At 37.6% G+C, this 72,089-nt stretch overlaps 1 non-coding gene across 1 annotated transcript; it reads right to left on the reverse strand.

The window, feature by feature from the left end:
- Positions 1–33,148: 33,148 nt before the first annotated feature.
- On the reverse strand, positions 33,149–33,255 carry LOC133833754 (small nucleolar RNA R71). The gene has a single exon (XR_009893117.1). It is a non-coding gene; the product is annotated as a small nucleolar RNA R71 (small nucleolar RNA).
- Between the last annotated feature and the right edge of the window lie 38,834 nt (positions 33,256–72,089).

Raw genomic sequence — 72,089 nt, forward strand, 5'->3', positions numbered from 1 at the left:
GTTTGTGATGGGACCAAGTACTCCTGATATTTGTATTATGTCAATGATGGTATCATGCCATGGGACGTGTGATAGCGGCCTAAGGGTGCCGTACATAATATTTGCGCACAGGGCGCGACTTGGCCACTGGTAGCCGAGGACAGCTTTATATTCACTGAGCTCAGTTTAAGCGGGCCGGAGTCAGTGGGATAATGGAGGGAGTGGCCTGAGGGCGCTAGCCCTAGTTATCATTTGTGAACTGATATATGATATGAGTTGATATGTTTAGTATGTGGAATACTTTGTTATACTGAATGCTTATATGGTTGAGAATATGTGATGCGATATGAGATACTAAATTGTCTGTTGATTGCTTATGCTCTATTGTTGTGTTTTCTTGCTAGGCCTTGGCTCACGGGTGCTACGTGGTGCAGGTAAAGGCAAAGGCAAGCTGGACCAATCCTGAGATGGAGAGCTGCGGGGTTGAATGTACATAACCAGCTGTTCGATCGCCATGGTCGAGGAGTGGATCAGGACAGGGATTGCCTAACTGTCTGTTTTGCCTTAATATGGCTTGATATTGTATTTAAACCTTATGACTTTTGTAAACGGTCTTTAAACTTAATATTTTTGGGATCCCGTGTAAACAGGAAACACTTCCTTATGAAAATGTGACTTTTGGAGACCAAAACATTTTAACCCTAGTTCCTTTATAGTTTCGATAACACGTTTTTAATTAAATAACTTGATTAGCAAGTCTAGCACTTTTTATAAACACAAAGTGTAACGGTCTTGGCTACCCAGGGCGTTACAATCTAACCTTAGTTACTTAGGTCAATCCCGAGGCTCAGGGTGCCGGAAACGTCCCCGAGGGCAAAACGGTAAAATTCCACAATATTCCCACCTAGACTTCCTAACCTCAAATATATCTCCATAAATTTATTTTCATAACCCGATAGGCTAAATAACTACCCGATACCTAAAATACCCCTGACTTATCCAAAGTCAAATATTAAGCCTCGTTGTGACTTTTCCCGCTATCTAACCCTAGGATCGCCTCAAGTCGTACTATGCAAACCTGCCCACATAATAATGTGGTTTTCACAAATACTATATATATCACATTTACATTCATATAATCATACGAGCATTTTTTAATCATATAATTATGCATTTAAATCAATAAACTCATTCAAATCACTTATAGCTCAATTATGCCCTCCTGGCACACTAATCAAGGCCCTTAAGCCTTATTAGCAAATTTGGGGTTGTTACAACTATCCCCTCCTAATGAGAATTTCGTCCTCGAAATTTACCTGAATAACTCGGGATATTGATCCCGCATTGCTGATTCGAGCTCCCAGGTCGCCTCCTCGACCCTGCTATTTCTCCACAATACTTTAACTAACGGAATTGTCTTATTTCGTAAAACTTTATCCTTCCGATCCAAAATCTGGACTAGTCGCTCTTTATAGGACAAATCTGTCTGTAACTCTAAGTCCTCATACCTCAGTACATGCGTTGTATCTGAAACATACTTCCGCAACATGGAGACATGGAATACATCGTGAACCCCTGACAGCGATGGTGGCAAGGCCAACCTATAAGCCACCTGTCCAATCCTCTCCAGGACCTCAAAAGGTCCAACAAACCGAGGGCCCAGCTTGCCCTTTACTCTGAATCTCCTTACCCTTCTCAATGGTGAGACTCGCAGAAACACATGGTCCCCAACCTGGAACTCCACGTCCCTACGCTTAGGATCAGCGTAGCTTTTCTGTCTACTCTGCTACGCAAGCATTCTGGCTCGAATCTTCTCAATAGCCTCATTAGTCCTCTGAACCATATCTGGCCCTAAGTTCCTCCTCTCACCCATCTCATCCCAATGTATGGGTGATCTACATTTTCTCACATATAACATCTCATAAGGGGCCACCCCAATCGTGGACTGATAACTGTTGTTATACGAGAATTCAATCAATGGTAAGTACTTACTCCAAGACCCCTCAAAATCAATCACACACGCCCTAAGCATGTCCTCCAATACTTGAATCGTTCTCTCAGACTGTCCATCAGTCTGAGGATGAAAAGTTGTGCTAAATTTCAACTGAGTCCCCAAAGCTTTCTGCAGGGCTCCCCAAAACTTAGAGGTAAAGATGGGGTCTCGATCAGACACAATAAACTTTGGAACCCCATGGAGACGAACTATCTCCCTCACATACAACTCTGCATACTGTTCCACTGTATAGGTCGACTTCACTGGTAGAAAATGTGCTAACTTGGTGTATCTGTCTACTATCACCCATACCGAATCACAAAGCCCCACTGTCCTGGGTATTCCTCCCACGAAATCCACGTAATGTCCTCCCACTTCCATTCTAGGATACCCAAAGGCTGAAGCAATCCTGCTGGTCGCTGATGCTCAGCCTTTACCTGCTGACATGTCAAACATCTAGACACATACTCTACCACATCCTTCTTCATCCCAGGCCACCAATATGATGTCTGTAGATCCTGATACATCTTCGCGGTACCCGAATGAAGCGAGTACGGAGTAGTGTGAGACTCATCCAGTATCTCCCGTATGATCCCCTCCTCTGCTGGAACACAAATCTGCCCCTGATATCGAAGCATACCAGTCTTAGAGATGGAATAATCCTTAGTTGTCCCCGCTAAAACATGCTGCCTAACTTCCTACAACTGTCCATCCACCATTTTTCCCTCCTTAATCCTCTCCAGCAGGGTCGACTACAAGGTAATATTAGCTAACTGGCCCACCACCAATTCTATTCTTGCTCTAGTCATCTCATCTGCTAACTCCCTCGAGATCTGGGTGGAACTATACAATTGTCCTGGGCCCCTCCTACTCAACGCATCTGCCACCACATTAGCTTTCCCTGGGTGGTAAAGGATATCACAGTCATAATCCTTAGCCAGCTCCAACCAACACCTCTGTCTCATGTTCAGATCTTTCTAAGTGAAGAAATATTTCAAACTCTTGTGGTCAGTGTATGTCTTGCACTTCTCCCCATACAGGTAATGCCGCCAAACCTTCAGTGCGAATACCACTGCCGCCAATTCCAAATCATGAGTAGGATACCGCTGCTCATACTCCTTCAGCTGCCGCAATGCGTAGGCTATAACTTTCTCATTCTGCATCAGCATGCAGCCTAAACCCATCCTCGATGCATCATAGTAAACCACAAACTTTCCTTCCTCTGAAGGAAGACTCAACACTGGTGTAGAAATAAGTCATCGCTTCAACTCTTGGAAACTGTTCTCACACTTCTCTGACCAAACAAACTTCTGATTCTTCCTCGTCAACTCTGTCATTGGTGAAGAAATCTTTGAACACCCATCTACGAACCGTCTGTAATAACCTGCCAACCCAAGGAAACTCCGCACCTCCGAGGCATTCCTTGGCCTCGGCCAATCTCTTACTGCTTCTACCTTTGACAGATCTACCTTAATCCCTTCTGCTCCAACTATATGCCCAAGCAAAGTCACCTCTGGCAACCAAAACTCACACTTCTTAAACTTGGCGTATAACTGATGCTCCCTTAACCTCTGTAAAACCTGTCGAAGATGTTGCTCATGCTCTGCCTCTGAAGGGGAGCATACCAAGATGTCGTCGATGAAGACAATGACGAACTGATCCAAGAAGTCCTTGAACATCCTGTTCATCAAATCCATAAAAGCTGCCGGGGCATCGGTCAAACCAAAAGACATGACCAAAAACTCATAATGCCCATAACGTGTCCGAAAAGTCGTCTTCGGTATATCCTCATCTTTGATCCTCAACTGGTGATAACCAGATCGTAGATCAATCTTTGAGAACACCGTCTTTCCCTGCAGCTGATCGAACAAGTCATCAATCCTTGGTAGAGGGTACTTATTCTTTATGGTCAACTTGTTTAATTCTCGGTAGTCTATACACATCGTCAACGTCCCGTCCTTCTTCTTAACAAATAACACTGGAGCGCCCCATGGTGAGTAACTAGGTCTGATGAATCCCAAATCCAGAAGCTCCTGCAACTGTATCTTTAATTCCTTCAACTCAGCTGGAGCCATCCTATATGGTGTCCTTGATACTGGTTTTGTCCCCGGTGCTAACTCAATCTCAAACTGGATCTCCCTGCATAGCGGCAACCCTGGTAGATTCTCAGGAAATACATCCAAAAACTCACACACCAATCTGGTCTCTCCCGGCCCTGCCGGCATAACCCTAGTAGTATCCACTACACTGGCCAGAAAACCTATGCATCCTCCCTGCAGCAAGTCTCTAGCTCTCCACGCTGAAATCATGGGTACGCGGGGTCCAGACACCGCACCCACAAAGACAAAAGGATCCTCGCCCTTGGGCTCAAAAGTCACCATCTTCTTCCTACAATCAATGGTAGCCCCATATCTGACCAACCAATCCATCCCTAGAATCATGTCAAAATCCTCCATGTCTAACTCAATCAAATCCACCAAAAGTTCCCTGCTATCAACCATCACTGGCAGTGCCCTAATCCATCTCCTAGAAACTACCAGTTCCCCTGTAGGCAATAAAGTCCCAAACCCTGCAGTCCGATATTCACTAGGTCTACACAATCTATCAATCACTATACTAGAAACAAAGGAATGTGTAGCACCAGAATCAATCAATACAGTAAAAGGAGAGCCAGCTCTAGAAAGCTGACCTGTCACTACCGTGGGACTAGCCTCGGCCTCTGCCTGAGTCAAGGTGAATACTCGAGCTAGAGTCATGCTATCCACCTTCCCTGCTTCACCTTTCTTCACTGTTGGCCAGTCTTTCCTGAGATACCCCACTGTTCCACCCACAAAGCAAGCCTTGGCCCGAAACTTGCCCAGATGGCGTCTTCTACACCTCGGGCACTCCGGATAGGTCCGCCATGCCTCGCCGCCACCCTGACGGCCACCCTAACCACCCCGACCCCTCTTATCAGGACCAGCAGCAATCGAAGTGTCACAAGCCTTTCTCTTGAAATCACTGGGGCCTCCGCCCCTACCTGTCCCTGAATAAGAAGGCACCACTCTGCGGCCCTCACGCCTCACTGCACTTTCCCTCCATATCTTGTTCTCCGCCTCCTCAGCGGTAAGAGCCTTCTCAACGGCCTGGGCATAAGTTGTTCCTCCAGGTACCGTTGTGATCCTGACATCCCGGGCTATCATAGCATTAAGCCCCCTGATAAATCTATCTTGCCTAACAGCATCAGTAGGCACAAGATATGGTGCAAATTTCGTAAGGCTATCAAATTTTAGGGCATATTCAGTAACGGTCATATTGCCCTGCACCAAACCCACGAACTCATTAGCTTTTGCTGCCCTAACGGCAACATTGTAGTATTTCTGACTGAACAAGTCTCTGAAGCCTTCCCAACTCAAAACGGTAACATCCCTGGTCTACGATGCCATTTCCCACTAGATGCGGGCATCTTCTCTCAACATATACGTGGCACAGGCCACTCTGGCATGTCCCTCTATCCTCATGAAATCCAGAATAGTCGTAATCATAGTCAGCCACTGCTCAGCCTTCAGTGGATCAGGCCCCCCTTCAAAGATTGGAGGTTGCTACTTCCTGAACCGCTCATATAACGGCTCCCACCTATTACCAACCTCCCCAGATTGTACAGCTGGTACCACTGCTGGTGGTACAGTAGGGGCAGCTATCCCTGATGGAGCCTATTGTCGCAGTAGGCGAATCTGTTCTTCCTGGCTCTATAATCGAGCCTGTATATCATCCATGAGTTGCTGCCAGTTCTCAGGGACTGGCGGAGGAATCTGGCCCTGGTCATCACCCCCGGTCCCAAACCTAGTGCCGGCTAGTCGCGTAGATTTTCTTGGACGCATAGCTATCCAAGTCAATCTGCAATCAACGACTCGGCAGTCAGACCATGATGACAAGGTAAAAACTTCTCCAAAATCCACCAATGGAACAAAACCAATCACAAACAATCAACATATAGGCATCCATCCACATGCATCGGCTGCTAATAAGCATGCCTCTAATCTCATCACACAATAGCTATTAAACAAACATTCATCCATGCACAATATACAATTAATCATACAAATATTCATTTACATGCACGGCGATGCTAATAAACATGCCTCAATAGTCTCACACAACAGTCAAGGGCACAGCCCTATTAGTATCTCATGCTTCCTATTAATCCAATAAACAACAACATGTATAACTCATTTCAAGCATATAAGCATATAAACACATATACACATTACCAAACCCTAAATTGAGCTTGTCTCTAGCAGCGAATGTACATGTCCAGCCGGTCTTCAGGAACCCTTAAACCTAGGATGCTCTGATACCAAGTTGTAATGCCCTGGATAGCCAAGACCGCTACACTGTGTACTTATAAAGGTGCAGGACTTGCTAATCAAGTCATTAATTTAAAAACGTGTCACTAAATATGTATGAGCTAGGGTTAAAAAGGTTTTGGTCTCATAAGTTTCACTTTATATAATTAAGCAGTTTAATACATGGGATCCCAAAAAGAAATAGAGTTTAAAAGTTGGTTTACAGAATTCCCAAAATATAGACAACCATCAGCCATACTAAGGCAAAATAGAAATTTCTAGTTCTTGCGCCCCTGCCTAAACCCCAACCGTGGTGGCTGAGCAGCTGGTCGTGTACATTCGGCCCGCAGAGCTCTCTAAGTCAGGGCTGATCAAGCTTGCCCTTACCTTTACCTACACCACGTAGCACCCGTGAGCCAAGGCCCAGCAAGAAAACATAATGTGCAACACAAACAGTAATAACAAATAGTCAATTCTTTAAGCACGATCATCCATCAAATATTCCACATTAACCATTCAGCATATACTCAAAATCAAGGATGCAACTATTCACATATAACATTCAAATCTCATAATAACCAGGTCACATAATATTTAGGGCCGACAACTTAGGCCGCACCCTCTGTTTACCCCACTGACTCCAGCCCGCTTAAACCGAACTTAGTGCATATTAAGCTATCCTCGGCTACCAGTGGCCAAGCCGCACCTTGTGCGCTAGTGTAACCCTTGGCACTCTTAGGCCGTTGGTTCACTGTTTAGTTTACATGGCATAATACCATCCTTTCAAGCATACACATTATGGAACCCTTAGTCCCATTACAGGTATACAACCAGGTGCAGTTTTCTTACCTTTAACTTCTTTGTTCACTAACTACGAGCGACGTCCCTCGAGCACGATCTGTTTCCTGAGCCCTAGCTTTAACACCTAGTCACAACCAAGGTATTGGATTCCATTAATATTCAAATAAAGGTTTTCGGGTACAAAACTAGCTTTCGGGGAATTGAATTCCACCAAGCACGGTAGCGAAGTCGATCCCGAGCACCCTAGACTAGACTCCCGCGCTTAAAACCCCAAATGTTCAAGTATGCACCTAAGGGCTGCGGCCCTTGAAACCTAGCCGCAGCCCTGCCCTAAAATAGAGCCAAGGCCATCCATAGAAGCAAACACGCGCCGAGGCCCTGCCCTTGGGCGCCGCGGCGCTTCCCTTTGGTCGAGCCTCCCTGGCTCCTTTGCATCCTAGGGCCACAGCGCTCTAGAACAGAGCCGAGGCCCTTCCCTTCGTGCCCAGAAAATCCACCATTTCCAACATCTAAACCTCATCCAAAACCATCCCAAATCTCCCTAATTCAAAACCCATCAATCACAAAACTTTTAACATGACTCTAACAACATAACTCAACAGAAATCCAACCTAAAAACCAACTATAGTCCCATTTTTAATTTTTGAAACTCAAGAACTTAAAACACAAAAACCAGTCATACAAAACTAGAATTTAAACTTCCAAATCACAAATTGGAGCTTACCTCTTTTGCTGAACCACTTCCTTGACAAATTCCTGAGCTAAAACCCAAGCTCTCAGCTTCAATTCAGCCCTTAAACAACAAAATCATAATACCTTAATACTCAGCCAAAAACTCAGAATTCTAACCCCAAAAACACAATTCAATTCTCATCTTAGCCTTGGTTGAGTATTCCTTGGATAATTCTTGAGCTAATCTTCCAAATCCCCACTTCAATCCTCTGAATTCCCAGCTCAATTCCCTAAATTTTCAGCGTTTTGTGTTTTTTTCCTTGAAAGAGAGAGAGAAAGAAGAATTCGGTCTATTTTGTTCCACTAGCTTCTGCTTTTGGCTAAGTCTAACCTTAGTTACTTAGGTCAATCACGAGGCTCGGGGTGCCGGAAACGTCCCCGAGGGCAAAACGGTTAAATTCCCCAATATTCACGCCTAGACTTCCTAACCTCAAATATATCTCCATATATTTATTTTCATAACCCAATAGTCTAAATAACTACCCGATACCTAAAATACCCCTGACTTATCCAAAGTCAAATATTAAGCCCCGTTGTGACTTTTCCCGCTATCTAGCCCTAGGATCGCCTCAAGTCGTACTCTGCAAACCTGCCCACATAATAATGTGGTTCTCACAAATACTATATATATCACATTTACATTCATATAATCATACGAGCATTTTTTTAATCATATAATTATGCATTTAAATCAATAAACTCATTCAAATCACTTATAGCTCAATTATGCCCTCCTGGCACACTAATCAAGGCCCTTAAGCCTTATTTGTAAATTTGGGGTCGTTACATTAATCATGCTTGGATTAATATAAAGAAAGAGATTAATAATTATCTTATTTATAATAAGACATTTATTTATTTATTTAAAACTGATATTTTAAGATCAAGTTAATTTTGAATTAACTGATATTAATTTTTGAATAAATATATTATCTTAAATATTGATTAAACAAACAAATGAGAAAATTAGTAATAATCCGAATAGTGTGGTGCTACACACTCACTGCATAGTGAGTGTGGTGCCGCACAGAGGGATTTCCTATCCCAGATATTTGAATTTTTAATTTTAAAATTATTTGTTTAATTAATTATTTAATTATTCTTTTAAATATGATTTAAAATTAAATAATTAAATAGGTTATAACTTATAAGTTTTATTTTTAATAAAATAAAGATTAATTAATTAAGTTAATTATCTTTATAAAACTGAAAGAGCGATACTTTCAAGAATAAGTTGTTTTAATCAATTAAAAAATTTAGACTGTCAGACTCTTTCTCTCTGAAAAGAAAGCGATAGTTTTTCCTAAACCAAAAAAATTATTCAATACATTTTCTCTCAATAAAACCTTTCTAGATCTCATGTGTTGAGTACATCTAGAGAGTTCTAAATCAACCTTTTGAATCCTACATGCTCACACACGTCCTTGTGTGTTTAAAGATTGGTATGGAAGATCAAGGTGTGAGCTTTCAGAATCTGGATTGGAAAATCGTTGATTTAATACAATAATATTCGAGGACACTTGATAGGCTTCAAGAGGTAATCTCTAATCTATTTGTATGTGATTTAATATATCTATATATGTATGATCTTGGATAATATTAATAAATTTTTTAAAACACTCATTCCACTGCGTAACTCTGATTTACATTATTAATATCAATACTTATGGACTTCAATCCATCAATATTCCACCATTTTTCATCGTTTAAACAATATTAATCTTATATTACTCAGATGAAAAATATTATAGATGACATTGTCGTATAAATGTGTTTTAAATATAATAGAAGAATGTAGAGTCCCAGAATTTACTTAGCTAGTTAGATAGTAGTAGAAGTAATAGCTAGTAGTAGTTATAATATGTTCATTACTGTGAATTTTGGTTCAAGCCGGGACTTAGTTGGAAACTCATAGCAACAATTATGGATTTTATAAGTTTAACATATAGTTTAAGAATATTAATTATAGCATGAGGTTTGATTAATATAGCTGATTATAAAGATGTTATTTATTATACTATAAGGTTTAGATAGAATTAATAAGATCATGACACTTTTCGTGTGCATGTTTATTTAAGGATTTAATTATAGTTTAAATAAAAGAAAGTCCAAGAAAGCTCTAGAATCTTCCAAGACCATTAGGAGCATGGCATTTGTCACAATCTTGTTTATTTGTGGATTAGGTTGTTATTTAAATAATTAAATAGATTTTCCGTAACTTTAGGGTACTGTAACTTCCGACCTATTTTTGACCCAGTTATGTTATGAATTTCGAAAAATAGTATTTCTAGAAAGTTGTAGATAATTGAATTAGCTTTTGTAACGGTATAAAGATGGTCTAAATCGAAATCCTACAGCTCTAGTTATGTTGATTTTATTACAGGTGAGTTTAGAGTTACGAGATTTAGGAAGTTAGAAGTTAGGATTCTATTTTATTTAAATTTAAATTTGGATTATAGTTAGAATGAAATTAACTATGTTTTTTTAAATAAAAGAAACATCTAGAAACTCTAGAACCTTCCAAAACCACTAAGAGTATGACACTTGTCATAATCATGTTTATTTAAGGATTTAAGTATTTTTTTTTAATAGGATAATTTCACTCCTCAAACTCTATAAATAGGACCTAGTACCCAGTCCTTCCTCTCATTCTTCAAGCTGTGATCAGAGACTCCAAGGTGCTAGTGAGACCATAGAGTGATAAACACTTGGGTTGGGAAAAAGCTTTGTCATTCTTAAGCTTTATAAAATACTTGGGAAGTGAGGATTAGTGTATTTCGGTATTGAAGTTAGACCAATCCTTAAGGTCAACGAAGGTACTCTTATTCTTTAAGTCCAGTTCTTTAAAACTCTTTAGTTTTCTTTAGTTCCTTTTATTCAGATCCTAACTTTTGATATTGGTTTTGATTAGGTTCTTAAAATTTAAAGATCTTTCTTGGTAAGTTTCTTCTTGAAGGTTTAGTTTCCACATTTATTCTTTACTCTTTAGAAATACTCACCATTCTATTGTTGGTTTTAGGAGTGTTTCAAATCCCGCATTTGTTCTCAATTATCCCGGTGTTGGTAAGGAAAATAGGATAGTGTATATATGCTTATATGTTATGTTATGATAAGTTTATGTTATAATATGTTATGTTATGTTATGTTTTTTTTTATGTTATCTAGGGCTCGTAGTTGCTTAGCTAGCAAGCCCTAGTGTTTATCATTTTCATGGTTTAGAGTTATGGTTTACCCTACCTCAGATATTAGACAGGGGACCTAGATGGGTTATCATATACTACCATGTGATCTAACCTACCTTAGATATTAGACAGGGGACCTAGATGATTTATCGCATGCCATGTTAATGAGTTAATGGCCATTAATATTGTAGTTCTATATGGTATATGTTTTTATAGCCATATGTTTTATAGTGTATGCTTATGATATATGATATATGTTTTTATAGTCATATGTTTTATAGTTTATGTTTATGATGTAGTTTTATGCTTATGATATATGATGTATGTTTTTAGTAGGTTTTCCTTGCTGGGCATTAGGCTCATTCTTTTATTTTTAGTGGGATGTAGTAAAATGAATCTGGAAGGCGGAAGGATTCTTGGTAGCTTGGCTTGTGTGTTGAGGATGGATGGAATGTGTGAACTGCGTGTCGATTGAGGATGAAGTTATTTATTTTTAGTCTTTTAGATCATGTTTTTCCGCATTTAGTTTTTTTTAAACAATTGAATTAAAGTTTATGCTTTTCTTTTAAACAATGGGTACCCATGCCATATTTTCTATTATTATATATTTGATACAATATTTTGAGTTTTAATAAAGTTATATTATTTCTTATATATATTTCCCAAAATAATAGCTATGTCTAGTAGTTTTAATAGTTCAAGGTCTTAGAAATAGTTTGGTCATTACAAAGAATTTTATTAATTGAAAATAATGATACAAACTTTACTTGAAAAGTTCATTACAAGAATACACTATGTTGGCCTCCAGATTTTAACATTATTACGTTTGGTAGGATGGAGAGCTAATAAAGGATAAATAATATAAGGGAGGGAGAGGAGATAATAATCCTTTTATGTTGTTTCATATGAAGGATGGAGTAGTGAAAGGATATACGAGTAGTTATTTATGAACTTATTATGGTGTTGTTTGGTAACACTTAAAAAAATAGTTTTTTATTTAATTAATTAAAAATTTGATAATTAAACAAAAAAATGTGTTTGGTAACTCTATTTTTATTTATTATATTTTTAAATTTTAATTAAAATTTATTAAATTTTAAAAATAGAATTTTTTTCATTTTCAAAATTTTTTTAAACAGTTTTCAATTTTTTCTTTCTTTTTTTCTTCTCTTCTTCAAATCAACACATCATATTGTTAAACAAAAAATAAAAATAAAAATTATCAAACACGTTTATTATTTTTTGTTTTTAAAAACAAAAAACAAAAATAGTTACCAAACATATTTTTATTTTTTTTAAATAAAGAAATAAAAATAAAATTTTATTTTCATTTTTGTGTTTAAAAAATTTAAAACAAAAATTTTACCAAACGGACCCTATATTATCCTTATAATTAATTTTTTAATAATATTTTTAGAGGGTATAAATTTCAACAAATGATGAAGGATAGTATGAATGATTCAATTAATGAAAGAATTCCAAATGGGTGGTTCCTCTCGTCTCTTTTTATCTCTCTTGCCAAACAAGAGGATTTATTATCTCTTCTTTCCCTCCTCTCATTTTCATCCACCTACTTCTCCCTCCTATCAAACATAGTGTAAGCCAAATACTTTGTTTGCCTCTAGGTTTCTAAATAAACTAAAACTAACTTTCAATTATCAATTTAGTGAAAATAATACTCTAAGGCAGTTTCAATCAAACCATATTTTTTAAAAAAAACTTAAATGCTCTCAACTTTAATATCCTAATGTATTTTTTTTTAAATAAAACTTTGATAATTTATACAAAACTATATTTTAAAAAGGAAATAATTTTAATTTAGATGATTTAAATTAATTAAAAGTTTATTTTTGCTACTTTTTGTTTTAAATATGTTGTGTAAATAATAAATTTATTTTTAATTATTTTTTATTTTAAATAATGAACTTTTTACCTTTTTTGTTTTGTATTAATATAAAATTCCAAAAATATATATTAAGTAAATTAAAGTATTAATTTAATATTTATCTCTACCAAAAAATGGTATTTATCTCTGAAATAAAAATTAATTTGACAAAAAATGAACTCAAAAAATTATTTTAGACTGAATTAAAAAAAATGAAGTTAATTAAAAAACTTAAGATAGATGGGACCCACTATAATTTTTTATTGGTACATTATTTCTTAAAACAAAATCCAAATCAAGATTCAGATTTTATGTTGTAAAATTGGAAATGAAAAAATTTTGTTTTCTCAATTTTCTAACACTTTATCCAAAATACAAGGGGATGAAGATGATGGGAGCCTCCACAATTTTGTCGATCCCACTCTACCATCACAGTCCAATGATGCTGATATTGTAGTCTTTTCTCTTCAGTGGTCGCGAACACTGCAGTCCTCCCTTTCGACGATCTTGGGTCCGATAGTCTCAAGCCTTCGCCATTCCCCAGTATATCGTAGTTCCTCTTAATCTGTGAGACCCCATCGAAATTCTTCCCTCATAACCGAACTCTTTTTCTGGGCTTGAGTTAGTTGGAGTTAATTATCCCTTATTTTCTTTACTACTCTCTAGTTTTTTCTAATATGAATCGGGTCATCAATATATTTATATATTGACATAATTTATAGTGGGAGCACCAGTTTTGACCCTAACAGTGGAGGTGTCTTTGTTTAGGCACATAGAGAAATTATAACCAAATTTTTTTTATATAACAGTGTACATTGTAGTTATATCAGGTAACCCACCAGTTTTTGTGAAATTCTGAATAATTTACAGTATCGAAACTAAAGTTCAAATCGTCACTTGCACACATGCTTGTTTGTTTTATACATGTGCAACTGACTATTTTGAATCTTATTTTGGTACCATAAAATATTTGGAGTTTTTGCGAAAACGGGTGGGATACCTGATATAACTACAATGTACACTGTTATATAAAAAAAATTTAGTTATAATTTCTTTATATGCCGAAACAGAGACGCGCCTACTAGTAGGGTCAAAAGTGGTGCCCCTACTAGAATCACCCCATATAAATTAACATGTTATTCTTGTTAGGATTAATGCCCTAAAAGTATGTAAAGACATTTTATTGATTTAAATAAAAGTACAATTTTATTATATTTGAATGTTATAATTATTGTTTTAATTAATTATATAATAATATCAAGAAAATTTATTATTCATTCATGAGAATATGATCTTGTATTAATATGAGATAATTAAGATTATATATAATGAATAAAATAGTCAATAGCATATTAAAGTAAGGAATCTTTAATGATGGTTACTAGTGCGGTTTATTAAGCATACGTGATGCAAGTGATCTAGATTCGGAATACTGATGTGGATAGACATCTTAGTAAATGTGTTATATATAATAGAGATTATATATGACAAGACCGATGAGAATTAATTATATGTATAAACTTTTCGTTTCACATAAAGATTTAATTCTTATCATAATAGATGATCATTTGTATATGAGTCTAAATCCTGAGTATTCATAAACTTTTGTTTGTGTTTATTGGATCTTTTGATTCACTCGTTAAGGTTTCTTAATATAATGAGGCTAATGACTTTTGTTTTGGAGATTCAATATCATGAATGGCTGGGAACATGATTTACAATAATGGAATCCATACTTTCCTAATGGATCGAATATTGGTTTCATTAAGGGTTAATTCTGGAACTGAATAGTTATTGAGCTCTAATCTATAATTTGATTATAGATTAATTATTCGCTAGTGAATTAATGGTACTTAAGAATCAAGAGGCAATTGGAAGGGTAAAACGGTAATCTTGACCAACTCTAATTAACCAACCAATAAATGGAGGACATAACTACATTTATTGATTATATCAATGGACTATAAGAGAAAACTCTGTAAATATAAGTCTATAAATACTTAGAATGCAATTCCATATTTATAGTGGAGTGGTCATTGAATTTATAAATAAGATTATTAGATTAAAGATTTTATAATTAATAATCTTGTTTATTGGAGCTTCGTATTATAGGTTCATAGTCCCCAGATCACCTCTGTCCTACACTGTCAAGGGTAAGGATGTCAAAAGAAAGATTTGTAGAGAGAATGACTTAATTGCAAAGGAATTAATTTTCTAAGGCAAGGAAATAATTATGTGATAGTTATGGGCAATTGATTAATTATGAATTAATTAATTATTTAACTATATAGTTCTTATTTTAAAAAACTATATGTTAAAATAAATATTAATCATGTTTGGATTAATATAAAGAGAGATTAATAATTATCTTATTTATAATAAGATATTTATTTGGATTTATACCTTTTTAGACCCTGTGTTTTATCTCATTACCTGTTTGGACCCTGTGTTTTGACAAATTACTTTTTGGACCCTATGTTTTGTAAAATGGTTAAAATAGAACCATAAACTCAATTTTGGTCAATGTTTTCTCAACTAAAATCACAAATAATTTACCAAACTAACAATTCAGAACAAAAATAAAATTATTTTACTTAAAAACTGTGTTGTTATATTCAATTTTTTTCTTTATCAAAATTGACTTTAGGGTTCTATTTTAACCATTTTACAAAACATGGGGTCCAAAAAGTAATTTGTCAAAACACAGGGTCCAAACAGGTAATGGGACAAAACACACGGTCCAAAAATGTATAAACCTTATTTATTTATTTATTAAAACTAAAATTTTAAGATAAAGTTGATTTTAAATTAACTGGTATTTATCTTGGGATAAATATATTGTCTTAAATATTAATTAAACAAACAAATGAGAAAATTAGGAAAAACCCTAATGTGGCGCCACACACGAATATTTCCTATCCATGGGATTTGAATTTTGAATTTCAAATAATTTATTTATTTAATTATTCTTTTTAAATATGATTTAAATTAAATAATTAAATAGGGTATAACAAATCAGTTTTATTTTAAGTAATATAAAGATTAATAAAATTAGTTAATTATCTTTATAAACTTGAAAAGAAGCGATATTTTTTAGAATAAGTTGTTTTACAGAAGTTTTGACTATCAGACTCTCTCTCAGAAAAAAAAAATGATTATTTTTCTAAACCTGAAAACTATTTGAAATCTCTCCTCTCAATCAAACCTCTCTAGATCTCATGTGTTGAGTACATCTAGAGAGTTCTAAATCAACCTTTTGAATCCTACGTGCCCACACACGTCCTTGTGTGTTTGAGGATTGGTCTGGAAGATTAAGGTGTAAGCTTTCAGAATCTGGATAGGAAGGTCGTTGATTTATACAAAAAGATTCATAGATTCTTGATAGGCTACAAGGGGTAATCTCTAATCTATTTGTATGTGATTCAATATATTTATATATGTATGATCATGGCTGGTATTAATAAAAAAAAATAAAAGACCAATTTCGCTGCATAATTCTGATTTACACTTTTAATACCAACAATTCTCATATGCAAAAATTCATTATTAATAGTTATATATATAAATAAAAAGTGAAATCTTTAGAATTTTATCTAGGTATTTGTTTTTTTTTTCTAATATGGAGTTGCTAGTTTCCTATTATGTAGTTTTGAGATGTGGGTTTTAGTATTCGATATTAGTTCACACCAGTTTTCATATATATAGTTGTTGTGGGTGTATTGAGAGTGCATACAAAGTGTTTGAGTTAATGCCAAAAAGAGATGGTGTGGAGTACTTTTATTAATGGTTTTGCTTTGAATATATGAGGATCTAGTTTCTACAGTTTTAAAGGAAAGGTCATAGAAAAAAGTTTGTTATTAATAATATATGAAGAGAAATTTGCAACTAAAGTATCTGTAGCGACCCAAAATTTGTTAATAAGGCTTGGGGCCTTGATTAACGTGCCTGAAGGACAATAATTGTTATATTGTGTTAATATGTGAATTTAATGAATATGTGATTAGAAATGCATGTTTAGGTGAATTAAATATGCATGTGGGCCTCATTTGGTTGCTAGGGGCATTTTTGTAATTTTAGCCTGTTGAGGGCATAAATGTAATATTTGTATATATTGTGATTGTTACCACGTGTGGGTGGTGATATAATTGTGATGCACGTTCCGAGACGTTCTTAGGGAGCTATATAGCTAGAAAGTCACAATGGGGTCAAATACCTGGCTCGGGAAGAGCTTAGGGGTATTTTGAGAATTTTATAAAGTACTCGGGAATTATTGGGTAGCTGTTAGTAATTCAGTATTGGTTTAAGCGTGTCGGGATTAAACAAGGATCTTTAGGAATACTCGAGGATTTGGCGGGATATGTTAAAAGACTAAATCGCCCTTGGTGGCATATGAGGACTTAGGTTAACTTAAGGGGCAATTGGGTCATTTTGGCAGCTGGTTATATTGAGTTAAGGGGCTGGGAGATACTAGATCATTTTGGCAAAAACAGAAGAAGGAAAAAGGGGAACCAATTTTCTCTTTCTCTCCCATTTGATGCTCTTCCTCTCCCTCTCTAAAGTGATTGATTTTGAAGGATTTTAGGCCAGAGTTCAAGGGATTCAAGGCTAGGAGTTGGGAGATTGACCTAGGCTCAAAGGTAAGTTTTAAATCAGTTTCTTGATTGAATTCTGCTAAGAAATGTTAAGGCTAGGAGCTTATATGTGTTTTTTCTTGGTGGATTCTTGGGATGAAGTTTGGCTGGATTCAGCTTGGGAATCAAAGGGGATTAGCTTGAAGTTGGATTTGGAGGAAGCTCATGGACGAAATTCTACTTGAGGTGAGGGTTTCATGCATCTTTGGAGTTTATGTACTGCTGTGGTTTAAGTTTTGTAAAGTTTTCACAAGGTGATTTATGGGTTTGATAGGGTATTTGAGCTTGTTGTTCTTGTTTCTGAGTTTCCATATTGTCTAATTGGGGTTTTAGATTAAATTTGGGGCTTGGGTGTACTTTGGTATGGATTTGGAAGTGTTTTGGCTCGGGAAAAATGTTGGGAAAAACCCACTTTTCTGGGTTCGCGTATGAGCGTCGCGGCCCTGTTCTTCCGCGCCGCGGCGCTAGGTTGAATCATAAGGAGGGCACCATTCTGGGCGCCGCAGCCCCTAAGGGGTTGTGCCGCGGCGCTAGGCCAATTTCTGGGCAGGGGAAAATTGAGTTTTAGGGTTATGGCTCAGGGGGCTCGGGGGATGCTTCCGCTACCTTGTGTGGGGAAACAGGGGGTCCCGAGAGCACGGGTTTGGTTTCGGGAGATGATTATGAATTGGTTAATAATGAGAGTGTTATGTATGTGTTATGACTAGGTTTTCAGCGAGGCTCGAGTTAGAGGACCGTGCTTGAGTTTTCGGTGCTCAGGAAGCTCAGGACACAGGTAAGAAAACCATTGTATCCATAGAGCAGGGCGAGGCCCCATAGTTGTGTTGCAGGGCACGGCCCTATATGATTATGTGCAAGGCATAGCCCATTGATTATGTTAATATGTGTTTAAGTGTTTGATTAATTATGCTATGTATGCATATATGTGAATGAACGGCAAGGGCCGGGAATGGCGAAGGCCGAGAACGGTGGAGGCCGAGAACGGCAAGGGGGCCAGGAGCAGCATTTATCACGCGGAGTGCGAGTTGCCAGGGTAAGACCCTAAAGGACACCTGGGATATCCTTACGGTGTACACCGTGACCCCATGGCCTGGTAAAGCGTCTGGGACGGCACGGCCGTATGTGTTTAGCCTGTTGGCGGATTTGTTTTGGGTTGAGTAATTGATGTGCATATGTTATCTATTTGTGTGGAGTTTTCTTGTTGGGCTTCGGCTCATGGGTGCTCTGTGGTGCAGGTAAGGGCAAGGGGAAGACCGACCAACCATGAGTATGGAGAGCGTGAGGCGATGCGTACATGTCTGGTCTGCCTGGCTGCCACGGCCAGGGGTATTTTGGGAGATGCTTTGTACTGAATCATATTTTGTCGTTTAGTCGACTTAAAACATGTTTGGAGTTGTAAATATTTATAAACGGTATTATCGGGATCCCTAATGTAAAACACTCATAATTTTCAATGAATGATTACATTTTCAAATTATGTGATTTTAATAAGGTTTAGTTACACTTTTGAGTTAAATGCTTGGTTAGCTAGTTAAGTGCACATTATAAACTCACTTAGTAACGACTCTAAGGTAGTAAGGCGTTACAGTATCAAAACTTTCACTTTTTTTACACTTACGTACTAGACTTTTTTTTTGGCGATGAAAGAACCAAAACACTAATTTTTCTTGCATTCCGTAGATATCAACAATTAAGTCTAACTTTTTTGGCAATAAAAGTACCTAAATTTTGTGTTTAATTATGGTTAAATACCAAAACTTTTTTTTTTTTTTGGCTGTGAAAAGTACAAAAATGTTAAAAGAATTAAAAAAAATCATTTTTTGCCATTTTAAATTTCTATAGTAATTTTAAAATGAAAAATAATTAAAATTAATTTTAAAATATAAAAAAATAAAAAATATATTTTTTTAATTATTTTAAAATTAAAATTAAGTTTTTCCAATTCGTCCTTGTTCCCTCTTCTTCATCCCACCATATCTACTCCTTCGTCATTTTCTTCTCTTCTTTTGATTTTTTTCTTTTTATTTCAATTTAAATAGATTTTTTATATATTATTTTTAATTTTTAAATCAATTAAAATATTTTTTAATTATTTTTAAAAATAGCATAATACCTATAATAATTTTAAAATATATTTTGGTATTTATAAAATAATTAAAATATAGGTATTTTGGTTTTTTGAAACAATTAAAATTTATTTTTAATTTTAAAATCAATTAAAATATATATTTTTCATTTTTCATTTTAAAATTACTATAGGATTTAAAAATGGCAAAAATGATTTTATTTTTTAATTATTTTTAAAAAATTGGTATTTCTTTTTTAAAAAAAAGTTTTAGTATTTAACCATAAGTAAACACAAAGTTTAGGTGCTAACTAGGGCTGAGCATCGGTCGGTTTGGGCGGTTTTTTCATATTATTAAATCCAGAATTTGGTTTTCGCTCTGGATTGGTGCGATCCAAAAACCGACCGACCAAACTAATTAAAGAAAAAAACTGACTGTTTTGGACCGCGGTTTGGTCGGTTAAACCGGCCAAACCGAAGTTCATTTTTTTTTTAAAAGAAAAATTCCATAATTTTGAGAAAGTTTTAGTTACAAAAAAACTAAAAAATTTGGATTGTTGGAATCCATTTTTGTGTTTTTTTAAAACATAAATACTTTGAACATAGTTACATTTACAAATTTAAAAGTTTGAAAACATAATTAAAAATCCATAAGCATAACATAACCTACATATATTTATAATTTCAGTCAGTTTCGGTTCAAACCGGTCTGTCCACACGGATTTTTCAAACCGATTGAACAGTGGTGGTTTACGCCGTTAACAGTTTTTTCGGTGTTTGGTTTAATTGATTTTGGTTTTTTTGGTGTTTGAAAGATCGGTGTACTCGGTTTTTTCGGTTTTTCGGATTTTATGCTCAGCCCTAGTACTAACGTCAGAAAAGTTAGACTTAATGATTGGTACCTACAAAATGCAAGAAAAAGTAACATTTTGGTACTTTCACTGCAAACAAAATTATGGTACTTAACTGTAAAAAATGTAAAAAAAAAAATAATTTAGCCACAAATTTCCCCATATAAATTGATTACTTGCTATATAAATATAAGTAATTTCAATCATATTGACAAAGAGTATAATTAATTGTAAATAAATATTATAATTGTTAGAATGACCAAACCATAAATTTATGAGACACCATCAATTAATTTGAGTCTAAGATTTTTTTTTACAAATTTGAGTAATTTTTTTTTTTTTTACAAATCTGAATCAAGTTTAATATCATACAATATTTGTTAAAAACACACTAAATTAAATAGTTTTTAGATTAAACTCCACCAATTATATAATCGATTTCTGTTATATTTTCAGATTTAGTTTTTTAAAACTAAAAAAAATTATAAATTTTGAACAAATCACATTTTCATACACTAAATCTAGATTTTCATTTTAGAATACATTTTTTAAAAATATAGTATTCTAATCCCGAACCAAATAGATCCTTAACTTTTTGAGGATCCTAGAAGCAAATGTACAAACGTATGAGCTCGAATAATACATTTCTAAATACTTACAATTTTTATTATTATTATTATGAATTTAATTAATTTATTATTTTGAGTTTTAAATTTATATCAAAAAAATTAATTTTATTAAAAGAATAAATATGATTTTTCCCCCAAACTATTTTATTAGTGGCCTAAAATACATATTTATTGATTTTAATAGTCAAAATAAATTAATTTTTAATTAATATTTTAATGGAATTAATATGATTTATTTTATAATTTAAAATATGTAATTTATTTTATTTTGTAGGAATTAATTGGTATTTTTGGCACTTGAAAATTCAGAATAAGAAAGAATGAAAATTGAAAGAGGAAAATGAAAAAGGGATCTTTACGATTATATACCTATAATATAAAATAATTACAAAAATCACCTACAAAATTATATTTACAAAAATACATTGCCACGTCATCAAAAAAATACCAGATTCTAAAAGTAATATACTTGAATTTGAAACTTTCCCAAAATCTCGGTTTTCCCATTTTTCTGGATTTAAAAAACTAATATTTTGGTTGCTTAAAATGTTAACAAGTTACCAATTAGTTACTTTTTTCATGAAATTTTTTATTTTTATAGCATATTATTTTCTATACATTTTGGTTACCTCCAATACTTATTTTTTGAAACTTTTTTATCTTAAGACACTGATTAGTCATTTTGAAGTTATATTATGGTGTCTTATTACTTAAGATACTCTTACGTTGTCGATTAGTCATTTTTTAGAAACTAATGAGTTACAATAAAATATAACAAATTACTATATAGTTTATTATTAAAAGTTACTTTTAGTATACTATACAATAATTTTTTTTTATATTCTATTTAAAAGTTACCAAACAATATGATAAAGATTCTATTTTAAAAAAGTTACTTGGAATACTTTTAAATAAATTTAAGTTGTTTAGAATACAATATAGTATCTTTTAAATGTAAAATAAGAATACAAATTTTAGTATATTAAATTTTGATCAAGTTTAAAATTTAGTTACTTTTTTGTCAACACAATATAAAAAATAAATTAAAAGGTTGCTTTTTATTCTGGTCATAGGCAACGGCCAAAAAACATATGCTTCTCACATATCAAAATGATCACCTTGAAGAGTAAGTCATGATGGTACCACTTTTGAGCCCAACAGACTAGCGGTGTGGCTGGAATTTTATTTTTAAGTTTTGGAGAAGAGAGAAAAAAGAGAAATGTATAGATTTGAAGAAAGAGAAAAATAAAATAAAATACCTTGTTTTAAGGTATAGATTACGGTATATATGTAAATAATTATTTATATGTGATTTTTGTAAATAAAATTCAAATCATGTTGAATGATGTAATTAATCCAAAAAAAAAAAATTGGCACTTTTGAGGTCCAAAGCCTAGTAGGATTCGGTCCAAAAGACCCCAGGCCCGCCTGCCTCTTTCTCCTCTCCTCTGTGCGCCATGTGGCCCACACAGCTGCTGCCACCCGCCTACGAGCCACCTGCTGACCCCCTGGAGCTCTGCGCCTGACCCGCATAGCCGCGTCAAGCCCACGCGGCCTACTCTAGCCCGACCCATGTGTCTCTCCCCTGCCATAAGCATGTAGCGCCGCCTATGTTGCGCCTTTTGGCTGGTTGTTCTCACACTCCAACTTCATGCACATTGGACAATATAAACCAAAATAGGAATAATTATAATAACAATAAAAATGATATTAATAATAGAAATGATATACAATATCATATTTATTATTAATATTTATTTTGTAACTCCAAACTTTTCTTTATTTATTTTTAGTTTTTTTTAGGCTCTATAAATAAGAGCTCATTTTCCATTTTTCAAATAAAATTTTTAGGTAGCAAAACTCTACCAAATTTTAGTCTCACTTCTCATATTTTCTCTCTAGAATTTTCATGAGAATGTGTAGCATAATGGGCTAACCTTCTTAGGAATGTTAAAGATGATCTTAATCATATATGCACTATGATTTTGTTTAGTATTTTTTATTCACCATGTACTTCAAGTTAGTATATTTGAGTAATTTATTTTCTTCCATCTCTTTTTCTTCATCTTATTATCTCTATTTATATTTACTAATATTATATAGATTTTGTCAATCACTTTTTATGTATTATCAAATTAGTAAAAATAATATAGATAATATCTCTTTCATTTTCTCCACCCCATTCATATATATTTACTTTTGCTAAATCTATATAGAATCAATCATGTTTTTTCTATGTATTTTATAAATAGTAAAAGTAATATTTGTGTTAGGTTTTATGTCCAATCTTTTATTGCATTATTGGCAATGGTATAGTGTCATTTTTTTATTTTTCATAAGCTTATCTCCTCCTTCCATGGTAAAGAATATTAATCACTAAAATACATTTTTGTAAAATATATTTGTGCTTCCATGTTAAATCTTCCAAATAAAAAGTTGGGATGTGAACTTTTTTATTTGTATAATTTTTGTGAATCAAAGATCCAAATAAAAATGTATTGCATATATGTGATTCTCTTTCCTATTTATTACATTTTGTTACATCACACTTTTATCTTATCTTTATTTCTAATTTTTAAATCTCAAAAACAACAAAAATATCACTTGTTCTAATTTTCTCATACTATTTATCTCTTAACTCTATTTATTGTTAAATTTATTTTTTTGCCTCCTGTGGAATCAACCGCTCAATCTATACTACAACCACCGCTTAGTGAAAGTCACGTTTGGGTGATAATAAAATTTTGGCACCATTTCCGGGGAGGTAATAGTGAAAAAAATGTTTTTCAATAAATTTTGCAAAAGATTTATGTAATTATATCCTTTTATTTTTGTATATATTTCTCTAGGAATTATTTTTATTTTAGATTTACCTTATTTAATAATTTAAAAAAAAAAGTTTACTATCTTTTTTTTTTATTTGTTCCTCTTTAGTCTTTCATTTTTTTTCTATATCATTGTTTTGATAAAAAAAAATAAAAAACAAATTTACTATCCTTTCTTTTCTAGGATTTTAGCTTTATTTTGTTATTATTTTTCTTTTGTTAGTTTTTTTTTTCTATTTTTATTTAATATTGTTGTGTAAAAAAAAAGTTTGTTATGTGTATATAATCATTAGTATTTTTTTCTCTTATTAATTTATTTTTGGTAGCTTATCTTATTATTGCGTAAAAGTAAGATTCTTAAACTCAGTCATTTGATTTACTTTATGAAATTCATTAGAAGCATGTTTCTAGGTTGTTTTATGTGTTAATTTGTTTAATATATGAATCATTCATGAAAATATTTATGATCCTATAAAATATATTCCCAACAGATGGTACCACCATTTGTTGGGTTTGGTAGGGGCGGAGGCCCTAGTGACCAAAAGAAGAAGACCCCTGACACTTTTACTACTCTTGGTCCAAACAAGAGGGGTCGGGGTACTCAGGGTGGCCACCAGGGCAGCAATGAGATCTGGAGGAGTTATCTAGTAAACACCAGGTGCAGGAGACGCCATGTGGGAGAATGTCTTGTAAGGCATGCTTCCTTTGCGGAGTAATGGGGCCTTTTCAAAGGGATTTCCCGCAACTGAAGAGAGAGGAACAGAAGAAAGGTGATAGTTTGACACCAGTCCGAGTGTTCAAGCTGACCCAGTTAGAGGCTGAGGCTAGTCCCTCGGTAGTGACATGTCAGATTTCTAGCGTTGACTCTACTTACATTGTATTGATTGATTGATTGATTGATTCTGGTGCAACACGTTCGTTTATTTCTAGTAGAGTGGTTGATATACTATGTAGGCCTTGTGATTTTTATGTTGTAGGGTTTGGGACCTTATTGCCTACTGGGGAATTAGTAGTTTCTAGGAGATGGATTAGATCCTTGCCAGTAGAGGTGGATAGTAGAGAGTTGTCAATAGAACTGATTGAGCTAGCTATGGAGGATTTTGTCATTAATTTGAGCATGGATTGGTTAACCAAGTATGGGGCAACCATAGATTGTAAATTGAGGATGGTGACCTTTGAGCCCGAGGGGGAGGACCCGTTTGTGTTTGTGGGCACTATGAACGGGCCTCGTATTCCTATGATCTCAGCACTGAAGGCTAGAGATCTATTGCAAGGAGGTTGCATAAGATTCCTAGTGAGCGTCGTGGATACCACTAGGGATGTGCCAGTTGGACCAACAAAGACCAGATTGGCCTGTGAGTTTTTGGATGTATTCCTAGAGGACTTGTCGGGGTTACTGCCGCAACGAGAGATTAAGTTTGTTATAGAGTTGGCATCGGGGATAGAACCAGTATCCAGAGCACCATACAGAATGGATCTGAAAGAGTTGAAGGTACAATTACAAGAGTGAGTGGATTTGGGATTCATTAGACCCAACTTCTCCATGTGGGGCGCACCAGTGTTGTTTGTTAAGAAGAAAGATGGGACATTGAGGGTGTGTATCGATTATAGAGAGTTGAAAAAGTTGACTATCAAGAACAAGTACCTGCTGCCAAGGATTGATGACATGTTTGACCAGTTACAAGGTAGGATAGTATTCTCAAAGATCGATCTTCGATCTGGTTATCACCAGCTGAGGATCAAAGATGAGGATATCCCGAAGACTGCTTTTCGCACAAGATATGGACATTATGAGTTTTTGGTCATGTCGTTTGGACTGACCAATGCCCCGAAAACTTTTATGGATCTAATGAATAGGGTGTTCAATGACTACCTTAACAAGTTTGTGGTTGTCTTCATCGACGATATCCTAGTCTACTCTCAGACAGAGGCAGAACACAAGCAACATCTCTGATTGGTACTTCAGAGGTTGAGGGAGCACAGGTTGTATGCCAAGTTCAAGAAGTGTGAATTCTGGTTACCTTAGGTGACCTTCCTCGGTCACATTGTTAGCAAAGATGGAATTAAGGTTGAATAAAATAAGATTGAGGCAGTGAGAGATTGGCCAAGGCCCAGAAGTACCTTAGAGATCAAAAGTTTCCTTAAATTGGCGGGATATTATTGACGCTTTGTAGAAGGATTCTCAAGGATTGCTACGCCACTGACAGAGTTGACACGCAAGAATCAAAAGTTTGTATGGTCAGACAGATGTGAGAACAACTTCTAGGAGTTGAAGCAATGATTGATTACAGCTCCAGTATTGAGTCTTTCATCAAATCAGGAGAAGTTTGTGGTTTACTGTGATGCTTCAAGGCAGGGGTTAGGCTATGTTCTTATGCAGGCAGGGAAGGTGATTGCTTATGCATCACGGTAGTTGAAAGAATATGAACAGTGGTACCCTACCCATGATCTGGAGTTAGCAATAGTAGTCTTTGCATTGAAGGTATGGCAACATTACTTTTATGGGGAGAAATGTGCTATATACACTAACCACAAGAGCTAAGTATTTCTTTACCCAAAAGGATCTAAACATGAGACATAGGCGTTGGCTGGAGTTGGTGAAAAATTATGATTGTGAGATTCTTTACCACCCAGGGAAAGCCAATGTGGTGGCAGGTCGAGGAGGCAATCTGGGAACTAGAATCAGATATGCGGGATCAGTATCCCGAGCTATTTAGGTAAATTTCGAGGACGAAATTTCTATAAGGAGGGGATAGTTGTAACGTCCCAAATTTGCAAATAAGGTTTAGTGCCTTGATTACTGTGCCAGGAGGACATAATTGGATGTTTATGTGTTAGTATGATTTAATTGTGATTATATATCTGAATTTTATAAGTTATATTATGATATGATTGTTTATGCATGTTTAAGTGTATTAAATTTGCTTATAGGCCCGTTTTTGTTAAAAATGGCATTTTTGTAATTTTGACCTGCTGAGGGTATATCTATAGTTTTATATGCTTTCAGAGTGGGACCACATTATTATGTGGATATATTTGAGATAGGCAGCATGAGGCGATCCTAGTGAGCAGTTTGGTTGAAAGGTCACATCGGGGATTAATACCCAGCTCAGGGTGAGCCTAAGGGTGTTTTAGTAATTTGGTGAAGTACTGGGGGTTTTGGAGTATGAGTTATAACTGAGGGAAAATATTGGTGTTTAGAATATTAGTGGGATTAATTGGGAGCCTTGAGTGAAACTTGAGGTTTAGCGGAAAAGTGGTGTCAAATGACCATTTTACCCTTGGGGGCCTAGAGGGAAAGATTTTAAAGTAGGGGCATTATGGTCTTTTGCCAAGGAATAACTTTGACTAAGCCAAAGTCTAAGGCAAACCTCTCACCCGCGTTCTCTCCTTCTTGCTCTCTCTCTCACTCTACTTTGCTCACTTTAAGGTGTTGGGGAATTATCTCTAGAAATCAAGCCTAGTGCCAACCTTTGGTGAATTTGAAGCTTGTTCTTAAGGATTAGGAGCTGCCAAGCCAGGGGATTCAGCTGGGGTTTCGTTTTCTAAGAGGTAAAATAATGGCCTGGAAACTCTTTTAGTTTTCCTTTTTGGTGTTTTTGGGAATTGTAGGATTTTTGAGTTTGGCGACGTTTTTTAGAGTTTTGGTTGCTGTTTGTTGAGTATCTTAGTAGTTAGTGTCGCTTGGTGGTCGAAAATAGATTGGAATGCTATTTTGGTAAGGTTTTGGGTCAGCTTGCGATTTCTATAATTGCAGAATTTCTGGGTTCGCGAGGTTGCGTCGCGGCGCTGTTCTTGGAGCACTGCGACCCGCATGAACTCAGAGGCATTGGGGGGTTCCTCTGAACCGCCTTGGCATCGCAGTGCCTGGTAGGAAACACCGTTGCGCGTCATGTGCCCTTGTGGTTCGGAGCTCTCTGACTAGAGTCACGCCGTGGGCCTTCAAGGGCGAGTCGCGGCTCTAAGTGGGGAAATTGACCAACTAAGATTTTTAGTTGCGGGGACTCAAACCTAAGGGTTTGGGAAAGATTCTACTACCCATTTTAGTAGAATACGAGTTCTCGGAGGCCAGGAATCAATCTTGAAGGTCTTAATTGGTTTAGTTCTTGATGGTTATCCATTAATATGTTGTGACTAGGGGTACCGCAAGGCTCGGGGTGGAAAAGATCATGCTCGTTGTCGCTTCACCCTATCGCTGAGGACTTGAGGTAAGAGAACCAACACTTGCACCGAGTGTAGGATGTGCGCCCCAATTATAGGGCACGGGAATGGTCGTGTCATGAATCCTTTTATAGTGGAATGTCTGCTTTGTTTGAATCTATGTTGTTATACTTGTTTGTACTGATCACTCGGTCATGAGGTTGTTATCGGCATTACATGCGTAATGTATGCCATAGTGGTGGGGCCATTGTAAAGATGTGACATCCATCTACTCAGCATGAGTCGTATACTGTTTGGAAAGTATATTGTTTGGAAAATCTACGTGAACCAGTTGTGGTTATAGAATATGCAATACATGCTAATGTTCATTTGATTATCTGTATGATTTGCTTGGGTTTTCTTGATGAGCCTTGGCTCACGGGTGCTTTGTGGTGCAGGTAAGGGCAAAGGAAAGCTGGACCAGCCATGAGTTGGAGAGCTGTAGGGGCGGCGTCTACATACTCAACCTGCTCGACCGCCATGGTCGAGATATTTTGAGAACATGAGTCATTAGTTGAAAATTTTCCGCTTAGGTTGCCTAACTCTGTAATTTTGATAAACTTGTATTTATTAGAAACTTTTGGGATCCCTTGTAACTATTTAACCTTTTTAATGAAAAGCTCAACTTTTGACCAAAACTTTTAACACCTAAACTGTCGTTTAACCCTAGTTACACTTTTAAGTCCAAATGACTCGCTTTTTAACTAGTTAAGCACTATTTTTAACACACGATGTAATGGTCTAGACTATCCATGGCGTTACATTACGGCCTACGCTGGGCGAGTGTGTACAACACTCCCATGGTGGCCCATCCATCACGACCTATGTTCTGCATGATTATAGCTAAATACGGCCCATGTCGATCAACCACAGATAAATATAATGCAATCAAATGCAATAAGCTTAGAAATATGTGTAACGCCCTACTACCCAAGGACCGTTACGGTGTGCATTTTAAACAGTGCTAAACTCACTAACCGAGTCATTTGGCCATAATCGTGTAACTAAATGTGATTAACGGTTTAGGGTTAAAAATTTTTGTTAAAGACACAACGTTTCACTAAAACATTTATTGTATACATTGGGATCCCGAAAATATACTTTAAAGGTTAATTACAATAAAATATTTACAACCAGCCGACCTAAGCGGCAAAATAGGGTTTATCCCTAATTCCTCTTTAAACCCTCAGCCGTGGCAGTCGAGCTGCCACATATGTACTCATCGTCACCTAAGCTCTCCAACTCAAAGATGTTCTAGCTTTCTTTTGCCTTTACCTACACCACATAGCATCCGTGAGCCGAAGCTCAACAAGAAAACTCAATATGCTCATGGACAGGTAATAACATGTTACTAAATCATAATAGGCATGCCTAGCAATAATAGCCCTATTCATGCATGCAAATAAGTCCAAATAATGATTGTGGGCCCTGCCCTTTGTATGGATGACTTATGGGCCCTGCCCTTTGTATAGATGACTGATGGGCCCTGCCCTTTGTATAGATGACTTATCAAGTCATAATGAGAATAGATGGCTAATGTGTCCATCTAAAATAAGTGACAATTAAGTCACGCACTTGGGCTCTACACACTAATCAGATGAGTGAATCACACTTTGGGCTCCGCACCCTAATCAAATAAGAGACAAATGAGTGAGTCATGAACTTGGGCTCCGCACCCTAGATAGGTGACTAAAGAGTCACTCTGTGGCCTCTGCACCCTAATCAGATAAGTGACTGATGAGTGAGTCATGAACTTGGGCTCAGCACCCATAGCCATGTGACGATGCAGTCACCTGAGTCTTCTGGCCCTGGCTCTCACTAACTAGCCTTTAGGCTAGACAAGTGCTTTTAATTTTCATCGAACTTGAGGTTGGTTAAGCATTAATGTTCATGATGATTCACTCAATGCTTATGTCAATTAGATCTAATCATTTTGGCTTATGTTGAACACATCAACATCGTTCTTGACTCTTAAGCCAATACCATACGACTTGTGCCGATTTCTGACTCATGGGTCAGTACCATACACAAGTAAGCAATGCAACCAGGCATATATCATGTGTCAAATATTCAAATGTAGGGCATTCATCATGCTTACTTAACAATCACTACAATAATTATGATCATGCACAATTACATAGACTCAAGATCGGATCAATTCCATATTCAATATTCATGGCATGCTCTAATCAGATGTATCTCATGCATCACATGCATCACATACTGGGTACAATTTTCTTACCTCTAGTTCGAGTGAGAAATAATAAAAGAATGACCCTTGAGAACGATCGTTCCTTAAGTTCCTTAGCAGTTACCTAATCATAACAAATATGGAATTCCATCAATAAATAAATCATAAAAAGATTTATAATCTAAAACCTCGCTCCCGGGACCAATCCCATGCTCTCGGGACTTACAATCCACCCAAACGGGGTAGTGGAACCATCCTTCGAGTCCCCAAAGTCATCTCGAGCCCTAAAAATGGGTCTTGCTGAAAAGGACCTAGTGCTGGGGCGCTACCCCAAGTCAGAGAGAACCCCATTCTCTCCTCTGCCTAGCACTGGGGCGCCACTGACAGACCAGAAAAATTCTGGTCTTTCTCCCCTGCGATTTCCCCTGAAAACCAAGCTTCAAAATCAACCCAAACATCATCCACACCTATAATTTAACCCCAAAACTTCATCTATACCTCAACCTCATCAAAACCCAAGCAAACTTTCTAAAAAACCTCATTGATTTCAAACAACTAGCATCAAACTATAAACTTTGTAAAAGATGAACAAAAACAGAGGAAACTTAGGATCAAAGCTTGGAGAATCATTACCTCAAGAACTCCAAGAGCTTCCTAGCAATCCCCAAAGAAATTCCCTAGCTTAAACTTCTCAAATCCTAGCTTTTTGATAAGGTCATTTTTGTATTAATATTTGTTGAGTTTTTCTATGCTTGGATGGTGTTACCATAACATTTGTAATAGTTTTAACTAAGTTTCGTGATTCTACAACATATTTTCTACATTGCATTTTATGATGATAAATCTGACATTTTGATGGCAAATGTAGTTAAAATAAAGTTTTAGGAGTATTCCAAGCAGTCGGGATTGATATGTTGAAGTGGCGGCAACATGCAAGCTATCTAAGATCAAGAATTGAAGAAATTGGAGGTAGGTCGCGGCTCATAAAACTCAGGCCGCGACACTTTAAATGGAATTGGAGTTTCAGAATTTTTTTTCTTCCAGACAGGCCGCTACCTAGTGTGCCAGGCCGCTGCTCATAATTTTCAGGCTGCTGCCTAAGTGACAGATTTATGCACAGATTTTGTTCTAGGCCGCGCCTTGCGACGTCGTTTTCAGATTTTTTATTACTTTTTAATTATAATTTAATTGAGACTATAAAGGAGGATTAGGGTTAATTTTGGAAGATTTTTTATTACGGTTTAGGAGAGAAAAAGACTGAGAAAGGGCTGAAGAGAAGACTACAAGACTACATTACTTTTGTTCATCAATCTAGTTTCTTTTCTTCCCTTAATCTCTTTAATTTTAATTTTAATTATGTTTGTGATTATGATTACAATTATGGAGTAGGTTCTTTTTAGGTTAAGGGTTAATTCAAAACCCAAGACATGAATTCTTGATTGTTGATAATGAATATCATTCTTTAATTTCTCTCATGGTTAAATTGTTTCTATTTTTCCAATTGAATGTTATGAATTTTGTGATTTCTTGTTAGGTGGCCAACTAATTAAGGTTTTGCATTGTTCAGTTGTCATCTTAGAATTACTACTCACCTAATAGTTTAGGATTCTAAGTGTATGTGATAAATTGCAATTGATAGTGATGTCAAAAGAATTGTTGATTGTGATGAAAAATAGAACCTAGGTTAAATGAATTATAGGCTTCATTAATTTATTGCATAGATTAACTTGTTTCCATAGGACTTAATGCTTTATCTAAGTTAAATAGATTGTATGATTCATAGATTTATTGCTTAGATAAAGAGTTAATTATTGAGCGCTTCGCCTTGATTACTTATAATAGGGAGACTGGGATAATTGACTGCTTCAGCGTTATCTGTGGGGTTAATAGTTTAATTGAGAAATTGGAATAATATTTATTATTAGTGATTAGGAATGATTGTCGAGGGTGGAGATTAACCTTTAACTGTTTCTTAATATCGTAATACCAATCTTTATTTGCTTTCTAGTTTATGTTATTTAATTTTGAGTTAAAAATCAAAATCCCCTTTTAAGTTTTAGTGTTAATTATTGAATAATAAAGTGAACGATAGGCCTCGTGGGTTCGACCTGTGCTTGCTATTATACTGAAATAATTGGAAGTATTGAAAGAAAAATCATTGTTAAATTTGTGTGGTATACGACAGCCATCAAATTTTTGGCGTTGTTGCCGGGGACTATTGTTATTCTCTTTGTTATTCAAATTTATTTATTTGTGACTAATTAGTTTTTACTGTGGAATTATCAGGTGTATATGTCTGGTGAAGACGATACTCAAGAAAGGTTTTCTAGGCTTAAGCAATATCTTGAGTCATCGTTAGCTTCTCGTTCTTCAAGGACTATCACCGATAATCCACTCTTTCAACGTCTTGCTCCACAAGTCAATCCTGTTAAAGTGCCATTACCGTCTGATAATGAATATGATTCTGACGATTCAGTTCAATCCTATAGAACAATGACCCAGCAAAGGACATTGAAAGAGTTGGCAGCGCCAAATCTTGACCAACAACCACTATGCATCCAGTATCCACTGTTGGATGTAAACTTTGAGCTAAAGTCAGGCCTCATCCACTTATTGCCTTCTTTCCATGGGCTGCCTGGTGAGGATCTAAATAAACATTTGAAGGAGTTTCATATTGTCTCTTCTAGTATGAAACTTGCTGCAGTGACTGAAGAACAAATTAAGCTGCGAGCTTTTCCTTTCTCCCTAAAGGATGCAGCTAAAGAGTGGTTGTACTATCTTCCACCTGGTACTGTTGAAACTTGGAATGGTATGAAGACTATGTTCCTAGAACGATACTTTCCAGCATCTAAGGTTGGAAGCATCAGGAAAGAGATCTACGGTATAAGGCAATATACAGGAGAGTCTTTGTATGAATATTGGGAGAGATTTAAGCAGTTGTGTGCTAGTTGCCCTCATCATCAGATAAGTGAACAGCTCCTCATTCAGTACTTTTATGAAGGATTACAATCACTGGATAGGAGTATGATTGATGCAGCCAGTGGGGGTGCACTAGTTGACAAGACTCCTGCTGCAGCTAGGAGCTTGATTTCTAATATGGCTGCTAACTCACAACAGTTTGGCATTTGCCAAGATCCTATTCCACCACCCAAATCAGCTAATGAAGTGAGCACCTCTAATGCTGATCAGCTGGGTCAAAAATTGGCTCAATTAACTGCAGTGGTCCAACAACTAGCTTTAGGCCAACAGGTGAGGCCATGTGGAATCTGTCAAATTGTGGGGCACGCTACTGATACTTGCCCTACTCTAGTTGAGGGAGAAACTGAGGGTGTTAACGTTGTAGGAAATTTCCCTGGTCAATTACGTCAGATGCATTATGAACCATTTTCACAAACTTATAATCTTCGCTGGCGTGATCATCCAAATCTTCGTTATGGGAATCAACAACAAATTGCTCCACAACCAACATCAGCGAGACCACCTGGTTTCACTGTGCAACAGCGGTCTCAAAATAATTTTGTACCTAGACCATCACAAGCACCGCAAGCTGTTCCACCACCAAGTGCCAAACCTTGTACTGAGGATTTAATCAATGCACTTGCTACTAATACTCTTCAGTTTCAGCAAACCACCCAAGCTTCCATCAAAAGTTTGGAGAATCAGGTGGGACAATTAGCAGCATCATATAACAGGTTGGAAGCTCATCTGTCAAATAAATTGCCTTCACAACCTGAGATGAATCCCAAGGAGAATGCTAGTGCAGTAACTTTGCGAAGTGGGACGCAATATGATCCACCTAGTCCTCCAATGCTCAGTAAATTGTCGTCCAAGCCACAAGTTGATTGCTCGGTTAATGAAGATGTTCCTCCAAAGCCAACCACCCCTACACAACTAAACCCTAAGCCTACTTTTTTCATTCCACCTCCATTCCCAAGTAGACTAAAGAAGACTAAAAAGGAAGAGGTTGACAAGGAAATTCTTGATACATTTCGAAAGGTAGAAGTGAATATTCCTCTTCTTGATGCTATTAAACAAGTGTCGTGCTATGCCAAGTTTTTGAAAGAGTTGTGCACTAATAAGCGTAAGTTGAGGGGTAATGAAAAAGTTAGTGTGGGGGAGAATGTTTCCGCAGTTCTTCAAAAGAAGCTTCCACCAAAGTGTAAGGATCCTGGTACTTTTACTATCCCTTGCACTATTGGTAATAAAAGAATTGAGTGTTGTATGTTGGATTTGGGAGCCTCTATCAATGTCATGCCATTCTCCATTTATGCTTCATTGAATCTTGGTCCACTTGAAGAAACAGAGGTGATTATTCAACTTGCTGATAGGTCGAATGCTTATCCCAGGGGTGTAATAGAATATGTTTTAGTTCAAGTGAATGAATTGGTGTTTCCGGCTGATTTTTATGTTCTTGATATGGAAGATGAATCTATTCCATGCTCCACTCCAATTTTGTTGGGGAGACCATTCATGAAAACTGCGAGAACTAAGATTGATGTGTATGACGGTACGTTGACCATGGAATTTGATGGGGAGACTATTCGATTTAATATTTTTGAGGCTATGAGATATCCAAGTGATGTACATGATGTTTACTCTCTTGATGTGTTGGATATTCTTTCTTAACGAGTTTTAGATTTGCATAGTGAAGATTGTTTGGAGGTTGCATTGAGAGAGCATCTTGTGTTGACCGATGAAGATTTGTCTCATGAGATCATGGATGTCATAACCACACTCAATAGTGGTTTTGACAAGACTTTTAAGAAGGTTGCATTTCTTAATTTGTCGATTTCTAATGAAAAATTACAGCCATCAATTATTCAAGCTCCTACACTTGAATTGATGCCACTTCCGGAGCATCTCAAATATGTTTACTTGGGGAAGAACGAGACACTTCCAGTTATAATTGCAAGAAATCTTAACCAAGTCCAAGAAGAAAAATTAATGAGAGTACTCAAAGAATATAAAACAGCCATTGGTTGGTCTATTGCTGATATTAAGGGGATTAGCCCTTCTATGTGCATGCACCAAATTTTACTTGAAGAAGGGTCTAAACCAACACGTGAGGCGCAACGAAGATTAAATCCACCTATGATGGAGGTTGTGAAAAAGGAGATACTAAAGCTCCTTAGTGTGGGTATTATTTACCCAATTTCAGACAGTCAATGGGTGAGTCCTATTCAGGTAGTGCCAAAGAAGTCTGGAATCACAGTGGTAAAGAACGATGAAAACGAGCTGGTACCAAAAAGAATGCAAACCGGGTGGCGAGTTTGTATAGACTACCGAAAGCTGAATGCGGCAACCCGTAAAGATCACTTTCCATTACCTTTCATTGATCAAATGCTTGAGAGGTTAGCGGGTCATCCTTATTATTGTTTTCTTGACGGTTATTTGGGATATAATCAGATTTTTATAGCTCTTAAAGGTCAAGAGAAGACAACCTTCACATGCCCTTTTGGTACATTTGCGTTCTAACGTATGCCGTTTGGGTTATGTAATGCTCCTGCCACTTTTCAGCATTGTATGATGAGCATTTTTTCAGAATATATTGAAAACGTCATTGAGGTTTTTATGGATGATTTTAGTGTTTATGGTGACTCATTTGATCGCTGCCTTCATAATCTCACTTTGGTACTCCAGCGGTGTATTGAAACTAACCTTGTGCTTAATTGGGAAAAATGCCATTTTATGGTAAACCAAGGTATAGTTTTTGGTCATGTGATTTCAGTCAAGGGAATAGAGGTCGATAAGGCAAAGATTGATTTAATTCGTTCTCTACCATCTCCGACTAGTGTGAAAGAAGTGAGATCATTCCTTGGGCATGCTGAGTTTTATCAGAGATTTATCAAGGATTTCTCTAAAATTTCCACACCACTATGAAACCTTCTTCAAAAAGATGTAAAGTTCGAGTTTAATGAAAAGTGTTTAGTGGCTTTCAACTTATTAAAAGAGTCATTGACTACAGCTCCTATAATTCAGCCACCAAATTGGGAGCTACCTTTTGAACTCATGTGTGATGCAAGTGACTATGCCGTGGGTGTTGTTCTTGGGCAGCGAGTTGACAAGCTTCCTCATGTTATATATTATGCTTCTTGCACTCTTAATGATGCTCAACTTAATTATTCCACCACTGAAAAAGAGCTCTTAGCAGTCATTTTTGCCTTGGAAACGTTTCGGTCATACTTGATTGGAACTAAAGTGATTGTTTATACCGATCATGCTGCTCTTCGCTATCTATTGGCAAAGAAAGAAGCCAAGCCTCGACTGATTCGGTGGATTCTACTTCTTCAAGAGTTTGATTTGGAGATAAAAGATAAAAAGAGTTCTGAGAATAGGGTGGCGGATCACTTGAGTCGTCTTATTCGGGATGAAGATAATTTGCCCATAGAAGAAAAATTTTCGGATGAGCAACTCCTCGCCATGAAAGAAGTATTCCATGGTATGCTGACATTGTAAACTACCTTGCTTCAAAGGAGTTACCAAGTGATCTCACACAAGCACAGCGGAACAAGATCAAGCATGATGCTCGCCATTACATATGGGATGAACCTTATCCTTGGAAGCATTGTACAGATCAAATCATTCGAAGGTGTGTACCTGAATCTAAATTTCGTTCCATCCTTGCTTTTTGTCATGCTTATGCTTGTGGTGGACACTTTGGACCTAAGAGGACAGCTCGTAAGATATTTGACAGCGGTTTCTATTGGCCCACAATTTTCAAAGATTCTTATGCTTATTGTAAGGCATGTGATAGTTGTCAACGAGTTGGTAACATAACGGCCAAGGATCAAATGCCTCAAACTCCTATTTTAATTCTTGAGATTTTTGATGTTTGGGGTATGGATTTCATGGGACCGTTCCCATCCTCTTTCGGCTATGAATATATTCTATTGGCAGTAGACTACATGTCTAAATGGGTGGAAGCAATTGCAACTAGAACAGATAATTCAAAAACAGTAGTGGAATTCATTCGCTCCAACATTTTTGTGCATTTTGGTACACCTAAGGCTATACTTAGTGATCGAAGCACTCATTTTTGTAACAAGAGTATAGAAGCATTGTTTCGACGCTATAGTGTAACTCACAAGGTGAACGTTGCTTATCATCCACAAGCCAACAGGCAAGCGAAGGTTTCTAATCGTGAAATCAAATTTATTCTTGAGAAAACTATAAATCCAAACCGGAAAGATTGGAGTACAAGGCTTAATGATGCCTTGTGGGCGTATCGTACGGCATATAAAACACCTATCGGTATGTCACCATATCAGTTGGTGTATGGGAAGCCTTGCCATCTACCGGTAGAGCTAGAGCATAAGGCTTGGTGGGCTGTAAAGAAGTGTAACATGGACATGGTTGCTGTAGGACAACAATGAATGCTTCAATTGCATGAGCTAGAAGAAATACGCAATGAAGCATATTAGAGTTCGAGAATCTACAAGGAGAAAACCAAAGCTTTTCATGACAAACATATTCTTCGGAAGAGTTTTGTGGAAGGTCAGAAAGTTCTCATGTATCACTCTCGCCTTAAACTTTTTCCTAGGAAGTTGAAGTCTCGCTGGTTAGGTCCGTTCATTGTTACCAAGGTTTTTCCTCATGGAGCGGTCGAAGTTGTAAGTCCAAGTACCGGAAAGTCATTCAAGGTGAATGGTCAGAGATTAAAGTCATATTATGAATCAATGGAGCAAGAACAAGCTGCAGTGATTCACCTCATTGACCCGGTATATGTTGATGAATGAAGTATTAAGTCGAGCTAGCGACGATAAACTTAGCTACTTTGTGAATTAGTTTATTTTCTTTATTTAAATTGAACATTATGTTTTTATTTTTGTTTTTGTTGAGGTAGTTTTAGTTTAATTTCTGTAATTAGAACCGTGAAAATCGTGAAAAAAAATGAAAAAAAAAATGAAAAAGTTTGAAAAAAAAAAGGAAAGGGACTTAGGCCGCGGCTCACATTTTCTAAGTTGCGGCCCTTTTATGAAAAAGAAAAAGAAAAAGCATCAGGAGGCTTCGCAGGCCGCGGCACACACTTTTCAAGCCGCGGCCTACGCACGGAATTTCAGCAAACACGCTTCGTAGGCCGCGGCTCACATTTTCTAGGCCGCGGCCCTTTTTCCAAAAAAATAGCTTCAGGGCGTGGTAGGCCGCGGCACGTATTGCGCAGGCCGTGGCACACGAGAGTTTTTTTTTAAAAAAAAAAACTAGGTAACAGCATCAAGTTTGTTCGCAGGCCGCGGCACGCATTTTTCAAGTCGCGGCCTACGAATGGTATTTCAGGAATTTTCAATTTGTAAACTTCATTTCATCATGCTTTAAAAAAAAAATTGATGGCTGTCGTATACCACACAAATTTAACAATGATTTTTCTTTCAATACTTCCAATTATTTCAGTATAATAGCAAGCACAGGTCGAATCCACGAGGACTATCATTCACTTTATTATTCAATAATTAACACTAAAACTTATAAGGGGATTTTGATTTTTAACTCAAAATTAAATAACATAAACTAGAAAGCAAATAAAGATTGGTATTACGATATTAAGAAACAGTTAAAGGTTAATCTCCACCCTCGACAATCATTCCTAATCACTAATAATAAACATTATTCCAATTTCTCAATTAAACTATTAACCCCGCAGATAACGCTGAAGCAGTCAATTATCCCAGTCTCCCTATTATAAGTAATCAAGGCGAAGCGCTCAATAATTAACTCTTTTATCTAAGCAATAAATCTATGAAGCATACAATCTATTTAACTTAGATAAAGCATTAAGTCCTATGGAAACAAGTTAATCTAGGCAATAATTAATGAAGCCTATAATTCATTTAACCTAGGTTCTATTTTTCATCACAATCAACAATTCTTTTGACATCACTATCAATTGCAATTTATCACATACACTTAGAATCCTAAACTATTAGGTGAGTAGTAATTCTAAGATGACAATTGAACAATGTAAAACCTTAATTAGTTGGCCACCTAACAAGAAATCACAAAATTCATAACATTCAATTGAAAAAATAGAAATAATTTAACCATGAGAGAAATTAAAGAATGATATTCATTATCAACAATCAAGAATTCATTTCTTGGGTTTTGAATTAACCCTTAACCTAAAAAGAACCTACTCCATAATTGTAATCATAATCACAAACATAATTAAAATTAAAATTAAAGAGATTAAGGGAAGAAAAGAAACTAGATTGATGAACAAAAGTAATGTAGTCTTGTAATCTTCTCTTCAGCCCTTTCTCAGTCTTTTTCTCTCCTAAACCATAATAAAAAATCTTCCAAAATTAACCCTAATCCTCCTTTATAGTCTCAATTAAATTCTAATTAAAAAGTAATAAAAAATCTGAAAATGACGTCGCAAGCTGCGGCCTAGAACAAAATATGTGCATAAATCTGTCACTCAGGCAGCGGCCTGTCTGGAAGAAAAAAAATTCTGAAACTCCAATTCCATTTAAAGTGCCGCGGCCTACCTCCAATTTCTTCAATTCTTGATCTTAGATAGCTTTCACGTTGTCGCCACTTCAACATATCAATCCCGAAAGCTTGGAATACTCCTAAAACTTTATTTTAACTACACTTGCCATCAAAATGTCAGATTTATCATCATAAAATGCAATGTAGAAAATATGTTGTAAAATCACGAAACTTAGTTAAAACTATTACAAATGCTATCATAACACCATCCAAGCATAGAAAAACTCAACAAATATTAATACAAAAATGACCTTATCACTTTTCCACCAAAGAAATTAAAAGAAAAAAGAGGGAGAGAGATTATCGAGTGAGTGAAAGAACCAGCCCCTGTTTTGCCTTAATCTTCTTCAGCTTTCTGGTTTTTAAACATATCCTAAGGTCAAATGACCTAAATGCCCCCAAGCCTATTTATTTCCTTTTTAAGCCACCAAGGGAAAAATCGTCATTTCTCGTCTATCTTGTTAATTATAATTAACGTCCTCCAATTTCCGTTATTCCCAATATTCTCAAATACTAATAAATCATATCCCATTACCCTTTAATTCCCAGTAATGCACTAAACATCAAATTACCCCGAGACTCACCCCGAGCCCGGTAAATTAACGCGGTTATGACCAAACCGCTAACTTACATTCAAATATTGTCTCATGCCGAATAGCTCAAACAAATCCACATTATAATGTGGCCTCATTCATAATTCACCAACATGCATGAAAATATACAAATATGCCCTCAACGGGCCAAATTACCAAAATGCCCTTATAATGAAAAGTGGACCCATATGCATGCATTTATCATCATATAATAATATAACTCACATAATCATGCATATAATCATTTAATGGCATAATAAATCAATTATGGCCCTCCCGACCTCCTAATCAAGGTCCTAAGCCTTATTATAAAATTTGGGTCATTACAACTATCCCCTCCTTACAAAAATTTCTTCCTCTAAATTTATCTGAACTGCCCAGAATATAAATTCTGCATATCTAATTCCAGTTCCCCAGTCGCTCCCTTGACCTCACTGTTTTCTTATCATACCTTAACCCAAGGTACAACTTTGTTCCTCAAAACCTTGTTCTTTCTGTTAAAATCTAAACTGGCTATTCCTCATAGGATCACTTAGCCTCAATCTCCAGATTCTCATAACCCAACACATGAGTCTCATCTAACACATGTTTCCTCAGCATGGAAATATAAAATACATTGTATACAACTGACAGTGCCAAAACAAAGGTCAATCCAAAGGCAACCTGACCGATCCTATCGAGGATTCAAACGGTCCTTATTAATCTAAAGCTCAACTTGCCCTTATTTCCTCACCCCTTTCCATGGTGATATTCTAAGGAAGATACAGTCTTCCACTTGGAACTCCATGTTCTTGCATTTCAAATCAACATAACTTTTCCATTTACTCTGAGAAGTGTGCATCCAAGCTCTAACCTTTTCAATAACTTCAATGGTCCCCTGAACTACCTCAGGATTCGAATATAACATCTCACCCATCTCATTCCAATGAATGGGTGATATACATTCTCTACCATACAACATCACATAAAGTGCCCTTCCAATAACTGGATAACTCTCTCTCTGATTTACCATCAGTCTGAGGATAATATATTGTATTAAATTCCAACTGTATACCCATCGCCTTCTGCAACCCTTCCCAAAACTTGGAAGTAATAATAGAGTCTTCATCTGATAAGATAGACATCAAATTCTATGAAGGCGTACTACCTTTCTCACACAAAGATCTTAATATTGATCAGCTGTGTTACTTCTCCTTATTGATAGAAGTGAACTCACCATAATGACCCAAACCAACTCATGCTGACCCACTATCCTGGGTAGCCCCACTACAAAACCTATCGCGATGTTTCCTTATTTCCACTATGGAATACTCAAAGGCTACAATAGCCTTACTGGTTTCTGATACTCTGTCTTGACCTGTTAACAGGTTAAGAACTTCACCATGCATTCCATTACGTCCCTCTACATCCCAAGCCATTACTATAAAGCTTTTAGACTCTGTTACATCCTCATGATGCCTGGATGAAGAGAATAAGAGGTAGTATAAGATTCATCCAGAATCTCATGTTTAATCCCAGTGTCCATCGGATCCCATATCTGATCCTTATACCACAATAAACCCATACTTGACACTGTATAATCCTTAGCTAATCTAGCTAAGAAATTCCCCTCAATTTTCCATCTATGGGTCACTTAACTATTTTCCCTTGATCCTCTCTGAAAGAGTAAATCAAACATAATGTTGGCCACCTGGTCCACCAGTAACTCTACTCTAGTTCTGGTCATATCCTTCAACTATCATGATGCATAGGCAATCACTTTTCTCTGCCACTGAGGTGTCATAACAACCTACAAATTGATTCTAATCTGTAAGAAGACTCATAACTCTTTCCCAAAACACATATAATATCTTGCCTGTCCAAGGAAACTCCTGACCTCTAAGGTGTTCCTTGACCTTGGCAAATCTCCACAGAGAATAAACCACATCATCGTCGATCAAGACAATCACAAATCTAATTCAGATTATCTTTGAATATTCAGTCCATCTAATTCATCAAAACAACTTGGCATTAACCAAATCCTCAAAACATAACTCAGCACTCCCAGTGCCCTTATCTGATATAAAAAGCAGTCTTCTGCATATCCTTCTCCCTGGCCTTCAGCTGGTACCAACCAAATCAAAGATACACCTTGGAGAATACCATCTTACTCAATAACTGAGCCTTTAGTTCTTACAACTTTGCTGAAGCCGTTCAATATAGTGCCCTAGACCTGATTCCATCTCTGGCACCAATCCAATTACCATTTATCTCTTTATGTAAATGTAATCCTGACAATTCTCTTGGAAACATATCTAGAAAATCATAGACTAATCCAGTCTGTCCTGATCCCACTGGCACAACCTAAGTGGTATCCACCACACTAGCTAAGAGTTCTATGCATCCTCTCTAAATACACGTGTCATATGCACAGTGCCAATTATTACAAGGGCTTTTCCCACTCTCAAATCCAAGAGTTACTATCATTTCCTTGCAATCTATCATTGCCCCACTCTTGGCTAACCATTCCATATCCAGGATCATATCGAAGTCAGTCATAACCAACCTTATCAAAACAACTGATGAGTCCTTTCCACCATAATCTAACTCATCACAACATAACCATACGATCTGTATAATAAGTCTATGCTTCTCTAAATGCAACAAGCAAAGAACAACACGACACCAAAACTAGTTAGCACAATACAAGAATCAGAACTAGAAAGCTGACCTGCCACCCCTGAGGAACCAACCTCAATCTCAGTCTCAGTCTCTGACTCTGACTGCATCGGAACGAACACACGAGCTGGAGTCGAGCTGTCCACCCCCAGTGGTCATTCTTCCTTTGCCTTGGGCAATCCTTCTTAAAATGCCCAACCATTCCACATAAGAAACATGCCTTTACTCGGCATTCTCCCAGATGACACCTCTTACACCGAGTGCATTCTAGGTAGACTTTCCAATCCTTGTCCTTGCTCGATCCAGTACATGGAGGTATCACTGATTGAGCTCCATGCTCTCCAGCACTCTCCTTTTTAGTTTGATTTCCTGTGCTCTCAATAGTAAGAGCCTTTCCTACCACCTGAGTGTAGGTAGAGATTTTATGCATTGGGGTGACTCTGATGCCCTGAGATATACTGGGCTTCAATCCCTGGATAAACCTTCCCTCTGAGCTACATCTGTGGGTACCATATCAAAAGCAAACTTTGCCAACCCGTCAAATCTATTAACATACTCGGTTACTGTTGCATTTCCCTGAACAAGGTTCAGAAACTCATTCATTTTAGCAGTCTTGACTGCATCACAGTAATATCTTTCATTGAACAGTTGCCTAAATTCTTTCCAGTCCATCATAGCTGTGTCTCATGTCTGGGATACTACTTCCCACCACGTCCTAGCTTCATCCCGCAATATGTATGTAGCACAGATCACCCTATCGTGACCTACCAGCCCCATACTGTCGAGGATGGAACTTATCATGCCCATCCATTGCTCAGCTCTGAATGGATCTAGGCCTCCCTCAAAGACTGTAGGGTAATATTCCTGGAATCTTCCGCAGAGAAATTCCCATTTGTTCTCAACCTTAGGCTGAGCCAATACTGGTGTCACTCCTGGCATAGCAAAGGAAGAGGTGTTTCCTGACAGATTATGTTGTTGCTTCAAACACCTAATCTCTTCCTCTTGTCTCTGGAATCTTAATTACACATCTGTAAACACCTGCTGGAAATTCTGAAGGGCAGGTGAAGAACTCAAACCCTGGCTGTAATTCCCAGCCTCGGCATAACCACCACCAGGTCTCATTATCTGCCTTGGATACATACCTGCTAATTGAATCTGTAGTCAATAACTTGACCCATTAAACATGATGGGCATACCAAGAGCTTTCCCCACGGGAACAATCTTACCACACTACATTCACAAATCACTGCAGTGATAAAAACATGCCCATAGCATTCATACATCAATCATAATCCCTGCTCTTCCAACATACACACCATGCTTCCAACTCCAGCATGCAATTATCACATTCATATATATATATATATATATTCACAGAGCATGTAATCATATAATCATATTAATAGTCAAGAGCCAGGCTCTATCAGAATCTCATGCTCCCTAATACAATATGCAGGCAAAGCATTTACATTCTATTTAAGCAGTTAAGCACATAACCACATAAATAGTAACCATACCCTAAGTGAAGCTATCTTTAGTGACGAGTGCACATGCCCACCTTGTCTTCAGGAACCCTTAACCTTGGCTCGCTTTGATACCAAGTCGTAACACCCTACTACCCAGGGACCGTTACGGTGTGCCTTTTAAATAGTGCTAAACTCGCTAACCAAGTCATTTGGCCATAATCGTGTAACTAAATGTGATTAACGGTTTAGGGTTAAAGATACAACGTTTCACTAAAATGTTTACTATATACATTGGGATTCCAAAAATATACTTTAAAGGTTAATTACAATAAAATATTTACAACCAGCCGACCTAAGCGGCAAAATAGGGTTTATCCCTAGGTCCTCTTTAAACCCTCGTCCGTGGAAATCGAGCAGCCGCATATGTACACATTGTCACCTAAGCTCTCCAACTCAAAGATGGTCTAGCTTTCTTTTGCCTTTACCTGCACCACATAGCACCCGTGAGCCAAAGCTCAACAAGAAAACTCAATATGCTCATGGACAGGTAATAACATGTTACTAAATCATAATAGTCATGCTTAGCAATAATAGCCCTATTCATGCATGCAAATAAGTCCAAATAATGATTGTGGGCCCTGCCCTTTGTATATATGACTTATGGGCCCTGCCCTTTCTATAGATGACTTATCAAGTCATAATGAGAATAGATGGCTAATGTGTCCATCTAAAATAAGTGACAATTAAGTCACGCACTTGGGTTCTGCACACTAATCAGATGAGTGAACCACATTTTGGGCTCCGCACCCTAATCAGATAAGTGACAAATGAGTGAGTCACAAACTTGGGCTCCGCACCCTAGATAGGTGACTAAAGAGTCACTCTATGGGCTCTGCACCCTAATCAGATAAGTGACTGATGAGTGAGTCACGAACTTGGGCTCAGCACCCATAGCCATGTGACGATGCAGTCACCTGAGCCTTTTGGCCCTGGCTCTCAGTAACTAGCCTTTAGGCTAGACAAGCGCTTTTAATTTTCATTGAACTTGAGGTCGGTTAAGCATTCATGTTCATGATGATTCATTCAATGCTTATGTCAATTAGATCTAATCATTTCGGCTTGTGTTGAACACATCAACGCCATTCTTGACTATTAAGCCAATACCATACGACTCGTGCTGATTTCTGACTCATGGGTCAGTGCCATACACAAGTAAGCAATGCAACCAGGCATATATCATGTGTCAAATATTCAAATGTAGGGCATTCAGCATGCTTACTTAACAATAACTAGCATAATTATGATCATGCACATTTGCAGAGACTCAAGCTATGATCAATTCCATATTCAATATTCATGGCATGCCCTAATCAGATGTATCTCATGCATCACATACTGGGTGCAGTTTTCTTACCTCTAGTTCGAGCGAGAAATAATAAAAGAACGACCCTTGAGAATGATCGGTCCTTAAGTTCCTTAGCAGTTACCTAATCATAACAAATATGGAATTCCATCAATAAATAAATCATAAAAAGATTTATAATCTAAAACCTCGCTCCCAGGACCAATCCCATGCTCTCGGGACTTCCAATCCAACCAAACGGGATAGTGGAACCATCTCCTGAGCCCCCAAAGTCATCCCGAGCCCTAAAAATAGGTCTTCCTGAAAAGGACCTAGCGCTGGGGCGCTACCCCAAATCAGAGAGAACCCCATTCTCTCCTTTGCCTAGCGTTGGGGCGCCACTGACAGACCAGAAAAATTCAGGTCTTTCTCCCCTGCGATTTCCCCTAAAAACCAAGCTTCAAAATCAACCCAAACATCATCCAAACCTACAATTTAACCCCAAAACTTCATCTATACCTCAACCTCATCAAAACCCAAGAAAACTTTCTAAAAAACCTCATAGATTTCCAACAACTAACATCAAACTATAAACTCTGTAAAAGATGAACAAAAACATGGGAAACTCAGGATCAAAGCTTGAAGAATCTTTACCTCAAGAACTCAAGAGCTTCCTAGCAATCCCCAAAGAAATTCCCTAACTTAAACTTCTCAAATCCTAGCTTTTCCACCAAAGAAATTCAAAGAAAAGAGAGGGAGAGAGATGATCGAGTGAGTGAAAGAACCTACCCCTGTCTATCGTCCTTTCCCGTCTATCTTGTTAATTATAATTAACGTCCTCCAATTCCCGTTATTTCCAATATTCTCAAATACTAATAAATCATATCCCATTACCCTTTAATTACCGATAATGAACTAAACATCAAATTACCCCGAGCCCGGTAAATTAACCCCGTTATGACCAAACCGCTAACTTGCATTCAAAGATCGTCTCTTACCGAATAGCTCGAACAAATCCACATTATAATGTGGCCTCATTCATAATTCACCAACATGCATGAAAATATACAAATATGCCCTCAACGGGCCAAATTACCAAAATGCCCTTATAATGAAAAATGGACCCATATGCATGCATTTATCACATATAATAATATAACTCACATAATCATGCATATAATCATTTAATGGCATAATAAATCAATTATGGCCCTCCCACCCTCCTAATCAAGATCCTAAGCCTTATTAGGAAATTTGGGTCATTACAATATGACAAGGGGGCATAACCCTAGCTAAATTTCCAGGTATGCGGTCATAACTGATTCCATGTCAATATCGGGGCCAATGCCCTACTCTGTGTGCATATGCAAGTTTTCTTACCTCAAGACCTATGTAAGAATCAAGACGACATCGAGTGCGATCCTCTCCCGAGCCTCTTGGAAACCCTAGTCACAACAACATAATGTAGGTTTAGTTTCCCCTTAAACCACAACCTAGCATAACTTTTCTATAGACCTCACTAAGCCACAAATATTCTTTAAACATGTCTCAGTGTGTATTAGGAACCTTAGCTCAAGATTCTCTAGGGCTACGCATCAAAACCCAATTTCCTCAAACATACTGTAAATCAAGCTGACAGCATGAATTGGTCAACCGCTTGCCTCAAACCGGTCGACAGGTTGGCCAAATTCATGTGCCTGCCAAACTACAAGCCAGTCAACCAATTTCCCCAGGTCGGTCGATCGGTTCAAGTCAGAGGCTATTCCTCTGCATTTTTTCAGAACTCCAACCTCAACCAATTCAACCCCAAACTTGTTTCCAGGCAAATCCAAGCATAATTTTTACCTCAATACAACTTATACAGATAATAAGCAACCTTAGAACATCCCTTAAACATTCAATTACTCCTTAAAACCACAATTTTCAAATCTAGGGTTTGAAACCCAATTATTGCCCCAATTTGAAAATTAAACCCAATCCCCATCTTCAATTGAATTTAAGTTGTAAAAACAGTTACCCTTTGTAACGTCCTGTGTTTTGAACACACGTTAGTAGCCGGTTCGGCCTATGAAAGATTTTGTGAAATATTATTTTTAATAATAGGGAAATTTTCGGCAATAATACCTATGTAGTAGGATTTGTTGCACTTAAATGCTTATGTAAAAATTTTGACGCCAATAATACCTACCGTTACGAATTTGGTGCAGTCGTTGGTCCTTGAGCCATTAAATGTATAAAGGGGTACATGTGGCAGTACCCGATTGGGTCAAATTAATTTTAATTTATTAAATATTTTAAAAACCCTTAAAAATTAATTTTTTAAAATCTAATTTAAACATTTTTTTATTTTCTTTTTCTCCCTTTCTTCCTCCCTCTTGTTCATCCCGAATCCTAATCCTCGTTTTCTTTTTCTTCTTTTCATTCTCTTCTCCCCATCGTCCCACACAAACCAGAAGCTTGAACCCGAAAACTCAGGATCTTTTTCTTCTTCTTGCTTGTCGTTTGGGTTCATTTTTCTTTCTCTAGATCTAAAGGTCTTACGCTTGGGTGAGTAGGGCTACGAGGGAAGGGACCGAAGAAGAAGGCCTGGGCGAGATGAAGGACGGGGTCGAAGAAGAAGGCCTGGGCGGGATGAGGGACGGGGCCAGAGAAGAAGGCCTGGGCGAGATGAGGGACGGGGCCGGAGGTTCATACATGATGAGGTTTTCTTCTTGTGCTTGGACGAGCAGGGCTACTATGGTTTTCTTCTTGTTTTTTTTTTCCAATCGGTTCATACACAATGAGGTTGGGCTAGATATGAAGATCAAATCGAGGTTGGCGGAGAGAAGAAATTTCAAATCTGGTTTTTTGTATTTGTTTTATTATTTTGAATGAACACAAATTTGAGAAAAAAAGACACAAATCTGGGTTTTGTATTGTTCTTTGCAAAGATACTAACTGTATTGTTCTGGGTTTGGATTTTGTATTTTGATGGAATTTTCTGGGTTTGGGTTTTATACTTTGACGGAATTTTCTGGGTTTGAGTTCATGTTCATGCCTACAGATTCATTAATTTTTTTTTATTATTCTTAGATGTTAGATGTTAAATTTTAGAATGTTTAATTGATTTCAATTAATTTATTGAATTCTTTATTATTTAAAATTTTAAAATAATTTTTAAGGGTTTTTAAAATATTTAATAAATTAAAATTAATTTGACCCAATTGGGTACTGCCACATGTACCCCTTTATACATTTAACGGCTCAAGGACCAACAGCTGCACCAAATTTGTAACGGTAGACATTATTGCCGCTAAAATTTTTACATAAGCATTTAAGTGCAACAAATCCTACTACATAGGTATTATTGTCGCAAATTTCCCTTAATAATATTATATGAATTTGAGACAATTCATGATTGTTATAGCCATAGTGATGATCTGGTGAATGATCTAGTCTTTTTGCAAAGAAAAATTTGGTCTTGGACCAAGGGGTAAACCCTAATGGGAGTAAAGTCTCGGATTAAATAAAATAGGAAAAATACTATGGCATAATAATATTTTTTAGGCAATTGGGGAATTTATTGTTAAGTCAATAAATTTTAAGAAATTGGTTGAGGTTTGAATTCCAATCAATTATGCTTAAGGGTGAAAAATGCTTGCTTTGGCCTTGAAGGGCATTTTGGTCAATATGAGATAAACTGACAATTATTTTTAATTGTGTAGCAAATATTATTTTTGGTCACAAAATATTTAAATTAATTCATGTATGAAAACTTAAAAACTACAAGTTAAAAATAAGGGAAATAAATGGTATTTAGGAGGGTCCTTTAGCTCTTTTATTTAGGAGGCAACTAGGGAAGGGAAAAATGGTAAAATCAAGAGGGCAAAGAGAGAGAGGGGGGACGCCATAGCCTAGGGAAAAGGGTCCCTAAGGCTTGCTAAAGGAAATACATATTACAGGATCTTTGTTTATTTTCATGCAATTTACATATTATCAAACAAACATGCATATTCCTAGAACATGCTCCTATGAACGTGATACAAATACAGAGTAAAGTAAAAACTTACATTACGCAGCAGAATTGAAACAACACTATCCTTCAATCTCTCTAACCCTTGATTCATTTCTGTAGCAGAGTATTATCAAGAGATTGAACTAGATCAGCAACACAGTCTTCCTTACCAAGCATTTGATCAACCTAGAACTAATGTGGGCTGGTTCTCAACACATGAGATAGAGATCTAGAAGAGAAGAAAAGAGATTGGCTAAGAAAAGATTAGACTGTCTAGGTTTTCACTTACCCAATGAATCAACTGAGACTGACTTATGAAAACCCTAGATATCATATTCCTTATATAGGCAACTTAATGGGCTTTGTTTAAATTTAAATTAATTAAAAATAATAAACAAAAAATAAAAGCCTTGGGCTCCCACAAATAGACTTGGGTGCAATCTCTTTGTTTTGAATTTAAATCTCAATTGGGCCTCAATTCAAAACCTTTTATTTATTTTTAATTAATTAATTAATTCCTTATTCAAATTAACTAATTATAATTTGAAACTTGATTTAATATTTTTTATTTATATTGACACCAATTTATCAATATTAATAAATTTACCCAGAGATTCTCTTTTATTTTCTAAATCTCATATCTCTATAAATTTTTCCAAAATTGACCTAGTCAACTTTAAAAATCCTAATTGATAATTAAATCAATTAATTGAGACATTCTAGATGATTTACTCAAAGGTGATGCGGGGAACATGGATCCATGAAATCAAACTCCAACAAGTTACTGTGAATTTATTTACGAATAATTTCACTACATTATTAATTCCTCGTGACTCTACTATAGTCTCAGAATTGAACTCTTGAATTCATAGAACATATTTTCCAAAGCATAAATACATTATCCATTGTTATAACCATTATAGTCAGTCAATCCTCTATTGATGACTTACTAACGAGATGGGTGCAAATTACCATTTTACCCCTCATCAGTATTTTATCCTTAACTCCCACTAAGTTCCTTATAAATGATATTTCTGTGAACTTAATCGCAGAAATGAGATCTCAATCATTTAACCTTTTGAAAAAAGCAATTAAGGAAATCATATTTTCACTTATCATGACATATCTATGAATAATACTCCCTCTCAATTATACTCCTAAATCTCTAAGATGTAAGTATGGGCTAGACCGTAGGGTAAGCTGGTAACGAACGAGTCAAAATATTTAAATAATACAATTAGCATAATATTATCATTCAGAATTAAGATCGACTTAACCTATGGTCAATGTAGTGCCATTGATTAGATTCGATAACAACGATACTTATTTATCAATCAATAATCAATATCGGTCCTAGTCCGATGTAACCAAATACATCTGATCTTATCTACTTGGTTAATGCCTTGGAAAAGACATCACACCCTCAATGTGTAAGCAGATCATATCGTAGATTTCCTAATCAGTGAAAATCCAATGCACTGATCTAATCTTAGGACTCGTTCTTTTGAACATATAATTACAAGTGTAATCCACTGTGACGTAGTCACTATAATTGTAACTATCCATATGTTCGGGATTTTATAAATGTTTGTATTATTTCAATAATCATGTAATAAAACAAGCAAGAAACACAGTTGTCAAACTAAATAATTTCTACTACTTTTATAGACAATATAAAATTGTGTTACATATCTGACTTGGTTTTATAAGGGCAAAAGACCCAACACTTGCTTGTTCTAGCTTACAAATTCCTTTATTCAAAGTCCAAGTATAGGAAATGCCTTTTGTTTTCCATACAAGCAACTCTCTTTTAATCATCATACTTTCTCTCTCTCTCTCTCTTACTCACTCAACCGAACCCCCCCCCCCCCCCTCTCTATTCACTTCATTTGTGCATTTTTCTCATATTCTAATAAACTAGAAACACTCTCTAGAGCTACTCTCCTTTCTTTGAGAAGATGAACTTCAAGAGGAAAATACCAAGCTTCAAAGTAAGTCATTCTTTGTGATTCATTTTCTTTCTCCTTCTTCTCCAACCCAAAATGATAGGGTTATTGTGCATGCATGGGATCTAAAAATCCTGCATGGTCGTGTTCTTGTGTTCTAGGGTTCAAAGGAGTACGTACAAGCTAGATCTCAAAGCTTGAACATCTTTTGTGATCAAAGCAAGACAAGGTAAGGAACTTTGCAAAGCTTGCATATTCTTGTCCATCACCTATTTTTCTACTCTAACCTCTTTTTAAAATCTGTATGATTGGCTTGGGGCTCAGTTTTGGGGGTTTAGAACACCAAGGAAAAAGTTTGAAGTGTTAAGGAACTCATCTCCAAGCTTGGGTTTCAAGAGGTAAAACCTTATGTTTGCTTTCCTTAAGTTCTTTAGCTATTCTTATAGATCTGGTTGTATAGGGTAATTTAATAGTTGTTGAGATTATTTTTATGTTTAGGTTTGAAGTTGTGTGGTATGATGATTTGCATGCATGCTTGTGGCCTAGGTTTATGCCAGAAAGCTTGGTAATATTGTTGTGAGTAAAAATGCATGCTGCCAAAATTCGTGGTCTGACTTCCAACAGGTCAGACCGCACTTTGTTGCCTCTGTTTGTAAAAATAAATTATGTAGTAATTTGAGAGTACTTGATGTTAGGATTTTAAAAATCACAAAAAGGTATTTTTTAAGCTCAAGTTATGCATTTTTGGCACCGTGATGCAAACCTGGAAAAAAAAAATACTGGGCAGCATGCACTGCCCAGATTTCATTAAATATTTGAGTGGGTTATACTATCCTAAAAATTATGAAATTTAATAGAATAGTATTTTATATATTTTAAAGATCCCTTTAAAATTTTAGAGACAAATACATTACGGTTTAAGAGAAATAATTTTTTTAAAGTTTGCCTAAAATCTGGAAAATGTAAAATACTGACCATAACGAAATGATATTTTTGGGAGGTTAGTTCTCCCAACCTAAAATGAGTTTTGACGCAAGTTTTTTGTCTAGTTCCTGTCCTTATGGTAAGGAATAAGTGGAGAAAATTTCAGGGCTTTGGCCAAAAACTCAAGATATGACAAAGGTTTGGAAATGGACTTTTATCACTTAATTAAAAGTTAAAAGTTAAAAATGTGAAAAATGGAAGTTTGTTCTTTTTATGAAATTAATTAAGGACTTGGGATATTAAATCAATCTAAATCAGTTTGAGATAAATAAAATATGATTTTTACCATTTTAATAAATTAAGGGTCCAATTGCCCTTCTTTTCAAAAATACCATAAAAGAGGTTTTAGGCTATCTTTTAAACTTGGTAAAAATAGAAGGTTATGCTAAAAAGAATCTCTATAAACAAAGGGTAATTTTAAAAAAAATAATTAAGAGTCAAAAATGAGTATTTTGTATTATAAAAGAAAATGGTGAATTTCCTAAAAGTGGGAAAAATTATGGTATTTTTCTAAAAAGAGATTTTTGTTAACTCTTTTGATTTTAAACAAGAGTACACAATTATCAAATAAAATAGTTTCTTCGCGAAGAAATATTAAATCACACGGTATGGAGAGCATGTTACTTTGACACCGATTCCTACGATAATTTAAAGACCGAAACGAAAATCTGACCTTTAGACATTATGAAGTGTGTAGGAGACAATTGTATAGAGTCTATGAATATTGATTGAGTGCAACTATTATAGAATATTAGCTATAAGTATATGTCATAGTTTAATCCGAGTACACTGTATTAATTACAGTAACTACCAAGGGGAAAACGATTAGCGGTATTAAGGATTCAGCTGGAACCTAAGGAATTCAGGTAAGTTCGTCTTTCACTTTCTTGGCTATAACATGAATATACTAGTGTGTGCTTGTAGTAGTAGATTACACTAGTTTTGTTTGGGTCATTAAGACCAGGGTATGCTTGATACCCACCTTTGCGATGCTTATGCATTTTGCGGCTTAATGGTAAATGGGTTCGGGTTGGAGCTAGAACCTTAGTGTAATATCGTCCGGGTTGGAGCCAGGATATGGTAAAATATAGTCTGGGTTGGAGCCAGGACATTAAGAGTGAATCCGGGTTGGAGCCAGAATCCTTTGTGTTTGTTTGAATTGATTAAATTGTGTAATTATATATCTTGAATGTTCTGGGATTTTCTGGGTGTAGGTTTTATGATATGTGTGAAATTGGTTGTTTGGTACAACCAAAGTATTAGTTTCTGATATGGCTATTATTTGAGAAAATTGTGTGATAGGGTTGGAACTTATCCAATACCCTAGTGACCAGTAGTGGTAACTACCTTAGGTAAACCCGTTATTGGGGTTTAGTATACTTGTGTTGTAAGGCTATTCTTACTGAGCTTTGTTGCTTACCTAGTTATTCATGTTGTAGGTAAGAGCAAGATGGAACGGTGAGCGCCAGAGTCTGCTTACAGATATGTACATGTAGCCCGACCTGGGGATGGTTTTGATGGATCACCATTTTGAAAAGATAAAGTTGAAAACTCGATATGACTTTTGGGGTAACTTCTATATTATAACTCTTTGGATAATTACTTGTACTTCAGTTTGCTAAACTAAAAGTGTGCGCACACGATCTTTTAGAAGTTTTTTTTATGGATTTTCGATAAGATGAACTAAAGTAAAACTTTTAATTTTCCGCATAATTTTGGTCTTATATATTTTGTGTTGTTACACCCTTCACAATTTAATCATCACTACACCCATTTAAACACTCTAAGGCTCTCAAATTCTGAAATTTAACCAAAAGCCCCAATTTCCTCAAGAACAAGTGAAGAACAACAAAGAAGGACAACAAGAGCTTACCTCTGAAATGAAATTCGAATTCCCTAGGTTGAAGGTGACCCTTAGTTGATGCTAACTCCTCTTCTTGAGATTGATCCCTCCTATAATCCTTCAAGAATCATGAACTTTGTCTAGCTTTGGTGGTTTATTGGTGAGTTTAAGGAGAAGCTCAAAGAAGAAGATAAGTCTAAAACGTGTAATGAGGAAGCCTTCACCGCAAGGTTTCCTTTTTCTCTAATTATGTTGTCAAATGATCATTTTGCCCCTTCCCATTAATTAACTCATTAACAAACCTCAAGGGCATTTTAGACATTAGCCTTAAAATTCTAATTACATCACTAATCTCTAATTATCCACTAAAATCCATCAAACATAATTATTCCACCAGTAAATTCCACTTTACCAATTATTCCAAATTATAAAATTATCAAAATACCCCTTGGCTCGACCCGAGCATTTTCCCCGGTGTGACTTTTCTGCTAAAACCGCTCGAAAGGATCCACTCCTGCCGAATATCACATATATGTCTGCATAATAATGTGGTCTCAATGCATATACACACACAATAATTACAAATATACCCTCCATATGCAAAAATTACAAAAATACTCATTCTTAACAAATGCGCGTCTTTAAACACATTTAATACACATAACCATCCATACTCAATTATATAATAATATAATTCACATAATTATCCCACCTGCTCCCCTGACAGGCTAATCAAAGTACTAAACATTATTATGAGTTTTGGGACGCTACATATTTGATTGTAATTTCTTTTATATTTTTTTCTTTATTTTATGTTGTCTCTTGTCAAAAAAAAAAAAAGAAATATATATATAACAAAATATGAATGAAAAAAAAAAAACAAGAGCAACATTTTTCATTTTCATCTTTTATAGTTTTGTTGAAGAAAAAAATTGTCAAATAAAAAACAAATCAACATTACTACTAAATTTATTTTCAATTTTATGTGATTTTTTTTAAATTGTATTATTTTGTATTGTTCTTCATTTTGGTTATTGGCTCTTTGTGTTGTATTGAAAAATTCCAAAGGTTTATATGTCATTTAGATTCAAATTAATTGATTATTCTATTTTTTGATCAATATTCGTTAACATTGTTTGTCCTAAAACGTTAACACCTCTTTTTTAGCGTTAATTGATAAATTTCCAACTCCAAGAGTGTCAACCATCTTTCGTAAAAATACTTTTATTACATTTGTGAGGATTTGGAGTTGAGACTTTATTTTTTGATGATTTTTCGATATTGTTTGTGTTAAGGATTGTGGAAAGATGAATATGGTTTGGTGCACACACACAAAACTCTTGAATTGCAACTTTGATAGTTTTAAATAACATTTTCTATATTCTTGCTAAACATTTTTGTTTAATGATTTTGCATTATTTGAGTCATTATTTCATCTTGGTAACATTTTTATTCGCTTGAATTGCTAGGGACTAGCAATAAGCTAGTTGGGGGTTGTGATTAGTGGCCTAAAATACACATTTATTGATTTTAATAGTCAAAATAAATTAAGTTTTAATTAATATTTTCATGGAATTAATTGATTTATTTTATAATGGAAAATATTTAATTTTTGTTGTTCGTATTTTCACCAACTTACACGTGGCACTCATCAAAGAAGTAATTAAACTCCATAGAAGCTAATGAAGTCCTTAAGAGCTCGCCTAGAACTCCTCGAAAGGTAGGTCCTTCCCAGTATGTTGTGATCCGCTTCCGAATGTGAATGTCTCCATGCAAGGTTACATTCCGAGGACCATCATCATGGTTCTCCCGTTCTCTTGTTAATCTAGTCCTCCAGGCGTGGGAAGTTGTCCTCGGGGCATGAGGTGAAGTGCCAGGTGTCATGCACATCGACCTGGACCACCAGTAGCCATTTGAAAAAGTTACTGCTCCCTCAAGTAGTGGTGTTGAGTCCGTATAGTCGATAAAAAGCATGTCCCAATGCACCACTCGACGTGGGAAAATGTGCAGCTACCCCCTACATGTCTCCCCAAAAGTTTGTGGGTTGCAACCTCAGAAATGGGCCCCATGTAATACGCACGGGCACACCACCACCTTTATTACGAGAGTGTGTATTAACTAGAATTTAGCCTCCAATTAATTGAGAATGTTTGTAATAAATCTCTTAAGGGAATTAATTGTCCTCAGCCACTATAAATAGGACTAGGGCACCCATTGTAAAGGAGCCCAACTTTTATATTCAGAGCATTGCTAAAATGCTGTCTGAAACTCCATAGAAGCTTGACTCCTTATGCTCCTCAAATCCTAATATAACTGCCTCGTGGACTAGGGTTAATTAATAACCTGAACCACGTAAATCCCCATGTTCTTTACTACATTGCTTTAAGCTTTTGTTTAATTAGTTGATAGATAGAAAGGCAATCAACATTGTGGTGCTTTCATTGAGAGTGATAACTCTACAAAATAGAGTTATTTTACCACTTTTTATGTACTAATTGTTGCTTAATTCTTGAGTTTTTAAGTAATTTATTAAGTTTTTAAGTAATTTTGAATTTATTAGTGTTATCATGATTTTATATACTTTTGTGTGTTTTTATAGTATTTTGTTGTAAAATATTGTAGTTAATTATTTGAATTGTTATTGTTAAGTTAGTGGTAAAAAAATGTTGTATTATTGAACTTAAATGTAAAATATAATTAAGTTATAATTAATATTTTCAAAGAATTAAATTGATTTATTTTATAATTGAAAATATTGTATTATGATTTATTTTATATTTATTTTGTAGGAAATCTATGCTCTTGAAAAGCAATGAAAATGATGAAAAAAAAGTGGTATTTCAAGGAAAAGAAAGTAAAATTGTGGCATTCTTGAAATGCCATAAGCAAGGCCCAAGCAAGGCCCAAGCCCACGTTCAGCTTACCATCAGCCATGTTCACCATGTGCTTCACCATTTCCTTGCCCAGTCGTTCACATCACAAGACCACAGCAAGCCTCTTGCCAGCTATCAGCTCCTCAACTCACCCCATCCAAGCATTTGCCATCTGCCGAAACCATTTGCAGCTGCCTCTAGCCTTCATTCAGCCAGCACAGCCCAACTCTCCAGCCCACCAGGAGCACGCCCACTGCCATGAGCCTCCTACAGCCGCCCAAATGAACCAAAGCAATTTTCTTGAGCCCATAAATATCAATGTTCCCTTGTCTCATTTTCTCCAAAAATACCACATTTTTACCCCACTTTCTACACTTTTTACCCCAAAACATAATTATTACACCCTATAATTTATCCCTATTTGCCATATTATAATTAATTCAATTAATTTAATCAATTTAATTAATTTGAATTGATTATTTTAATCATCATTTTTTGCTATAAATAAGGGATTTGTGGTGTCCAATTTTGAGAGAGAGGTTACCATACCAAAAACTCTACACATTTCAAAACCTCTCTATTCTCTTCATCTTCTTCTTCTTTTTATTTTTTTTCTATGTATTTTTAGAGGAAAAATTTGGGGGTTCATCCTCCAAATTTTCCTATTTATGTTGTAATTTTTAGTTTGTATTTATTATTCTAGTTATGAGTTTCTAATCTTTTTAAGATTATTAAGGTGATGATGAAACAATATGTAACTAGATAGTGTTTATTTTGTATATTGATTTCCCATTTTGTGCAACAAAGCTTATGGAATTTTCTTCTTCAAATATCTTCTTTCATCTTAAATATCATGTATTTTGGATTGTTAGCACATATTTAAACTTTGTTCTTCATTAGTGCAAATACATAATATTCTTTGTGTAAGATGTGTCATTAAATTGTACACATCCATGCTTAGAACAAAAATATTATGTTTTGCCTTATAAATAATGTTCATTGATTTATTTGTTATTTCATTAGATTGATTTACACTAAATGCTTTGAAATTATAATTTTGAAAAGTGAAGAAAAATCATATCTTTTTATAAGTAATTTGTGCTTAAAATTATAAATCTACTTGGAAAATGATAGTTTGATTTATTTTAACTATCATTAAAACTTGGGAATCAATGTACTTATAAATATTATTGAACTTATATTTTGTGGATTTTAATCCTTAATAATCTTATTTTACCATCTTCATTTCTATTATTAATTTATGTTATATATATTGTCTTTAATTTCTTTATTATTATCTTTTATTTTATTTTTATTATTACAAATTCTCATCAATCTTTGGAACTAGGTTATAATTTATTAATTTTGGTTTAAAATAGTTCTCTTTTTCGATTTTAGTCAACTCCTTTGGGTTCGATCTCGTGCTTACACGAACACTATATTTCATATACGATTCGTGCGCTTACGAGTTATAAATATTTAAAACATACCCGTTTTGGGTCCAACAGAGAGCTTGAAGAAAACTTTGAAGATTAAACAATGGTGACCACCAAAAGAAACGCGCCTCATGACATTACTCCTCCCACCGTTGCAGAGGGAGGAGAGCACAGCCGACCACCTCCGCCAGCAAACCCAAAGGTGGCCCAGAAAGATAGCGAAGAGAACGTCACATACGACGTCAAGGACAGCGAGTATTGCGAGAATGACTACTCTTAGTCCTTTTACACGAAGGTGCTTCCAGAAGTGGTGGCCCTCAAGAGCCAAATCGCCTCCCAGCAACAAAACATAGATACCCAAGAGGGGAATATCACCGCCCTGCAGGAGATGGTTAACGCCATGAGGGCCACTTTGGTGGCTCAAGGGCTGCAAGTGGAATCCCATTGTGAAGTACCGCCTAGGCAGCCAATTGGTGTGTCACCTGTGCACCCAACTGGAGTGCCACCTGTTCCACCAGTGGGCATGCCTCACGAGTACCTCGTTGACTTGGCGCAAGATCCACCAACTAGCGTGCCACCCATGCACCCAGCTAGAGCTTGGGCCCCACCTGCGGCACATGATCATGGCAAAGGGAAGGTTGATGAAGAGCCCTCTCAGAGAAAAGGAGCTCTTTGGGCTTCCAAATCCATTTAGGCACCGAGAAGGGCCAATGATAATAAGAAGCATGGTGCCCAAGGAAACCTCCAGGCCTTTGGCGTCCGTGGAGCCCAGGGCCTTTCGGCAAGGCGCGCTGTGACAAAACTCGTTAGGCCTGGAGGTGGTGTCCCACTAGCACCTCACTAGCCTCAGAGAAAACTTGGCCAAGGGGCCAACAGGAGAAACGTCTCTACCAACCAAGGACAGGGAATTAGCATCTTGGCTTGCAATGAATATGTTGACACCGAGGGGAAGCCGAATTGGGATACCCCCAGGATGGTGGTCGCCACCACACACAACCTGATCTGTGAGATGACCTAAACACTCGTAGGAACAGAGTAGCTCTCGAGGACAACCCAGGGAGACGACAATAGCCAGACCTCCAAGATGATCGTAATGCTCAGAGGATAGAACACCCAGCATAGAGTGCCAATCAAGATCACGACCCTCTCCATGTAGAGCTGGAGAGTTTGAAGAAGATAATACTTAAGATGGCCCAGAGGCAAGGCCATGACTCTGACTCGGAGGATGAAGATGGGGAGCCATGTGCTCCTTAGATTGTAGAAGCCTCGTTTCCTCGAGGCTTCAAAATGTCAAACATTACTATGTACAATAAAGGAACAAATCCAACTGACCATCTTTCGAAATTCATTCGATTGATGTAGGTTCACCACGTCTCTGAGGACACAAAATGCCATGTTTTTGCGTTGACCTTGACGAGACCAACGACGAGTGGTTCAAGAAGCACCGACTAGGATCCATCCACTTCTAACATCAACTCCCCACTTCATTTTGAAGATAATTCATAGCTGCTCAAAAAGTGAACTTTGAGGTCAATGCATTGGCTAATATAAAGCAAGGACTGCTCAAGACCCTTAAAGCTTACAACAAGCAGTTTAAGGAGGAAGCAGCCAAGACCAAGAGGGTCGACGATGGCCAACAATTGATGGCCTTGCAAGCTGGCATCAGAGCAAGTTCTCCGCTATGGGATGAATTTTAGCAGAGAGGATGCCATAGGCTCGACGACTTCATACGTCGGGCCCAAGAATATATCAACTGGGAGGATGCCCAAATTGGAGCGTTCAGAGGACCAATCTCCTTCCCTACTCCACTAGTCTCGAACACTGTTGTCCAGGGACCCCAATTCTCGCCATACACTCCTACCCAAATGAGTGATATGAGCACTCCACCGTTTAATTCAGCTGCTCCACCAACTAGCTTCAGTGTCGTTCCTACAACTGGCTTCAATGCCACTCCCATCGGTTATGGAGAAGCTCCCACTGGATACAGTGCTTTTCAGCCTGCATTCAGTGCTGGACCAACAGGTCTGGCCCAGTCAGCAACACCCAGCAAGACGCCTAGTGGGAGCAAATGAGGGGGAAAAGGCAAGGGCAAGGGCAAGAAGCCCAAGAGAACTGGAGCAACTCCCGATGAGAAATATACTCCCTAATACTCTGAGTACATGAACTTGGTAGATACTTGGGAGAACATTTTCCTGGCCACGTAGTAGCAGATCCACTACCAGAAGCCTAAACCTGTCTGAAGGGATTGGGAGAGAAGAAATTCTTCCAAGTTCTGTCGATTTCATAATGATGTGGGGCACCACACTAATGAGTGTAGGCAGCTTAGAGACAAGATCGAGAATCTCACTAAGCTGGGACATCTCCACCAGTATGCTAGACCTAGAGCACGCCCTGCTAAGGCTCCGGCCGTTGTGATGCCTCCTCCACAGGTGGCACCTTAGGCCCTAGGCCAAGTGCCTATGGCACCACCACAATAGATAGCCCATGGACCTCCCCCAGTGAACGGGAGAGTAGACATTATCTCCGGAGGACCCCACTTGGGGGGCACATCGAGGGGCTCGCATAATTTCTATGTGAGGGCCCTAAATCATGACGATGAAGTGTAGTCTAGCTACAAGCACAAATGCCTCGGATAACAGATCAGGTCATCGCCTTCTCTGAGGATGATGCTCGAAGAATGCATTTTCCCCTCCATGATCCTTTGGTAATCGAGAGCCAAATTTCCAACAAAATGGTGGTTTAGATCATGGTGGACAACAGGAGTTCAGTGATCATCCTGTTCAAGTCAACCTTCGAGAAGATTAGGCTGACTACTAGTGACATGTCTCCTTGCACCTCCACTATTTACGGGTTTTTGAGGGAAGGTATCATTCTAATGGGACAAATAAAGTTGTCAGTGACACTTGGAGAAGTGCCTTGGCAGGACTTCAAGTACTGCACGTTTGTGGTCTTAGACTGCTCCTCCATATACAATGCCATCCTGGGACGTCCGACCTGGTAGAGTTTGGAACAGTCACCTCTATATGCCATGTGTACATGAAATTTCCCACTGAGGTAGGAACAGGCATTGTCTACGAAGACCAGAAAGAGGCTTATCAGTGCTATAACGTGTCGCTTAGGGATCCAGTTATGGTTGTTGAGGTGGTAGTCTTCGAGCAGCCTCCTCCCGAGGAGATGGAGGTCCATGTTGTTCAAGAAAGGGAATCCAATGAATTGGACCCCATGGTTGAAGAAGAAAGGGCTATTGAGAGGAGGCCATCCTTGACGCCTCCAATCTTGAGAGAAAAACTATGGTCGGGAAGAATCTTAAGGCGAAGATACGAGAAGTACTGGTGAGCTTTCTCAAGGAAAACTGGGACGTCTTTGCCTAGTCCCACTCTAACATGATAGGCATTGACCCAAACATCATATGCCACGCCTTGAATATCGACCCAAATGTTTCCCCGGTGCATCAGAAGCGAAGGACAATTAACCCAACCTGAGAGGAGGCTTTGAAGGCAGAATTCGACAAGCTTCTCATGAATGGCTTCATTCGAGATGCTCAGTACCTGAAGTGGTTATCGAACCCAGTTCTGGTCCAAAGCCAAACGACACCTAGAGGACGTATATAGACTTCTCTGGCCTTAACAAGGCCTACCTAAAGGATTGCTTTCCTTTGCCAAAGATTAATTAAATGGTCGATGCTACATCCGGGTATGATCTCCTTTCCTTCATGGACACATACTACGGATACAATCAAATATCCATGCATGTCACAGACTAGGAACACATTAGCTTCCGAACAAACAAATGTGTCTACTGCTACAAGGTGATGCCTTTCGGTCTCAAGAATGTCGGTGCCATGTATAAAAGATTAGTAAACTGGATGTTCAAAAACCAACTTGGTTAGAACATGGAGGTTTATGTACAACATGCTGATAAAATCAAGAACAGCCCTTGACCATGTGAAAGATTTGACGAAAGCATTTTCAGTCCTCTGCAGGTTCGGGATGAAGTTAAATCCCCAGAAATGCACTTTCGGAGTGGCCTCCGGGAAGTTCTTGGGGTTCATTGTCAGCACTCGAGGAACAGAGGCTAATCACGAGAAGATAAAGGCCCTGATAGAGATGCCATCCCCTAGGAAGCACAAGGATATGCAAAGCCTGACTAGTCGGATAGCAGCTCTAAGCCACTTTGTCCCGAAGGCAACTGACAATTGCATTCCCTTCTTCAACACACCCTTAGAGGAGGTCAAAGATTTGAATGGGCGGAGGAGTGCGAACGGGCATTCCAGCAGCTAAAGGCCCATATGGCGAACCCTCCAATTTTGTCAAAGCCTGTAGACGAAGAAACCCTCCTCCTCTACATGGCAGTCTCCAAGAATGCCATAAGTTCTACCTTGGTCCGCGAGGAAGGTCGTGTTCAATATCCCATTTACTATGTGAGCAAATGACTCCTCGGAGCAGAGTCCAAGTATCTGCTCATGGAAAAGCTGACATTTTGTCTGATGATAGCTTCTCAGAAGCTACGACCTTACTTCCAAGCGCATCCAATTAAGGTCCTCACCAACCAGCCCTTAAGGCAAGTCCTCTAGAAGCCGGAGTCCTCCAGGAGACTCCTTAAGTGGGCGGTCGACATTACTTACCTCCCAAGGGCTGCTATAAAGGGACAAGCACTAGCTGATTTTATTGCTAGAGTGCACAGGAACACATGAGCGACACGGGGAGGCCTAGGTGGTCGGGCCCACGTGGAAGCTATTTGTAGATGGGTCTTCCAACGAAAATGAAGCCGTGACAAGCCTCATCTTAGTATCCCCCGAGGGGCACAGGGTTCACAGTGCTTTGAGATTTGGGTTTGATACCTCAAACAACAAAGTTGAGTATGAAACACTCATTGCCAGACTCCGAGTACCCCTAGAACTCAAAGCTTAAGGCCTCAAAATTTTTAACGATTCTCAACTCGTAGTGAACCAGGTCCTCGGAGAATATCAGGCCCAGGGGACAAAGATGGCAACTTATTTGGCTAGGACCCAGGAGATGTTGCACAACTTCAAGAAGTTCATTGTAACACTCTACTACCTAGAGTCGTTACCATGTGATTTATAAATGTGTCGTTGCTCGCTAATCGAACTTTTAGGTTGAATAGTGTTACTAAATCAAAATAAAGACTCATTTGACGAACGTTAATTATAAAAGATTTGGACATTCATTAAAGTCATAAAAGTTATACAATGGGATCCCAAAATACTATTTTCAAAATGTATTACAATAAAAAATTTAAGATACAGTCGACCTAAGCGACAAAACCAACCATTTACAACATATTCCTCAAAACAACCCCGGTCGTGGCAGCCAGGTAGGTCAAACATGTACACGCCGCTCAAGGCTCTCCAACTCATGGTTGGTTGGCCTTTCATTTTCCCTTACCTGCACCATAGAGCACTCGTGATTTGAGGCCCAGCAAGAAAACTCAACTCATGACATATCACAATTCAATCTAGTAATAAACGGCTTAAACAGATAGCAGATTAAACACATAGCGGCCTATGTCGACCTTGGTGCTTTACCAGGCATTGGGTTCACGATCTTCACCGAGCGGGTGAGTACAACACCCTTAAAGGGTCTTGCCCTAGCGGCCTTCATTCAGCATGCTTAATGCCGATCCCGGCCTTTGTCGTCCCAGGCCTTCGCCGTTCTCGGCCTTCGTCATTCCAGGCCTTCGTCATTCATTCATAATTATACAAACATGGAATAACATGTCATAAATATTCACATAAACCATTAAACACAGATAATCGGGCCATGCCCTGCTCTACGGGCACAAACAATTTCCTTACCTGTGTCCCGAGCTGACTGTCTAGTGTGATCCCGAGCGCGATCCCCTAAACTCGAGCCTTGGCGGTAAACCTAGTCACAACACAATAATAACAACAGTTTGTCTAGCCCTAAACCAAATAAGAACTTTTGAATGATATCCTAGCCACCGGGACCTCGAATCCTACTAAACTTGGTAGTAGAACCCATCCCGAGCCCTTAAATTTGGGTTCCCAAGCTTAAAACCCTAAATTGGCCAATTCCCTTCATTTGAGTCGTGACCCGCCTCCTAGGGCCGCGGCGCACCACAAGTTAGAGAGCCTTGGGGCTCTCTTCTGGGGACATGGGTCACAGCGCGCCTCAGCTTGCACCAAGGCGCCTGGATGATTTCAGAGGCCCTAAGGCCTCCTGGGTTCATGCGGGCCACATTTCCTAAAGAACAAGGCCGCGGCTCGAGCCCCAAAACCCATAATTCCATGCGTTCTCACTACATTTTTCCTCAGCCAAACCTTCCAATTCACACCCAATTCAACACTTAACCCATAATTAAGCCCAAAATTCATCTCAAAACAATATCAGCAGTGTAAACACCCTAGAATGCTAGCCAAATATCCCAAGTCAGATCAAATTCAACCTAAGCCTAAAACTTAGTTAATCCTCAAACTTAACCATAAAATTCATGGAAAGAGCATTTTCTAATCCTTACCTCAATGATGATTTCACCCTCGGTTGCTGCTAACCTCTTACAAACTTCAATTCCTTTCAATTCCCCAGCCCATTTTCCTTTAGAATTTTTAGAGAAAAAGATGATCAACCAAGCCTTAATGAGGGAAAGAAGGAAACGTGGCAGAGAGAAAAAGAAGGTTGTGGAAGTGTTTTCTGATTTTTGGTTCATTCCATAGAATTCCTAAGGCTAAGGCTGAGTCTATCCCCTAGTACAGAAGACAACAATGCCCCTAACCATCCTTAACCTTTCTAACACTACCAAGGGCAAAATTGTCTTTTTCCACATTCCCGCTAATTCCTAGAAGTCCTATAACTCCCCATTTAATCCCGATATACCCAAATAATTGTTAAATCACTACCTGTTACTCGGTAATCCCAAACACATGCCATATCCCCAAAATACCCCTAGGCTCACCCCAAGCTGGGTATTCAACCCCGTTGTGACTATTCTGCTAATCCACTCCCTAGAACTGTCTCGGATCACACACCACAAATATATCGCCACAATCTTGTGGTCTCTAGCACAACACACATATAATTTACATTTATGTCCTCAACGGGCCAAAATTACAAATATGTCCCTATTAACCAAAATGGTCCCACATGCATATTTAATTCACCTAAACATGCATTTCTAATCACATAATCATTTAATCCACGTAATAACATAATTAAATCAATTATTGCCCTCCCGACACGCTAATCAATGCACTAAGCCTTATTAGCAGATTTGGGACGCTACATTCACCATCCGACAACTGCCAAGGGAACATAATTCCAATGCTGATGCCCTGGCCAAGCTTGCTACCACTAAGGATGTCGAGTTGATCAATGTGGTCCCGATAGACTACTTGGCCTCTTCGAGCATCTCAGCTCCCGAAGAGAAAGAAGTGGTCCAGCCCCAGGACGGTTGGATGGAACCAATAGTGAAGTATCTTGTCTTCGAAGAGTTACCAGAGGATAAGAAAGTAGCTCAGAAGCTTCTTTACCAAGTGCCTCGGTACATAATTGTAACATCCTCCTAATCCAGGACCATTACACTGTGTACTTTGAATAGTGCTAGACTTGATAATCAAGTCCCTTGGTTAATAACGTGTAACTAAGGTTAGTGGTAAGGGTTATGGTTAAGAATTTTGGTAAAAAGGAAACATTGACTTTCCATTTAAAAGTGCATTACATACATGGGATCCCAAAATAATATAAACAGATGATGAAAAGGTTATATACGAGTCAACAGTTACATTTAGCCGACCTAAGCGGCAAAATAAGGGATACAACCCTAGTTCCTCCAAGATAACCCTAGCCATGATGGTCGAGCAGCCGCATATGTACACACCGCCACCGAAGCTCTCCAACTCATGGCTGGTCTAGCTTTCCTTTTCCCTTACCTGCACCACATAGCACCCGTGAGCCAAGGCTCAGCAAGAAAACTTAAACATGTGGATGAATGGTAAATATAGATTCCAGATGCATATTTAGCATGCCCAACGATAATAACCTACTCATGCATGCATACAATTACAAATAAATGATCATATGATCATTCTGGGGCCCGCTGCCCTGAATAGATGACCATAGAGTCAATTCGGGGCCTTATGCCCTAGCTATATGACCATAGAGTCACCTGGGGCCCTTGGCCTTAACTCTGAGTAACTAGCCATAGAGCTAGCCAAGCGCTTTGTTTTCCAACGACCAAAGGGTTGACCAACGTAATAGTACGTCCCTGATTAAGCCTAAGCCTCTCGACCAACGCGCAGCACACTATTGCCGCCCTTGACTAATAAGTCAAGGCCTTAACCAAATATTCAGATACAGATACAGATAAGCATACTTCAAAAAATACAGGTATGTATACATATTAATCAGATATTTTAGCTTATTAAATACACACACAGTAATAACCATGTTCCTTAATGGGGTCGAGCCCTAATTACACAGACAATTCAAGAAATCATTAAACAATTATCCAGACACAGAGCATTCAAGCATGCTTAATCAAAGAGCGCAAACATAACCTTAATCACATTCATCTCAAGGGCCCGAGTCCTATTCAAAGTTACATTTAACAACCGGGCCAAGCTCTAATCGCATATATCACGTATTGGGTGTAGTTTCTTACCTCAGGTCCGAGTGTAATGTATATTAAGAACGACCCTCGAGCACGATCTCAGTTCTGATCCTCTAGAAATAACCTAGTCACAACCATAATATAGAATCCCATCAATAATGAGCGAATAAAGGCTTCCGGACTAAGTCCTATCCTCCGGGACGTCAAATTCTACTAAACCAATTAGTAGAATCGATCTTGAGCCCTTAGGTTTGAATTCTCGCACTCAAAACCTTCTCAGGGCTCAAAATCCCTTCAAGCGTCGCGGCCCAAAACAAAAGAGCTGCGACCTGCCCCAAGCCAGAGAGCCCAAGAGCTCTCCTATAGACCACACCCACCACGGCGTGCCCCTACTAGCGTCGCAGCTCAAATGGAGGTTCGACACCTCCTTTTCCCTGCGTTCATGAGAGCCGCAGTGCCCCAAGAATAGAGCCGTGACTCGACATGAAAACCCTGAATTTTCCCCGTTTTTCTCAAGCCACATCTCACCAAAAACCAATCCAAACATAGCTAAATCCAAAAAGTAAGGTTCCCAATCAACTCAGCACCTTAATACACCCAAAACCCAAGCTTAAACTTGGCCAAAACCTCTTCAATTCTCCAAATTCGGAATTGAGTTTCTAAAACTCTAAAACTCAACTAAAACCAAGGAAATCACAGAGATTTAGGGCTATAAATCACTACCTTTGTTGCCCCAATCGATGCTAATCTTTTCCCTAAGCAATCCTGAGCCAAACTTGCTTTGATTCCCCTTAGATCGCGAGAAATTCCCAAGGAATTATGAGATAGTGAGTATGAACGAGAGAGGGAGAGAGAGAGAGTATAGCTCCTTTGTTTTTTTTTTTTTTGTGTTTTGTGTGGTTTACTTAGGGTTCAAGTAACCTTAAGCAAATCCCAAAGCTCGAGGGTACCAAAAACGTCCTTGATGGCAAAATGTTCAAAATCCCCGAAACTCCCTCTTAATCTCACTAACTCCTAATATATCCTCAAATATTTATCCCTGTTACCTAATATCCCGGTAATATACTAAATACCCAAAATACCCCTTGACTCACTCCGAGTCGGGTATTTTGTCCCGCTGTGACTTTCCCGCTAACTTGCTCCCTAGGATCGCCTCATGCCGAGTAACCCAAATATATCCATAAAATAATGTGGTCTCACACATATATCACATATATGCACATATATTCCAAATATATCAATAACTGGCCAAATTACGAAAATTTCCCTTCTAATAAGAAACAGGCCCACATGCATATATAATACACCTAAACATGCATATCTAGTCATATTATAATATAGCTCACGTAATCATACAATGATACACATATATATCACATAAACACATATTTCATAATTAAATCACTTAATTTTCCATAATTTACTATCATGGCCCCCTAATCAAGGTCCTAAGCCTTATTAAGTAATTTAGGACATTACAGTAATCATGGACAATAAGTTGTATAGGCGAGGATATTCCTTACCACTACGCTTGTGTGTTTCCAAGCAGGAACCCAACCATGCTGGGGAGCAAAGCCTCGCCAAGAAAATTATGAGACAATGTTACTTCTGGCCTACAATGAAAAGTGATGCAATGGACTATGTCAAGAAATGTGACAAGTGCCAATGCTATGCCAACATCCCCCGAGATCCTCCAAATTAGCTCACACAGATGACGAGTCCTGGGCCCTTCCCAGTCTGGGGCAATGACTTAATCGGATCCCTGCCCACGAAAAATTGAGGAATGAAGAATGCTATTATGGCATCCGACTACTTCATGAAGTGGGTCGAGGTCGAACCTTTCGCTACACTCACCTCCAAGAAAGCGCTGGAATTTGTCATCAAGAACATCATTTGTTGTTACGGGCTCTCGAGGAAGATAGTCTCTGAGAACGACCTGCAGTTTGACAATGAGTTGCTCACTAAGTTTTGTTAAGGTATGGAGTCATGAAGAGTTTCTCCTATGTAGCTCATCTATAGGCAAATGAGCAAGTGTAAGTAGTTAACAAGATGCTTAATGCCACTTTGAAGAAAAGGCTAGAACATACAAATGACACTTGGCCCCAGGAGCTGCCTAAAGCATTGTGGAACTACCGCACCATTGCTAGGACTTCTACTAGCTATTCGCCATTCTCCATGGCCTACGGTTATGAAGCCATGCTCCCAGTTGAGGCAAAAATATCCACGCAACAAAGAGACACTTATGATCTGACCACAAATCATGCTTTACTCCAAGAATCTCTGGACCTTGTGGAGAAGCTCCGAGAAGCTTCACAACTATGTGTAGTGTCCAACCAGCAGAAGGTGGCCTCATATTTCAACTCCAAAGTGAAGGATAGGAAGTTTGGGGTCGGAGACTTGGTGTTGAGAAGAGTCTTTCTAACAACCTGAGATCCAGGTGCTAGAGTATTGGGCCCTAACTAGGAAGGTTCATACCAAGTCGAGAGCATCATGTGCCCTGGGACATACAAATTGGCTCGACTGAATGGGGAGCTAGTGCCCCACGTCTAGAATGTCGAGCATCTTTGCCGGTATTACTAGAAATATGAGCAATGTATTTTCTAAATTTTGTAATCATTTTGTAGCCTCTGAGCACAATTGGTGGAAATCGTGTGTACAAAACACGATAGATGAAATTCAGAGAATTTGCTTGTGTTTTTTAATTTTAAATTTAATTAGTTGTTCCTTTAATTTTACTATCCAAGGAGTACCCACTCGCTGACCTGTACAAGTAAACGCAGACTAGTCTCCGATCACTTGGCGGCATAGCTTGGTCACCTCGCATGATTACCGCTTGTGGAGCATGACCTAGGAAACTAAGCTTGTCATGAGTGGAGTAAGCCTAGTGTCAAAGCTTGCGAGAATGGACTAAAAAATCTAAATAGCCTACGGGCAGAGAACTTGGGTTATCTCCCGAGGACTATGCGCCCGAGGAGCAATAACAAGTTCCTGACTTCCAATAGGCGAATAAAATCCCGAGTCACCTGTACTCGAGTGCAAGCCTTAAGTTGCCAAAAACTTGAGCGCCGTAAAACCCAACAGCTTAAAAAGGCAAACTTTACCTAGTTCCCGAGGACTGGTAACGAGTTCCCAATTTCCAAAAAAAGGTCAAAACCCTGAGTAACTTGTACTCAAAGAGCCAAATTATAATAGAAAATGCCCAGTGTAACCTCCCGAGGACTATATGCCCATGGAGTAACACTGAGTTCTCAAACCCTAAGTTAATTTGGCCTCCTAAGCCTCGAGTTGTTTAGAGCTCGGGGACATAAGGACACATCAAGTGCTTACACTTAATAGCGTACTAAAGTTACTTCCAATGACTACGAGCCCGTGAAGCAACACTAAGTGCATAAAAGTGTCAAAGAACTAGGTGGATCGGCAAGACTCGAATCACCAAAACTCGAGTGCAAGTCCCTATTTGCACTAACTAGGGCAACAAAGACCTGAGTCTCACGAGTAAGGCCCACATATGGTGGACAAATTAAGGTTTAAATAAAATATTCTCCTAACGACAAGTTACTTTGAAAGTTGAAAATAAAACCTTATGAATTTTAAGACCAATTTGCAAAATTAATAAATGCCAATTAATGTGTTTGAGTGATAAGGCAAGAAGGCAAGTAAATAGTGCAAGCAAAGGCCATTCTTGAAAGCTAAAATTATATACAATTGTTCTCGAGGCTCGAGCCTTAGATTGTTTATACCCCAATAAAGGCAGTGCCACACATGCATATTTACATAAGAAAATAAAAAGGAAAAATTGTAAGGGCCTAGGTCTCGCCCAATAGGACCTCCTCAATGAGGTCAATCATAGAATCAACCTCGGGAGTCCTAGCCGCTTTTGTTGCCGCATGAGCCTGCGCAGCTGCAACGTCATCCGCCCGAAGACTCTCCTCAAAGAACATCCTCATGTTGGGGTCGTCTATGAAGGCCAAGTCCATATCTTTGTTGCTCTACCATGCAACATAAAGGGTGTCCTCTGCTAGTTGATCAATCTCCTTGTTGAGGGCGGAGACCTAGTCATTCAGTTCCTAGACTTGACGTTTCAAGTCCTCCACTTCAACAGCAGTTGCTTGCACCCTTGAAGACACCTGCATGGCTTCTCCTCGAGTTTTGGCAGCGTCCTCAACATGCTATGAGGCCTCCCCACGGCCTTGGCAACCTCCTCGTGGGCAACTCAGGTCTCTTCTTGTGCTGCCCAGACGTCCTCCATGGCCTTGTGCACGACCTCCTCTGCGGCCTTGCAACAGCCTGTGGCTTCCTCCACCAGTTTTGAGGAAATGCCCTTGATGGCTTTAAGCCTAGATTGCTCCATCACCAGTCGGGTCTCCAAGTCGAAGGCACGAGTCTTCTCATCCTCAAGAGCCTTCTGGAGCTTGGAATGCTTCTCGAGGGAGATCGACACCTCCCTGAGTTCCTTCAGCTCAAAGCACCTCGTGGTCACGATGTCCACAAGCCTTTGGCACATACAAAGAAAAGTTAGTACACAAGAATGCAATACTTAACTACAAATTCAAATTATAGTGTAACGTCCCGAATTTGTTATTAAGGCTGAGT

The sequence above is a fragment of the Humulus lupulus genome, chromosome 4 (assembly GCF_963169125.1).
Source record: "Humulus lupulus chromosome 4, drHumLupu1.1, whole genome shotgun sequence".
In the NCBI taxonomy this organism is placed as follows: Eukaryota; Viridiplantae; Streptophyta; class Magnoliopsida; order Rosales; family Cannabaceae; genus Humulus; species Humulus lupulus.